This window comes from Elephas maximus, chromosome 26 (assembly GCF_024166365.1).
Source record: "Elephas maximus indicus isolate mEleMax1 chromosome 26, mEleMax1 primary haplotype, whole genome shotgun sequence".
NCBI lineage: Eukaryota > Metazoa > Chordata > Mammalia > Proboscidea > Elephantidae > Elephas > Elephas maximus.
Window position 1 is genome coordinate 1437467 of NC_064844.1, and position 72089 is coordinate 1509555.

At 41.4% G+C, this 72089-nt stretch overlaps 1 protein-coding gene across 3 annotated transcripts; it reads right to left on the bottom strand.

Annotated features, from left to right (window-relative positions):
• Positions 1-13706: 13706 nt before the first annotated feature.
• On the bottom strand, positions 13707-47072 carry PAPOLG (poly(A) polymerase gamma). 3 transcript variants are annotated; one of them, XM_049870416.1, is made up of 22 exons: positions 46824-47072; positions 43997-44158; positions 42419-42485; positions 39051-39132; positions 38700-38809; positions 37624-37677; positions 35710-35821; positions 32646-32735; positions 30062-30200; positions 29379-29451; positions 28491-28611; positions 27816-27900; positions 27408-27461; positions 25215-25334; positions 24682-24791; positions 20982-21103; positions 20557-20729; positions 20069-20157; positions 19773-19993; positions 19141-19206; positions 18887-18943; positions 13707-17739 (listed from the first exon to the last, which is right to left on the bottom strand). In XM_049870416.1, the coding sequence occupies exons 1-22, from the start codon at positions 46838-46840 to the stop codon at positions 17641-17643; spliced, it is 2223 nt and encodes a 740-aa protein (XP_049726373.1). In that variant the 5' UTR covers positions 46841-47072; the 3' UTR covers positions 13707-17640. The 3 variants fall into 3 exon arrangements, with proteins under 3 accessions (XP_049726373.1, XP_049726372.1, XP_049726374.1); XM_049870415.1 differs by having other exon boundaries at positions 20557-20732; XM_049870417.1 differs by lacking the exons at positions 13707-17739; positions 18887-18943; positions 19141-19206; ... (6 more) ...; positions 27408-27461; positions 27816-27900 and having other exon boundaries at positions 28596-28683.
• Between the last annotated feature and the right edge of the window lie 25017 nt (positions 47073-72089).

Consider the following 72089-nt stretch of genomic DNA (forward strand, 5'->3'; position numbering starts at 1 on the left):
AAACATTTGCTTTGTACTGAAAAAGCTGGCTGGTGACCTTGGCTTTGGGCCTACCCCAAGTTGGCTTGCTCTAGGACGAGCCCACACTGTCCTCGTCCTCGTCCTCGTCCTCGTCCTCGTCCTCGTCCTCGTCCTCGTCCTCGTCCTCGTCTTCGCAGAGGCTTCTGCCGCCAAGAGGTAGGGCTGCAAGTGCTCAGCTCCTTCCCTAGCCGACCATCCTGAGAAGCAGCTCCTCTGGGGGGAGCCTGGAGAGATGGGGGCACAGAGGCCAGGAGCTCCTCCAGCAGAGCCCTCTCCTGAGGCTAGAAACTGGAGGGTCCTCCTAACAAACATCTTTTTTAAAATTTTATTTTTGTTGTTGTTGCTGAGAATATACATAGCAAAATACACACCAACTCAACGGTTCCTACATGTGCTATTCAGAGACATTGATTACATTCTTCGAGTTGTGCAACAATTCTCACCCTCCTTTTCTTAGTTGTTCCTCCCTAGTTAACATAAACTCACTGCCCCCTAAGGTTCCTATCTAATCTTTCTTGTTGCTGTTGTCAATATGATCCCATACAGAGAGATCTTAAAAGAGTACAATGCTCAGGGCGGGCATTCCTTAGTAGTTAAGCTAAACTACTGTTTGGTTTTAAGAAGACTTCAGGGATATTTTTGGTTTAAGGTTTAAAGATTATCTCAAGACAATAGTTTCAGGCAACGGCTTCAGAAGGCCTGGGTTCCAAGATAATTTGAAATTCTGTTCTGCATTTCCTCCTTTTTGATCAGGATTCTTCTACAGATTCTTCGATCAAAACACGCAGTAACGACAGCTGGGCACCATCCAGCTCCCCTGGTCTCATGGCAAAGGAGGCAGTTGTTCATGGAGGCAATTAGCCACACATTCCATATCTTCCTCCTATTCCTAGCTTTCCTTCTTCCTCTGCTGCTCCAGGCTTCAGGGGATATTTTTGGTTTAAGTTTTAAAGATTATTTTAGGGCAATAAATTTGGGGATTTATCAAGCCTCCATGGCTCCAGAAAATATTGATTCCATGAGAATTTGAAATTTCCTTCTGCATTTCCCCCCTATTGATGAGGATTCTTCTACACTATCTTTGATCAAAATGTTCAGTAATGGCAGCCGGGCACTATCCAGCTCTTCTGGCCTCATGGCAAAGGGGGCAGTTGTTCATGGAGGCACATGGAGGCAATTAGCCGCACGTTCCTCCTCTTATTTCTGACTCCCCTTCTTCCTCTGTTGTTCTAGGCTAATGGAGACCAGTTGTTGTGTCTTGGATGGCCGCCTGCAAGCTTTTAAGACTCCAGGCACTACACATCGAACTAGGAAGTAGAACAGAAGCACTAAACACGTTATTAGACCAATTAACTGGAATATCCCATGGAACCATGACCCTAAACCTCCAAACCGAGGAATCAAATCCCATGAGGTGTTTGGTTGTACATAAGCAGCCTCAGCAGCTACTTTTTTTTTTTTTTTTTTTGCTGTTGTTGTAAATATAAGCAGTCCCTGGGTTAGGAGCAAGCTCTCTTCCTAAGTCTGTCTTTCAACCAAATTTGTATTTAAGTTGGAACGGTTGAGTACAATTCGTATGTAATGTTAGTCAAACATTTGTCTTAGTATGTAGTATATTGTGTACTGTTCTATGCATAAAAAACATTAAAGAAACTTTCATATACGTTAAAACATCTTTTAAAAAAATTTGTGTTTTAGGTGAAAGTTTATAGCACAAATTAGTTTTTCATTTAAAGTTTTATACACGAATTGTTTTGTGACTTTAGGTGTAATCCCTGCAACGTGTCAGCACTCTCCCCCTTTCCCTTTCCACCCTGGGTTCTCTGTGTCCATTCGTCCAGTTTTCCTGTCCCTTCCTGCCTTCTCTGTCTCTGCTTTTGGGCAGTTGTTGCCCATTTGGTTTCGTATACTTGACTGAACTTCCTTGCGTGTGTTACTGTTTGTTTTATAGGACTGTTTAATCCTTGCCTGAAAGGTGGACTTTGGGAGTGGCTTCTGTTCTGAGTTAGCAGAGTGTCTGGGAGTCATAGGCTTGGGGGTTCCTTCACTTACTGTCAGACCAATAAGTCTGGTCTTTTTTTGTGAATTTGAACTTTGTTCTATATTTTTCTCCTGCTCTTTCCAGGACCCTCTATTGTGATCCTTGTCAGAGCGGTCGGTAGCCAGGTACCATCTAATTCTTCTGGGCTCAAGTTAGTAAAAAAGAGGCCCATTAATCCTTTGGACTAATATTTTCCTTGTATTTTTGGTTTCCTTCCTTCTCCTTTGCTCCAAACAGGATGGGGCCAATAGATGCATCTTAGATGGCTGCTCGCAAGCTTTTAAAACTCCACATGCTACTCACTAAAGTAGGATGTAGAACATTCTCTTATGAACTATGTTATGCCAGTTGACCTAGATGTCCCCCAAGACCATGGCACCCAGCCCTCAGCCCAGTAACTCAGTCCCTCAAGGTGTTTGGATGTGTCTAGGAAGCTTCTATGACTTTGCCGTGGTCAAGTTGTGCTGACTTTCTCCATATTGTGTGTTGTCTTTCCCTTCACCGAAGTTAACACTTGTATACTATCTAGTTAGTGATTTCTCCTCCCCACCCCTGCCCTTCCTTGTAACCATCAAAGTTTTTTATTTTTCCTGCGTGTAAACTTTTTCTTGGGTTTTTATAATAGTGGCCTCATGCAATATTTGTAAATAATGCTGCAATGAACACGGTGTGCATATATGTCTACTTGTGTGACCGTTTTACATTCCCACCAACAGTGCATGAGAGTTTCAATCTCCCCTCAACCTCTCCGACATTTTTTTTTGTGATTAGTACTAGTGATGTTGGAGTGAGATGGTATCTGATTGCATTTCTCTAATGGCTCATGATTGTGAACATTTCCTCTTGTGTCTGTCAGCCATCTGAATTGAATGTCTTCTTTGGTCAAGTGTCTGTTCATATCTTTTTACTCATTTTTTAATTGGATTATTTGTCTTTTTGTTATTGAAGTGTTGAAGTATTCTATAGATTTTAGAGATTAGACCCTTCTTGAATATTTTTTCCAAATTTTTTCCCCCAGTCTGGGAAGTCTTTTGGTGAGCACAGGTGTTTACTGTTTTGGTGAAGTCTTTTGATGAGCATAAGTGTTAAATTCTTAGGAGCCCCCAGTTATCTAGCTTATCTTCTAGTGTTTGTGCATCGCTAATTATGATTTGTATTGTATTTATGCCATGTATTAGAGCCCCTGGTGTTGTCCCTGTTTTTATTCCGTGATCTTTATTGTTTTAAGTTTTATATTTAGGTCTTTGATCCACTTTGAGTTAGTTTTTGTGTGTGGTGTGAGGTGTGGGTCCTGTGTCATGTTTTTACGGATGGACATCCACTTTCGCCAGCACCATTTATTAAAAGGACTGTCTTTTCCCCGTTTAATGGACTTTCGTTCTTCATCAAAGATCAGCTGACAGTACGTAGATGGATTTACCTCTGGGTACTCGATTCTGTTCCACTGGTTTGTGTGTCTTTCATTGTACCAGTACCAGGCTTGTTTGACTACCGTGGTGGTACAGTAGGTTCTGAGATCAGGTAGCATGAACCCTCCTACTTTGTTCTTTTTCTTCAGTAAGGCTTTTCTCATGTGGGGCCTCTTTCCTTTCCATATAAAGTGAATGATTAGTTTTTCTATCTCATTAAAGAATCCCGTTGGTATTTGGATCAGGATTGCTTTGTATTTGTAAACTGCTTTGGGTAGAATTGACATTTTCACAATGTTGAGTCTACCTATCCATGAGCATGGTATGTTTTTCCATTTATGTAGGTCTCTTTTGGTTTCTTGAAGTAGTGTTTTATAGTTTTCTTTGTATAGGTCTTTTACATCCCCGATTAGATTTATTCCTAAATATTTTATCTTTTTAGGTGCTATTATAAATGGTATTGTTTTTCTGATTTACTTTTTGCAGTTCTCTTTATTCGTGTATAGGAATTAAACTGATTTGTGTATGTTGATTTTGTATCCTGCTACTCTGCTAAATTTTTCTGTTAGTTCCAGTAGTTTTCTTATGGAATCTTTGCAGTCCTGTATGTATAGGATCATATCATCTGTGAATAGGGATAGTTTTACTTCTTCATTTCCAATTTGGATGCCCTTTATTTCTTTTTCTTGCCTTCGGCCTAGGACTTCAGGCACAATGTTAAATAGGAGTGGTAATAAAGGGTATCCTTGGCTTGTTCCTGTTCTAAGGGGGAGTGCTTTCAGCCTCTCTCCATTGAGAATGATGTTGTCTGTTGGTTTTGTATAGATACCCTTTGTTATGTTGAGGAATTTCCCTTCTATCCCTATGTTATTGACAGTTTTTTTTTTTTTTTTAATCAGGAATGGGCGTTTGCCTTTATCAAATGCCTTTTCTGTGTCAATTGAGTTGATCATGTGATTCTTTTCTTTTGTTCTATTTATGTGCTGGATTACATTGTTGATTTTCTAATGTTGAACCATCCTTGCATACCTGGTATAACTCTCGCTCGATTGTGTTCTATTATTTTTTTGATCTGGTGCTGAATTCTATTGGCTAGAATTTTGTTGAGAATTTTTACACCTATATTAATGAGAGATGTTGGTCTGTAGTTTTCTTTTTTTGTGGTGTCTTTTTCTGGCTTTGGTATCAGGGTTATGGTGGCTTCATAGACTGAATTTGGGAATATACTTTCTTTCTCTATTCTCTGATATAGTTTGAGTAGTGCTGGTGTGAGCTATTCTCTGAATGTTTGGTAGAATTCTCTGGTGAATTTGTCTGGGCCACGTCTTTTTTTGTTGTTGTTGGGAGTTTTTTTTTTTTTTTTTTTTTTTACCTCTTCAATCTCTTCTCTTGTTATGGGTCTGTTCAGATTTTCTATCTGAGCTTGTGTTAGTTTAGGTAGGTAATGTGTTTCTAGAAATGTGTGCATTTCCTCTACATTCTCAAATTTGTTGGAGTACAGTTTTTGGTAGCACTCTGTTATGATCCTTTTTATTTCAGTTAGGTCTGTTGCAATGTCCCCCATCTCATTTCTTATTTGGGTTATTTGCTTCCCCTCCTGCTTTCCTTTTGTCAGTTTGTCCAGTGGTTTGTCAATTTTGTTGGTCCTTTCAAAGAACCAACTTTTGATCTTGTTAATTCTTTCTATTGCTTTTCTGTTCTCTATTTCATTTGTTTTTGCTCTAATCATTATTGTTTTCATTTTTCTGCTGGCTGTGGGCACTTTTGCTGTCCTCTGTTTGTTTGAGTTGTGGGACTAGAATTTGATTTGGGCCCATTCATTTTTGATATGTGCGTATATCGCTATAAATTGACCTCTGAGCACTGCCTTTGCTGTATCCCAAAGGTTTTTAGCGTGATGTGTTTCCACTCTCATTTAATTCTAGAAATTTTTTGATTTGCTCTTTGATTTCTTCTATTACCCAATTGTTTTTAAGCAAGATGTTATTCAGTTTCCATGTATTTGATTTTTTTTTTTTTTCTTGCTCTTCTTGTTATCCATTTCTACTTTTATGGCATGTGATCAGAGAGAATACGTTGTATTATTTCAATGTTTTGGATTTTATTGAGGGTTGCTTTGTGGCCAAAAATGTGGTCTATTCTGGAGAATGTTCCATGTGTGTTGGAAAAGAATGTATACTTTGCTGCTGTTGGGTGGAGTGTTCTACGTATATATATCTGTGAGGTCAGGTTGGTTGGTTTTGGCCTTTAGCTCTTCTTTGAGTGTCTTTCTAAATGTTCTGTTCTTTACCAAGAGTGGTGTGTTGAAGTCTCTTACTATTATTGTGGAACTGTCTATTTCTCTTTTCAGTGCTGTTAGAGTTTGTTTTATGTATTTTGGAGTCCTGTTGTAGAGTGCACAGATATTTATTAAGGTTATGTCTTCTTGGTGAATTGTCCCTTTAATCATTATATAATGTCCTTCCTTGTCTTTTATGGTTAATTTTGCCTTAAAGTCTATTTTATATGAGATTAGTATTGCCACTTCTCCCCTTTTTTGGTTATTATTTGCTTGATATATTTTTTCCATCCTTTGATTTTTAATATATTTATGTCTTTGATCTAAGATGTGTCTCTTGTAGACAGCATATTGATGGGTCATGCTTTTTTTATCCATTCTGCCACTCTCTGTCTCTTTATAGATGCATTTAAGCCATTTACCTTCAGTGTGATTACCAGTAGTATGAGTTTATTACTGTCATATTGATGTGCTTTTTTTGTGGTGCTGATGTTTTCTTTGTTTCTCTTACTTTCCTGTGCTGTGTTCCTTTTGTTTGTGGATTTTCTTTTCTTTCAATATTATAGATTTTGTGTTTACTAAGACTTTATGTTTTTCTTATTTTTTATTCTGATAAGTAGGTTTGTTAACTTTCTTTGTGGTTACCTTGAAATTTACCCTTATCTTCCTAAGTTTAAACTAGTCTTTTATTACTTGATATCACCTTGACTTCCTCTTCATTTGGAAGTTCTATACCTACACAGTTTATTCCCCCTTATATTGTTTTGACATTGTCATCATTTAGAGATTGATGTCTCTGTTTTCCTGCTTTAAGGCATTTAGCTTTGCTGTATTATTGAGAGTCCTTTACCTAGCTTAGGATCTGGCTGATGCTCTCCTGTGGCCTAGACTCTGGTTGTTGTCGAATGTTGTTGGTTCTCTAACCAAAGTACTGCCTTTAATATTTCTTCTAAATGTGGTTTGGTTTTTACAAATTCCCTTAATTTCTGTTTATCTGGAAATGTCCTAATTTTGCCATCGTATCTGAGAGAGAGTTTTGTAGGATATCTTACTCCTGGTTGGCAATTTCAAGGTTTTGTATATGTCATCCCATTGCCTTCTTGCCTGCATAGTTTCTGCTGCGTAATCAGAGCTCATTTCTCCTTTGTAAATGACTTCATTTTTCTCGAGCTGCTCTCGGGATTCTTTCTTTGTCTTTGGTTTTGGCGAGTGTGATTATGATAGGTGTTGGTGACCTTTTTGGAGGGTCTACCGTATATGGGGCTCCTTGAGCTTCTTGCATGGTCAGCTTTTCGTCTTTTATGATATTTGGCAAGTTTTCTGCCAATAAATATTCAACAGTCTTCTCTATTTTTCATTTTCTGGAACTTTGATCATATGCAATTTTTTGCTCTTGATTTTGTCCCACATAATTCTTAGGTTTTATTCATTCTTTTCTCTGATTTCTTACACTAAAACGTCTTTAGCATAATACAGTAATAATAATAACATTTTGATGCATGTCACAAAGTGGCTCCCTTTTGTTATTATGAACCATTTTATGTACCTCAGATTTTTAATATAATAGGCTTAATGGGGATTGGTTTGTAACTATGGGTTGTATGTAAGTCAGATGTTTGTAACTCGGGGACTGCCTGTATATCTATCACAGAACTTTTGCCAATTCTACTTTTTATAGGTGTACAACTTGATGATGGCATTTATAATAAGTGGCTGTGCAACCCTACCTTAATCGATGTGATTTTTCCATCACCATAAATTAAAAGCCAGTACTCCATAATCAAGAACCCCTCCCCCCCCACCCTGGTAACCACTAGGAAATGTTGGCTTTAAACATTTGCCTGTTCTGTTCTTTTTATATGTGAGGTCATACAATATTTGTCTTTTTGTCACTAACCAAACAAAACCCATTTTCATCGAGTTGATTCTAACTCATAGAGACCCTATAGGACAGGGTGGAACTGCCCCACAGGTTTTCCAAGGAGCACCTGGTGGATTTGAACTGCAGACCTTTTGGTTAGCAGCTAAGCTCAACTACTAGTATCTTTAAAGGTGGTCCTGCCACATGGGGCAATCTGGACATCCAGCTGGACTCCAGACCAGTATTTCCCGTTGCCTCCTGCACATCTCCGTGTGAATGAACTTCCAGGCAGCTCACACCCAATGCCACCAAATCTGAACTCAGGACCCTCTTCCCCAAATTACCCCCTGTGTTTCCAAAATGGATTAATGACAATATAATCCACCTTCCAAACTGAGGACAGTGGGAGCTATCCATTCCACCTGGGAAAGTGCTCAAAATGTGCCCCTCTGCTTCCTTACTTTGCTCTCCCTTCTTGTAGCTGGACCACATCAGGGGGCACCTCACTGCCCCCTGCCTCTCTCTCCCTCTCCCATCCACAGGACTCTGCCTACATTTCCAGCATCTTCTCATACCTCTTCCCCAAATGCATCCAATATCCCTTCACACAGCCCTATTACCACGTCCACACCCCCTTCACATGGCCCTGTTACCACCTCCCTTTGCACATGAGGTTTTCTCTCTCTGCATTTCTTTCCACCCTTCCATCTCCCCCAAATGTTTGTCTGCCTGGGAAACTCCTAACTGCCCTACAACATTCAACCTCAGTGTTACTCTTCCCCAGCACCCTCCCTGACTGAGCCAGAATTAAGGGATCTATCAGTTGTGCTCCCACAGCGAAGTGTAACCTCAATGTTTATTGGCCAACTTCCCACTAGTCTGAGAAGTCCTTCAGGGCAGGGACAAGTTTAATTCCTATTTGTGTCCTAGGTGTCTAGCTCAATGCTACCATCTCTCGCTGGCCATATCAGCTTGGCCTTGTCAGACAGACCTCATCCTTACTTTCCTCCTTCCCTCATTCCCCACCTCCTTCACCTGGTGGCCTTGGTGCAGCTAATTGGCTCTAGAGCTCACAGGGAATTTAATGGTGCTTTCCCTCTGGGGCACGCAGTTGGAGACAGGCCAAGCAGGCCTCTCAGCAGGCAGTGAGTGGGCCTTACTGGAGGAGGGGCTGCTTTGTGCAACCCAGGAGCCTCCAGCAAATCGGACTAGATCGCCTTCACTTCCTGCGCTCAGGGAGATCAGATACTGCCTAATCAACGCTGATTTTTTTTTTTTCTTAATATTTGAAACTGCCAAGAACCAGTTGCCACCCTAGTGGGTGGCTTTCAGAAATCCCCTCTTTTCTGGTGTTTGACTTCTTGTGAGTTTCAAGAAACCAAACTATTTGGAAAGAACCTGCACTTAGAAGTTCTTTGAACTGTTTGTGAAGCCCTGGCAGGAAGTGACTTGGGATCTGGGTTAGAAAGTCTTGCCTCACTCCCAGGAGAGGTGGGAGGAATGAAATACAGGTGCATCTGGGTGTGGGTGTGGCTTCAGAGTGTTCCCATAGCCACTTGTCCACGTGTGGTCATTTTTACAGATCTCGTCTGATCTGCAGTTGGAGGGTGCCTGTTTAAGCTGTATTGTATCCACGACACGTTGGTCATCACCTGTTCTCTGGATTTGATAAGCTTCCTTTCTCATCAAGGGAATGGTTCTCAGCCTGATCTTTGTAATCCTGAAGTAGACTAAGCAACAATCCAGTGAAACTCTGTAAGAATTAAATGTCTTACCTAATTCCCCAAGTAAAACAACTCTTCTGAGAATATGTTTGGAGAGGGGCTTGGTGGCAGGCCAGGGCCGCGTATCTCCCCACTGTTGCGTGGGAGGTGGAATTCTGTGACTGCAGTTGGCTGGGGATAGAGACACTGGCCTTCTGATTCTGCTGATGGATTTTAGGAGACGGGATGCCCATTATGGGTCAAGCACTATGCACAGTGCACTTGATCTTCGTGGTGCCTCAGCATTGTTTACTGAACCCTGCTATGTGCCAGGGAGCCCTGGTGGCGCAGTAGTTAGGAGGTAGGGCTGCTAACCAAAAGGTTAGCAGTTCAAATCCACCAGCTGCTCCTTGGAAACCCTATGGGGCAGTTCTACTCTGTCCTATAGGGTCGCTATGAGTCAGAATTGACTCAATGGCCACGGGTTTGGCTTTTTGGTTTTGTTTCCTTTAATCCATGTAACAACTCTCTGAGGTGCTGTTGATTCAGACCCATAGTGACCCTACAGGACAGAGTAGAGCTGCCCCATAGGGTTTTCTAGGCTGTGATCTTTACGGGAGCAGATCACCAGATCTTTTCTCCCACGGTGCAGCTGGTGGGTTCAAACCGCCAACCTTTCAGTTAGCAGCAGAGCGTTTAACTGTTGTGCCACCAGGACTCCTTCTCTTTGAGGCGGGTTCTATTTTATAGTCAAGATTTTCCAAAAGGTAAAACTGACGCACAGAGAGATTAAGCAGCTTCTACAGTTTTTCAGAGTCTGTAAGTAAGTGCCAGAGCTGGAATCGGAGTCAGGGCGGTCCAACTGCGGAGCTGCCTGAACACTTCACTGTGCTTCTCTTGTGAAGCCGGTGTCGACGTCCCCTCTGCAGATGAGTGAACTGTGGTCACTGAACTCAAAGAGGCCCCAAGAGCCATAAGACATGGAGCTGAGGCATCCACACAGCTCTAACCGCCCTGAGGCCTGTGACATTCTCTTACCCTACACTACTTAGACAGCTGATACACTTCTTTAAAAGTCAAGTAGCTCTACAAGGCTTATTTTAAAAAAGAGAAGAAACAAAAGGAAAAAGTCATTTCGCTTCCTTATCTCCATTCCTGATTTCTGTTTCCTAAACCCCAAAACCAAATCCATTGCTGTCAAGTCAATTCCAACTCCTAGCGACCCTATAGGACGGAGTAGAACTGCCCCATAGGGCAACCAAGGAGTGGTTGGTGGATTGGAACTGCCGAACCCTTTGGTTAGTAGCTGAGCTCTTAATCACTGTGCCACCAGGGCTCCTTCTGTTCCCTAGAGACAACATTTTATACTTTTTGAGATTTGCTCCTATTATTTACCTTCATATCTCTAAATTACATGCTCATACTTTTCTAGATTTTTCAGTTTTAGAGATTGTCTGCTTACTAACCACTGAAGATGACGATTTCACACTCTTACAATCTGTCCCCCTCGCTTCCTTTCCCCACCAAACCTGTTGCTGTCAAGTTGATTCCGACTCATAGCAACCCTATAGAACACAGTATAACTGCCCCATAGGGCTTCCAAGGAGTGGCTGGTGGATTCAAACTGCTGACCTTTTGGTTAGCAGCCAAGCACTTTAACCACTGTGCCACCCAGGCTCCTACTCTCTCTCCTCCAACCTGCCCAATATAGTTACAGTTTGGGGCTAGTTCAATATTTCCTATTTACATTATTATAAATATCCACAGCTGAGCCATGTAATATACTGTAGTTACATTTTCTTTGTATTTAATTTTTGATTCCCCCAGAGTTTAATACACGTCATTTCAAGAAACTTGATTATTCTTAAACTTTCTGGTAGAGTGTTAGTATCTTCTGTGCTCAAGTATATCAGGTGAACTTTTTGTTTTTTCTTGGAAATATTTCTCCTGGATCCCTCTGTCTTCCTGCTCCAATCTGGACTAATTACTAAGGACTTGGTACATAGCTGTTATCCTGGGAGATTAACTATCTGTCTGTCTCTCTGTCCATTCATCTATCTATCCAAATTTGTACAGCCCTGGTGATCTTTTGGACAACTTTCACGTCACAGCTACCCTGTGAAGCTTGGGGGGAGAGAACAAGGCGCAGCAAGGTTCAGCGTCGGCTAAGGCTACGCAGACGGAGTGGCAGAGCCAGGCTAGAACTCGTCTCCTGACCCTCGGCCTTAGGTTCTCTGCAGGATGCCACAGTGCCCCCTGCAGCCCAGCACCGATGCCCCTCGTTGCTGCTGGCCGGGCTCCCCTCCAAGGTTCCAGACCCCACGGAAGGGTGCAAGGTGGTGGGGACTTGAGTCTTACCTCCATCTAGCTTCTTTCGTAAATGGGAGCTACGGTAGAGCACTTGGATGTTAAATCATACTTCCTGAGTCTGCCACTTGTTATGCAATATGGAGCTGTTCTTGTATGATTGCTAAGCCTCGATTTCCTCATTTGTACAATAGGAATAATAGTGCTACCTTGTAGGGTCATTATAAAGATTAAGTGCCATAATGTTTTAAAGGACACATCATAAATGCTTAGTAAACATTAAATATGTTTATAATTACACTCTAGAACTCCCTGGAGGTGGTAATACTTTTACTATTGGGCCCATTTTCTTTAGTGTCTTTGTGTCCCTGGACCATGTTAGGATGTTGCTAAGAGAGCTGTGTACAAGAGATTTTTCTAAATTAGCAATTTATGAATCTCACCTGAGCTAATCTTGGTTGCTAAAATGCCCTGTCATCCTTCCATTTACCCCTACTTCAGCTTCTAGCGATTGCTGAAGTCCATTAGCTAACTGAGGCCAACTGACCAATACTATTATTAGTCAAAAAAAGAAAAAAAACAAAGTAAAATGAACACCATCCAAATGTCCCAATTCTTGTTTTTTTTTTTCTGATTTTTCCTTTAAATTTTTTTCTTCATTGTTGCATGGTGCAAAGATGGGTCCACGAAGAACCTGTTAGAATGTTTATTTGAAACCTTTTCAGCACAGTGTGTTACTGTGTTACTGTGAGTTACATCCTAGGAGCAGCCAGTAGCCCCGTCAGAATGCATGCTGTAGGCATGGTCAGCAGTCGGTCCAGCTAGGAAGCCCACACTTCAGAGGTGACTGCGAGAAGCCCCAGCCCAGTCAGTACAGGAACCCAGGAGGCTTTGCTAATTGCCTTGTTAAATAGCAGGTGGAGCACGTGGCTTTTAATTATTTTAATGGATGAGATGCAGGCTCTCCTTTGTAAAGTCAGTGCTAGATGTTAAATTGGCTAAAAATGAGCGACTGACCGTTCTTACAGGAAGTGTGAGGATGCAACGAGCCCTGTAACCTGTACTTGTAGGGATAGCGCCCGAGGCTTAATTGCTAGCAGACCTGTGTCCAGTCATTAGTAGGGGATTCTGGTCAGCTGATGCTGGTTACAAGCCTGACAGAACTTTACCTCCAGAACACGGTCTGCCTCGAGTGACCCTTTCATGCAGGTGTAGTCGGATCACCTGACAGGACAGAGAGCTGGGGCTCCTTTAAGCTTAGAAAGCAGGCTGCATCAACTGTTACTGCTGCCAGTGACTGTTTAATAAGTGACTCTAGGTGAGGCATGGATTACACCTTAACATAAAGAAAACAAAAAACCTCACAACTGGACCAGTAAGCAACATCACGGTAAATCAGAAAATATAAGGAAGACTGAAGAATGATGCATTTGAATTGTGGTGTTGAATAATATTGAATATACCATGGGCTGCCAGAAGGAAAAAATCTGTCTTGGAAGAAGTACAGCCAGAATGCTCCTTAGAAGGGAGGATGGCGAGGCTTCGTCTCATTTGCTTTGGACATGTTGTCAAGAAGGATCAGTCCCTGGAGGACATCAGGCTTGGTAGAGGGTCAGTGAAAAAGAGGAAAGCCCTCAGGGAGATGGATTGACACAGCGTCTGCAATAATGGGCTCAAGCATAGCAACAATTGTGGCAATGGCGCAGGACTGGGCAGTGTTTCGTTCTGTCGTGCAGAGGGCTGCTATGAGTCAGAGCCTACTGGACAGCATCTAACAGGTGAGGCGAAACAGTGGGAGCTTCGCTTTCATATTAAGCAGGTATTGAAATTGTGGGGGAGCAGCTAACACTTGCCAGCTTCTCTTAGTGGATACAGTTATCTGGCTCTTAAAGAGTCTCAATGGTAAATGACTATTAGTGGATACAGCTATTCTGGCTCTTAAAGAGTCTGAATTGTAAATGGCTGAACAGGTTGTCAGTTTGAAAAATAACTGCAGATTTCTGGTATTTTTGAATTATTCCCAAAGAATATCACTCAATCATCAACACCTATTTATTAAACCAAGTTTATTTGATTATTTATTCCACACAAATAATGAGGCTCGAGTGTACAACTAAGAGGTAAGACAATCCAAAAAGGCAGCGAAAATTAAGATGAACTACATATCTATCTAGAAGGGAACAGTGGCTGCATCATTTACATAACACTGTCCAGTGACACAGCACCATTTATCTCAGAGAGATCCGAAGTACTTGATAAGGTAATTACGTGGATCTTTGCTAAAATGCAGCAAAAGTTTAAAAATTATAGCAAGCTTGATGGTAATCTTATGTTCAACTAATTTTTGGTATAAAATTATGTCAGAATAGTTATTTCAGAAAAAAATAGGGATTTGGGAAGGATGTACAATTCTTTTAAAAAACTCTAAGGAAAGAGTTACCATTACTGAGCTGTGTTTCCTTCCACCGCCTGCAGTTTTTTAATACTGTCACCATGATGTAAAGTCCAAGCTTTGGAAAATTTAACAGGTAGTTCTGTAACACACACAACTTTATTTATACAAAAAATTTATTTTTGAACTATAGCTCTTCTATTTCTTGGTCCGTTCAGTGTGTTACGGCCTGAACCACAAACATGGAGGAATAAATGGGAATTTTGATACCACTGAACTCAAAGTGTTTTAGGTCTCGAACGATTAATTCTATTTTCTACCATTTCTAATGATCATTCTAAGTTATTCTACTCATTTGAGGTTGAATTTGTTGTGAAGTTTTACCGTGTTAATGAATCTAAATTAACATGAAGATATTTGTAAATCCAATAGTAATCGCATTTCCAATAGCGATGCACTAGTTTTCCTTCTGAAGTCTATGAAGGACCCTGGAGAAAAATTCAGTGCTGCAGGGCCCCCCATGAGCCCGTTTTACTAGTTAAGAGCCATAGTACATTTTCAGAAATATACTGCAGAAACATCACATTGGGAGATATTTCAAATAGTTGATTATTCAGTCCTGGACAGCTGTGGTCCCGAGCCATTTATAGGGCCATGGACCTCTTTCAGAAGTTGATGACAGGTATACACTCCCCCCAAGAAAAGCGGATGTACACAAAGCATTACTATTTACAACTGCAAAGGGTTCCCTAAGGCTGTTATCCCCAAGTTAGGAATTCCTATTTCCAAACTGTGAGACGCTGCAGAAAGTAAGTTTAGCTCATTTTGACATTACCCATCTTCACTTAATTGCCATTATAGTAAATTAAGCATTTTAATAATGTTTCTTGTTATGCTAAGACAAAGTTACTTTAAGCACCAACATAGTCTTTTAAAACTCATTCTCCTGTCCTAATTTTATAAGGTTTTAAGCTGTTGTACCCTGTATTTCAAATCGGTTAAGCCCTTAAAGTTTAGACTAGCAGTGAACTGTTTTCCCTTGATACGTATTATTCTTCATAGCGAGTCAGTGAATAACAAGCAGATTAAATGTAACAGGCTTTTGAAAATGAACACATATCTACACTTTGAAGAACGGGTAATGTGACTTTATAAATTTCTAGGTACACTTGAATACAAACACATGCACTTTATACCTCAGTACATAACATGCAATCCCAAACCATACCTTCTCCTTGTACTTACTTGCAGCCAGTACAGCGGAGGTCCCCATACTGTGGTGACAAGATATAATGAACATTTTCTGCCTGTTGTCCCGGAAACACTTCATTTCTGACCAAACCCACTATCTCAAAAGCATTTAATCAATGGCTGAGTTACCAAACAGCTTGAAGAATGTTATTTTTGAGGATTCTAACACTGAACCGTGGTTATGTCCTAACCTGGGTTGAATGGATGCTTAAACCAAGAGAAATGACTATCTTAACAGAGGTGTCACTGCTTTCTTACTAAAGAAAAACTCCACTAGTTACTCCAAACATCTGCTTTATGTACTAGGGAAAGCCTGAATATGCAGAAAATTCTTAGAGACTGTGAAGACTGCTTTAAAAGCAGGGAAAATAGCTACAACATTAAAATACAGAAATGCAAACACATCAAATATATAAAATTCAGGCAAATCCCTTACTACAGGATTTTTCAAAGTTTGAAGTCAGGTGACATTTATTCAATCCTTTCCTAACCATTCCTTTTTTGCTTAAGTAGAGTATTTGGAGAACAAATCCCAAAATATTTGAATAAAGGAAAAGCTAAGAGAACAGCTTTGCCAAGGTAGCTACAACTTGGGTTATTTCATTTTTGCCTTTTGTTATGTAAAAAGTAAATAACAATGTAAAAGTGGACCACCGTTATTTTTCCTTGCTCTCTTCCCTTCTAAGAAGCTTTTTCATGTTATCCTTTGTACAAGTTAAACAGTAGAATTTCCACTTTAGAGACACGGGGGCCGAGGAACAAGACGATCCTGCTCTGTGACAACCAAGGTTCAATGATTCCAACTTCACGGCAAGGGGCTTGCAAGAGAATATGGACCGCTACTACCCACCAGCGAGGTGTGTCCCACGAGCCCTACAAAATACACAAGCGAGAGTTTTCCACCCAGTGTTCAAATGTGCCACCTTGGGTTTTTCCACTAGGCCTAGTAAATGCTGAGTGAAAGCTGAAGGTAACATCTATTGGCATTCTGAACAGTGCCATCTGTACATTTTCATTTTAAGAATAATTCAAGCATAATCCATATTTTAAAAATTAGACTAAAGAGAGACAACAAAGGTTTTAAAGTTTTCTCTTTGAAAAGATGGTATCTTACAGTACATACAAAAATACTCTGAAAATACATACGACTTCATTTACAAAACACTCAAACATTACAAGAATTACATGGTTATGGATTTTAATAAACTGAGCATGCGGTCATGAAACTTAAAAAATATTAAGAAATGCACTGAAAAAAGCAGTGTAAAAAAAGACAACTCATATAGTTAAATAAAAATTACAAAGGTCCTGAGCCAATTAATGGTTGGTAACAATGTCATTCAAAAACGCCTCTAGGTTTCAATAAAGCCCACTGCTTATTTCTGCATGCCTAGTCTGAAGAAACGGTGTCAAGTGGTGGGTGAGTAATGGTAAGGAATTTTCATGCCAGGTTAATTTTATACCTCAAAAATACAAGTTTCTCATACTTAATGCTATATTATTGTTGATGCTGGAATGAGCTGCTTCTCAGTAAAAAATACCAGTCAACTAGCAAGAATGGCAAGAGATAGGACACGTGGCAATCTCACCGTTTACACGCTGACTCTCAGTGTCCTGGTGACATTTTGATTTTTCATAAAGATGCATTTCAGAGGCCTCCATGGGAGGCAAAGCGTAAAGAATTCATGGTGCCCCACTCTTGTACCTAATCACTGGACTAACCTCCCTGATAACTACGCAACATCTGGACAGAAAGGCACACACCCGAGAAAGTTTAAACACTTTTGTGCCAATCTGGAAAAAAATAATTTAAATCGACAGAACAGACAATAAGTACATCTACACGGATGAGGAAAGCAGAAAAGATACCTCACATTCATTCATCTCAGGTTTTGCAAAGTGGCTTCAATGCTAAAGTACATGTGTTAACATTTGGAAAATTACAAGACAATTTTTTTTTTTTTTAACTTTTTTAGCTCTATACAATGATTACAACATAAGACTTAAAAAAAACAAAAAAACGAGCGAGGAGTTCAGGACTTCTTTTATCAGTGTCCAAGTGGCCAAGAACTGGTTCCCATAACAGAGAAGCAAGCATTGAGTTAAGGCAGTAACCTCCAAACGCAAAGCCGTAATACTGTGGACGACGATCTGACAGCAGGCGGGCGGCCCTCAGAGACGGGTACGTGGTATCAGTGAGAGAACGCTACAGCATCTGCAGGCCAAAGTGTGAGGGTTCACACCCGTTTCCAGGTCATGAGGCTGACGACTGCAGCTTTCACCAGGTGATGTGTGACAGCCGCTTCTATTTAAAAAGAGTGGCTGGTTCTATGCCCCTAAATGACTGCATATTCACCAGAGTGGGGAGGCGCTGCTTTTACCGATTAAGGGTCAGTCGGATTGAATTTTTGATGACACGGATGTTATTTGCTGGAACTGGGGATGAAGAATCTGGTAGCTCTTTACTGGGTAATCTCTAGTGAAAAACAAAACAAAACAGAAACAGAGAAGGAAAAACATATATATACACACACACACACATAATAAAGATCCCACTACTCAATCAGTCACAAAGTTTTCTCCAAATACCTTAGTCCCTAAACACTGAAGACTGTGCTGAGTGGTATCTGTGTCCACTTCTTACTTTGGGGACTTTTTTTTTTTTTTAAAGACAGAGGTGAAAACCAGAGGAATGAGGGAAGGCAGAGTCTGAGCGTGTACAGGAAAGGATTTTTGTTAATTAGCTGCACTTCTGCACTGAGAAATGTGTAAAGAAAACAGTCCTCCTTCAAGTTGGGTAGCTGTGACAGAAATACAAGAGCATGGTCACTACACAGGAGACTCATAAGGAGTGGGGAGGGCTGGGGAGAGGTGTGTGTGTGTGTGTGTCCGAGATGACACCCCTCAGGGGTGTCTGTAAAACGTTCACAGAGAAGAACGCTGTTAACTCAACCTGGGAGATATTTAAGTTTTCAGGAAAACTCAGCTTTGAGTCAGACTAGGTAACCTTGATGATGGCATAACCAAGGCTCAGCCACTATTAAAATTTTGCCTTTTTTTTTGTTTGGTTTACCCCTTTAACTTTTATTCTTAAAATATTTAACGCAAAATCTAACGCTATGTCATTTCATTAAACATCTCAAAACTTTTTTCTTCCATTATCACTCCTAATATAATTAAACCCAGTGCTGTCGAGTCGATTCCGACTCATAGCGACCCTATAGGACAGAGTAGAACTGCCCCACAGGGTTTCCAAGGAGCACCTGGCAGATTCAAACTGCCAACGCTTTGGTTAGCAGCTGTTGCACTTAACCACTACGCCACCAGGGTTTCCCATCCTAATGTAATTATATACTCTTATTTCTTGTTAACTCGCTCTTATGTCAAAAAAGACAAATTTTACCAATTCTACAACTAATAGCTCTTGAGGTCACTTTCCATTTGTGTCTGTTTTGTTTTAGAATGGTCAGTACACCCTGGGAAACCTGGCAGGTTAACAGGTGGCTGCCATGAGAAGCACTTTGTTTTCATAAGTGAAAATCAGCCCAGAGCTAGGCTCTTAATAAGCATTGCACCTGCAGATTGTAAGTGCACAGTACTTTACCTGTGAATAGGATTATTACCTTTTTGCGTGACGTATCAATTGTTGGAATAGGCATAGACTCTCCTCTAATGGTGTCCTAAGAGCAGAAGAATTACACACAAGTGAGAATTTCTTTCCTATATGCAAATGCTGTGGCCAGAACTCAATTCCTATGTGAAATAAAACATAACCAAAACTTGACAGTAGATCTAATTTGACCTACTTTCTAACAGCGTATGTTTCTACACATGGCTCTTTAAAGGTAAATATTTTGAAGCACACTAATATAGTTACCACGGATTTTCTCTTTCTGTCTTCAGCAGCACGAGCGTCCTTAAATGTTGATTCAAGTCGAATAAACTAAAAAATAAACATTAAAATGACTTGTTATCACGTATTTACAAAAAATCTGTTAAACTGGGAGACTGATTAGTCATTAGGCTATCACTACTACAAACATGGGTTAGCAGGGAAGAGAATTTAAATCAGATTGAATTCAACTGGCACCCTTTATTTCTGTAGTTTGAGTGATCTTTTTGGTTAAATCAATTCAGATTCTAACAAATAAGACAGAGTTTTACTACCACCTACTGGAGGCAGAGTAGATCCACATAACACACAATACCATTATTTAGTTATCAATTAAGACTTCTGTGTAAATCAAGGAGAAACTCAGATGAATCATTCAAGTTTTCAGACACATTAGTAATTTGAATTTAGGATGAAAAATTAGTCCTGTTCCTTTAGGGTGTGGGTAATATTCATATGCTTTGTTTGTAAACCTTCTTTTAAACACCCAAATCCTAATGGAACGCTAAGATAGCTACAAGAATCTAGAGTTTCCTCAGTACTATTTTGAGTTACCTTTTCATGTTATTTAACTTTCTATAGATCCGCTACTGAATCACCACTAAAGCTGTTGATACCTTTTCTATGTCTCTCAACCTCTTAGAAGAGCCATCCACGGAGGGGGAATGGGATCTCTTGGGTGTAACGTTCTTAGCTGCGTTGGACATTCCGTTCAGGTGAGGCTGCCCTGGGGCAGGGTTGTGGGGTGTGGTGGCTCTGGGAATGACGCTTCGCCCCACCACTGTAGGGATGGTGCACACGGCTGGGGGCGACACGGCTTTTACCGTGGAGTCGGCTTCTGAAGGGGAAAAAAGGTTTCAGTCCTCCAACACACAGTCGTAGAACCGTTAATGACAGCTGCTTAGATACCTACTCGCACCGATGACCGGAATAGACAGTCCTGGAGCTGCTGGGACACTCAATGGCTTCCCCACCACCACAGCAGCAGGCTCAGCACCGCTCCTGTTAAAAGTATTAAACTGTCGTCATTAAGTGACTTAAGTACAATTCATTAAAAAATTCTTCTTTTAGCACTTAATATTACTTCTTGAAAGCACTCTTTTTACATTTTGTTGAAGGAAAAGGGGAGAACAAGGCAGATGATCTAGTGAGAAGTAAAATAAAAACTTAAACAGAAAACCTGTGCGTTTCTGTGTACTAGCTAGTCCCAAGTGTCATAAACCTAAGCTGTCTCTCAACGGATTATCACAAACTGTCAACGATTTCTAAGCAAGAAAGAAACTAGCAGCTGGTACAACCTTTTAACAGTTAAAAAAGGCATTAAGCAAAAGTATAGAAAAGTTCACATTATCCTCAAATAAACTAAATAGAAGACTGCAAGGACAGTTTTGAAAAGCAGACCTTTCTGTCTCTCCCATGGGAGGACTGTCGGGCTTGGAAGGTTTGACTGAAGACACTGGGGAGGTGAGCGGTGTTCCGCTGTCCGTGTCTCGGGAGCTATCCAAGCAGCTCCCATCCAGGGATGGTCTCTTGGACTGAAGTCCCCCTGAACTCCGACTGACATCAGAAAGACTCTGCTGAAAGAAGGGAAAGCTCATGGATTTCAAGACACAAATGAGAGTATGAAGTTGCTATCAATTCTGAAGTACTTATAAGCAAATTATCTTCTGTGATTAATGAAGGTTAAGATTTTGGTCCTAGACTGAACTTTCTGTACCTTCCCCCTCTCTTCTCCATAGGTTTGGGAACTGTGAGAATACAAACTTGGCCCCCGGATCTTTCATCTGAATGGAACCATACTGCAAAGTGAAAGATTACAAACTGACCTTCTTCTTCTTCTGAAGGGTCTCTGATGGAAGGTAGTGATGAAGCTGCTTCTTCTTGACGTGCGTGGCTTCAATCTTCATGCCTTCCTTTAGCATATTTATGTTGTTTGCCTGTCTGTACACTGTAACAACATCAACATGTTAACGGAAGCTCTTCAGAACCAAGGCCTGTTTGTATTTCATGCGTGCACTTTCAGTATCTCCCCACTAGTGTGTACACACAACCGTTACAGACTATTTCTAAAACATTTCCACATCACAATCCTGTTAGAAAATTGTTTAGTTTTTCCATGTCCACCTACTCAACAAAATAAATGTATGAAAAAAAATTTCTTTCAGACCTTCTTTTCTGCTATTTTCCTAAAAGGCAATCTTCTCATAAGTACTTGTCCAAAACTAATTTCTGGCACCAAATTTCCAAAAAGCAATTCAAGCTCTGGCTCCTCTGTGAAGCTTCTTCTGACTTCTGCAGCCCACGCCAATCACAGACCAGCAGACTTCAGAAGCCATCTAGAAGCACGACCATGCTGTACGGCTGGGGAAATGAGGTTCGGCAGCCCTGCACACCTTGCCAGGAGCCAAAATACACACACCTCTAAGCTCCCTCTTTGTGCTTTTCACACTTTGTAAGAAAACCCGTTTTAGTAACTACTGTACAAACTGTCGTCATCAGCTGTGCCGAGTCAGCGCCAGCTCGCTGTGGTGCTCTGTGTTACAGAGCCTACTGCTGCCCAGTCCTGCGCCACCACCTCACCGCCCTCGGTACGGCTGGGCCCACTGTTCAGGCTATTTTGTCAGCCCATTCCACTGAGGGCTTCCCTCTTTTTCGTTGGCCCTCTACTTATCAAACATGATGTCCTTTTCTAGTGAATCACACAAATTACTTCATGTATTTTAGTGGTGAATTCCCCATTAGATTATAAATCCACGAAGACACTGATGTTGGAGAGTTCTCTTGCACAGCGACTATCGTGAGCTTCCCTGTCCCCATTTGTGACACATTTTATGAACCTTTAATAAACAGACCTTCGCATCCATCTCCTTTTTGAAAAGTCCAAATTAAAATGGAAAAATTTTTATCTGTTTTTATGCCAGGAGCCCTGGTTGCACAGCAGTTAAGAGCGTGGCTACTAACCAAAAGGTCAGCAGTTCAAATCCATCAGCCACTCCTTGGAAACCCCATGGGGCAGTTCTACTCCGTCCTGCAGGGCTGCTATAGTCAGAATCGACTCGATGGCAAAGGGTTTGGTTTGGTTTGGTTTTGGATTTCGTTCCAGACTGCTTTATCATTCTGGGCGCTTGTTCAAAATCTCAGATTCCCTGGCTCCACCCCTAATAATGTGATTCAGTGGTTTGAAGATGGCTCAGGAATCTGTATTTTTTACAATAAATGTGAGCGATTGTTGAAAAGAATTAAAAAAACTCAGATGAGCAAAACCAAAAATACTCATAGTATGAGTGTACCCTAATGTAGATTGTTAAGAAATTATCCCACAGACATACTAAGATACTTCAGGTAGATATTAACAGGGGGCCAGATACGCAAAAGACTCTTCTCACTGATACTGAAACACGTCAGCGAGCCCGCACCAACGGTGATTCTTACTGAAGACATACAGAGCCAGGCGTCTTCACGACCGTGGGCAAACCCTGGCCATACATGCAGTCACCTGTGGAATCCGGTGAGGGGTTCTTCTTCTTGTTGTAACACAGATGATACATTCCACATGGTACAGAATTCCAAGAGTATCCAGCGAAGTCTCCTCGCCCCTGTTCCCCAGATACCTGGGGTTCCCTGACCCAGAAGCAGGCAGTTGTGTGTTTTTCTTTATTTAGCTATGTATCCATCTGGAGACAGTATATGCACCTATTTCTTTCCTTACTTACACTTTACTCTCTTCGGGAGATAAATGAATCACAGTCCAGCTGCTTTAATTCCTTTCTCCCAAGCTTTTATGTAACATGTTGTCGTTTGTGGTTAGTAGCCACGGAGTCAACCCCCACTCATGGCGACCCACCTACCACTAGATCGGACCATCGTGATCCACAGGGTTTTCACTGGCTGATTTTCAGAAGCAGATCACGAGGCCTTCCTTCCTAGTCTGTCTTAGCCTGGAAGCCCCGCAGAAACCTGTTCAGCATCACAGTAACACGCAAGCCCCCACTGACAGATGGACGGTCGCTCGCATGAGGTACCCAGGCCGAAATCAAGCTCGGTCTCCTGCATGGAGGGGGAGACTTCTACCACTGGACCACCAGGGCCCTCTCTGCACAACACAGGACATGTTGAAAATAGTTCTAGGATTTTTATAGAAAATGCTATATTGTCTTTACGGTTGTTTTTTAAGATAGGCAATTTTACATTCATGGCTTAAGTTGCTCTTTTTGGGCTCTCCCCACTCTTTCCAAATGCAGATGGAGAAAAATCAGTACACAAAAGCAGATGTGGTACATTACTTGCCGAGTTAATAAATTTTAGCAAGCAAAAAATGCCACCTTTCCATTTTCAATGAAAATCACTTTTTTAACTTTTTTTTATTGTGCTTTAACTGAAAGTTCACAAATCAAGGCGGTCTCTCATACAAAAAATTTATACACACCCTGATATGTACTCCTAGCTGCTCTCCCCCTGAAGTGACAGCACACTCCTCCTCTCCACCCTGTATTCCCTGTGTCCATTCAGCCAGCCTGACCCCCTCTGCCTTCCCATCTTGCCTGCAGACAGGAGCTGCCCACATAGTCTCATGTGTCTATTTGAGCCAAGAAGCTCACTCCTCACCAGTATCATTTTCTGTCTTAAAGTCCAGTCTAATCCCTGTCTGAAGACCTGGCTTTGGGAATGGTTCCAGTCTTGGGCTAACAGAGGGTCCAGGGACCATGACCTCCAGGGTCCCTCTAGTCTCAGTTAAGACCATTAAGTCTTGTCTTTTTATGAGAATTTGAGGTCTGCATCCCACTGCTCTCCTGCTCCATCAGGGATTCTCTGTTGTGTTCCCTGTCAGGGCAGTCATCGGTGGTAGCTGGGTACCATCTAGTTCTTCCAGTCTCAGGCTGATACTGTCTCTGGTTTATGTGGCCCTTCCTGTCTCTTCGGCTCATATTTATCTTGTGTTTTTGGTGTTCCTCATTCTCCTTTGCTCCAGGTGGGTTGAGACCAATATGTGCATCTTAGATGGCCACTTGCTAGAGTTTAATATCCCAGACGCCACTCTCCAAAGTGGAATACGGAATGTTTTAAAAGGTTTTGTTATGCCAATTGATCTAGATGTCCCCTAAAACCATGGTCCCCAGACCCCCGTCCCTGCTACTCTGGCCTTCAAAGTGTTTGGTTGTAATTCAGGAAACTTCTTTGCTTTTGGTTTAGTCCAGTTGTGCTGACCTCCCCTGTATTGTGTGTTGTCTTTCCCTTCGCTTAAAATTGTTCTTACTATCTAATTAGTGAATACCCCTCTCCCTCCCTCTCTACCCTCGTAACCATCAAAGAGTATTTTCTTCTGTGTTTAAACTTTTTCTTGAATTTAAATATCTTAGGGATTGCTTCTTCACGTCTTTTCTTTTTTTAATGGCAGCACAGTATGCTTTGGTTATACAATATGGACGTACTGTATCCACTTAACGAATTGTGGAACTTTAGAAAATACAGCTGGCCACATTTTAGGCAGATGGTACTGAGCTACAGTCAGGGTTGAGAAAGTCTTACCTGTATCAGTAAATGACTGGATATCATACGTCAAGTCTATGTTGACACTTTCTGCATTCTCCACTCTCCGAAAAATTATTCCAAGGAACCACATTGATACGTAGTTGTTGCTTTAAGGTAAAATTTAAGAATTTCCATTAACTTTACAATTTTACAAAAGCTACTCAGTAATTAAAACTTGGTTGCTATGTAAGCATAAATACAGTTCTCAGTGGTTTGGCCAAATCCTTAAAACTGAAATCTACAACACTGGTCAGTTACCCTGTGTTGTTCTAAAGAATGGCTTAGAAAAGGACTTACTGAATATGCACTTAAAGACGCCCTGACTATTACGATGAGGTTTTTGCTGGAGTCTGAGAGCTACCAAACAGTGTGCGTACGTAGTTTTAACAAACAGGCAACTCATACTCAAACACATAATGTACCACCCTCATCAACGCCTATAAAGTGACAATCTCATAACTGCTCCTAAACAATGCATGTGTCAAACAACATTATTTAAGAAACACAGTACTAAAAAGCCATTAACTTACTCTTTATGATGTTCCTTATTTCCCGGAAATGACTGGGGATTGACGTGAGCAAGAGTGATAAATTCATTCCGTTCTAAGTTTCCAACAAGGACACGGATTTTAGATTCTACTAATCCAACCCTAGAATAAAAGAATGGAACAAGATTTTTTTTTTTTATGTCCATATTAAATTTGGAAGCTATACTCAAGTAAATCAAACAACATATGATGCTTTATATGCCATTTTGGAAAAAACTCAGTTCAGTATATTAAGGACTCTGTTTAAAATACATTCAGGTAAACGAAAAGTTACTTAGTTTTTGTCTATTGTTCCTTTTTTTAGTAGAACTGTTTTATTTAACACTTTCCTGAGTCTAAAATGCCTTGCTTTGGGGTTAAGGCCATAAAATAAGCTTTCCTTGAGCAAGAACAAAACCTGCTGGTTAATCTGGTCCTGAATCATTTCCCACTTAACCTGCGTCTACGTTTAAACAGCATCAACAAAAAAGCTAATACTGGCACGTAAGTTATAGAACAAACAAGTTCTGATTTTCACAAAACTAATACGAGACCTTGCATTTTAAAAAAGGATTCATTAAAATCGAATCAACTAAGATACAGAAAGTTTTGTCCGATTTCTGCAACCCTATTCTCTACCTCACTAAGCTTAGAAACGTCTCCACTGTCAGCCATCACACACATCAACTTACTGACGACTTTATGAATCAGAAGGAACTAACTTAAATGGTTAAGCCCTTGGCTGCTAACCGAAAGCTTGGTGGTTCAAACCCACCAGTGATTCTAAAGAGAGAAAAGAGCTGGTGATTTGTTCCCGTAAGGATTACCGCCTAGGAAACCCTATGGGGCAGTTTTACTCTGTGCTATAGGGTCATGAGAGTCGGATTTGGCTCGACAACATGCAATAAGAAAAACATTTTTTTCTAATTTTTCAAACACTTGAAAAAGCTATTCTAATTGTGTGTGCTGTGACAGCAGGTATACAAAACAATGAATTACTCCACAGTGTTGTCTAAGTGAGGGACGGGAAGCTTTTTATGGGAAGGCCCAGAGAGTAAATATTTTAGGCTTTCTGGGCCACGTAATGTCTGCTACACCTACTCAACTCTGCCATTTAGCACAAAAAACAGCCACAGAAAATACGTAAACAAATAAGCATGGCTGTGTTCCAGCAGAGCTTTAGGCCAGACCATGGTTTGCTGACCCCTGATACAGGTTAACAAATGAAACACTTTTTTAGTGAAAAGGTTCTTTTCAATTAAAAAAAAAAAAAAAACCCAGTATCAATAAGTTTTAATCCCTTGAAGCAAAAATAAGACAGTATTGTCATGTTTTACTTTTCCAGAAGTCGGACCTGAGGAAAGCAAAACCATCTCCGGTGCCGTAACAGCTCCTGCCAGATGGAGCCACAGACACGGATACACCGGAGGCAAAAGAGTGAATTCAGGTGCACTAGAAAGGATTCGCTGCTCCTTGACCAAAAATAACTCCTATCTGTTGACAGAAGCCTAAACTTCCGAAGTCTTTCGTGTTACCATCCCCTGAATTAAAGGATCAAAAGGAGATTTTTCCTCCCTCCAAATATTTGATGGGGACCGCACGACAGCAAGGGTGCAGACCGCAGGAAGGAGAAGCTGGGTATCAGAATCATTCCAACTGCCTCGCTTTGCCTAAATCGGATTCAGAAATGACCAAACGGGAAGATCTGTACGTAAATCCTTGTCTTGTGTCACCTCTGCATCTGAGACATTTGATGGTACTTCTTCAAACACTGATGGCTCCATGGTAATGTACTACAATCACCAACACAATCTAGCAATTTTGAAAGTCAAGTGAGAAAGTGTCTTATAAACAAAAAAACCCAAATCTGTTGCCATCAAGTTGATTCCGACTCATGGTGACCCCAGATGTGCAGAGTAGAACTCTGCTCCGTATGTTTTCAAGGCTAAACCAAAAAAAAACCAAACCTGTGGCCGTCGAGTTGATTCTGACTCACAGTACCCTCATGGGACGTAGCAGAACTGCCCCCTAAAGGGCTTCCAGGAGCAGCTGGTGGACTCGAACAGCTGACCTTTTTTGGTTAGCAGCTGAGTGCTTAACCACTGTGCCACCAGGGCTCCTTTCAAGGCTAAGCACCATATAAATATGCCGTTATCACTACATAGTAGGTAGGGATCTTAAAATAATCAGTCTTACCACTCTAGATGGTTTTCTTCTGTTGACGCACTGGCAGTCAAGACTATGTAATGTCTATTAAGAATTTTCAGCAACAATCAGAAAAAAGAAGCCACAAACATTGTTAGGTTCTGCTTTTCTATCATTACTTTTTCCTCCCCGTCCCGCATGAGCAAAAGAGCTAATACAGGCAGTTTATGAAAATAAAAACATGTTCTGACCCTGCAATTAAAAATAAGCTCACTAAAACAAAATCACTAACGCTGGATCAGGTACTACTAGAATACAGAAAGTCTCGTTACTTGAGATTTCTTCCACGCTGTTCTCCACTTGAAAATATGAAGTGACAGCTGTCACCTAATATATATTAACTTATAAGTTTTTCTTAAAACACACACAAGCACACACAAACTACAAAATTTCAAATACCTATACTTTTGAAAAAAATTTGGTGGCTCAAGTAGTTTGGACCAATCTGATTTCCCTTGGAGAATTTCATCTGTGACTGCGAGACCTAAAGCAAAAAAAAGAAAGAAAGATTTTGAAAATGGACCAGTGTATTATTAGCTCCAAGGAGCCCTGGTGGCACAGTGGTTAAAGAGCTTGGCTGTTAACCGAAAGGTGGGTGGTTCAAACCCGTCAAGCAGGAGAAAGGTGTGACAGTCTGCTCCCATAAAGACTCATAGCCTCGGAAACCCTGAGGGTTAGTTCTACTCTGTCCTGTAGGGTCACTCTGAGTTGGAAGTGGCTCAACAGCAGTGGGTTTGGGTTTTTCTATTTGTTTATTATTAACTTCTGCAACACCCTATATCTCAAAACCTCTAATCCCATCAAATTCTGGAGTGAAAAAAAAAAAAAGTAAATTTATATAGTTTTCTTTGAACACAAAAATCAATCTTAACCAGACCGGGCTGGCTCCATTTTTGGCCTTAATCTCATATACTTTGGAAAACTAATTACTGAAAAAATACACATTTGAAAGAATTTTTAGAACCAGGCTGTTATATACACTCTAAATGCCAATCCATACACGTAATAGAGAGTAAAACTGCTGTCAAAAACACACTTGTGGGGATAAGTAAAGGACGGGGCCAGCACGTTTACCTTGTTTAAATTCTTCCACCATCACTGTTCGCGTTGACGTGGACACATTATACGTAGAGTTCTGTTGCGGGTAGGCAGGGGTGATTATGGGCATGAGATGGTACCTGTCTGCCGGGTTGACCTGTGGAATGAGAAAGAGAATAACTCACCTAGGTTCCTATTCCAGCTGTTCTCACTTCATTTCCCCAAAGCTCTGCAGAATATGAATATAAACGTAATACTGCATTTCCTCATTTCTAAGATGTATTACTTCCCCTCCCCAACTAAATGTGTTTCTGGAGTCAGGTGTGTCTGACAGTCCAAATCACAGAAAGCTTTACAGAAGTTTATCTTCCCCTGAAAAGATGTTAAATTGATGGCTCATCTTCTAAACAGCGGTCTTTTAGAATCAAGGAAATATAGTAGCATAGCTGCAAAAAGCGTTTTCTGGTCAAAGGTTCTTGATCCTTTTTCTGCACCCACTCAATAGATGACCTCCCCTTGGTCACTCTGAGAAATGAACACTCACTCACTTAAAATGCAAGGGGAGAGAGAGGGGGAGTTATGCTGTCTAGGAACCCTGAATCTGCGTTAAGTCGCATTGCAAAGCAGATCCTCGATACACTTCAGGACTTTACCTGTTATTAATAACTAACTACTTGTAAGACTATGGCATCTTGGTTGATATACTGCCTCATCTGGTTTTACCTGGGGGACTGTTAATGACATAACATTTGGGTCAGATTGGAGATACAAATCTGCACCAGAAAAGCTGCAGAGGGAGGAAAAGGACTCCTACAGCAGGGACAGAGAAGAACGATGAGTGGGGCAGGAGGGATTCTCCTTAGACTCTAATTTAGAGAAATGTCCTTTTCCTAAAAGGTGTAATCAAACTGCAGAGTCACATACCCGCGGATCCCAGACCGGCAGGTTCAAATTGCTTTCTTCTGGTTGCTTCAGCAGCACAGGGTTTGGCCATTCCCTAACACGAAGGAGGCACATTAACTCACGCAGGACTCACCGCTGGCACTCTGTGAAATGCTACATCATTCCTACCTGCCAGAGCAAATGTTCTGGCTATCTGGTATTTTAAAAAAAGAAACGGGGAAGGAAGTATGTAAAGGAAAAGGCTGCTTATTTGAAAGCAGGGTTCTGTGAAAAGGCAAAGACTGATTTGCCCGTTAACTGTAATTACACCTGAATCTTTTCTCAGTTGCGCTCATGGATTCAACGTCCATAATTTACTAACAGATGCAAAGCTAACAGGTACTGAAAACACCACTAACAAATCCACGTGATGATTACCATTACCGTTTATCACAGCCGCCTGACACAGGAGGACTGGTTAAATGACTTACCCACCCACTACGCAGTCAGTAACTAGCAGAGCCAGACCTGTGTGACCATGCCCCTAAGAGAACAGCTCACATCTGGATGTCCCACCACCGCCTCACACTTGACATGGTTTTAAATTTTTAACTTAAAAACGGTATGTGAGACAACAGAAAAAGCATATGCAGAGGTCTTAAATTACCAAATTTATATGCAGGCAGAAGTTAGTAAAGAGTGCAAGTATGCAGATAAATACTTACCACTTGGAAAAAACTAAAAAGAACTTATGAACTAAAGTGGAAGCCGCTGCATTTGGATATAATTGGCAAGTTCTTGCGACCAGCATTGCCCAGGAGACACCACCAAGGAATCCCAGCATGTTGGAATAAATACCGCGTCCTGGCAAAATTAATGCATTTGTTAGTTACTGTTAGGGCCTACTACCCATAGCACTCACTCCACCATAAGAGCAAGATAACTGCATTCCTTAAGGTTGTTGCTTAGAACTTTTCTCCCCTATAGAAACCACACTGAAATCGACAGGCAGGCCTTCATGCTGGTCCCACCATAAGCTGCTCAACTCACCCCTACCTTGCCCTCCAATACAGGCAACACAGAACCCTGCCTCAGCTACAACTGCTCACCTGGGCTCCACCAATATCATTACACTGAAATTTGCCACCTTTCAATACTTGGAATTGAGAGAGAAATGAAAGGATGGAGGAAAGGTATTTTGGAGGGTCTACAAATAGAACTTTAATTAGCAATCACATTCACGGGTATTCTAAAAACAAGTGTAAAGCTAATTAACTTCAGTATTTTGCACAATTTGGATAACAACAACAAAAAAAAAAAACCACCAACCCACTGCCGTCAAGTCCACAGTGACCCTACAGGACAGGGCAGAACTGCTCACAAGGTTTCCAAGGCTGTAAATCTTTGTGGAAGCAGACCGCCACATCTTTCTCCCTCGGATACCTTTCTATGAAGTAGAATACACCACTGATATCATTCATTTCTCATATACCTATCCTCTACGGCAATCTACAAAAAAAACTACCATAGTTCATCAAACCTAATAATAAGATGTCTTCAATTATGTAATGCGGCATTATTTTAACATCCCACTAGGCAAGCAAGAGAAAAAACCTACAAGACACCAATTTCAGAGATGTTAAAACGTGAAAAACATGTGTCTAAGACTTGACGAAACATGGCATTTAATTTAATCTGTGGGGAAAGACACGTTGTTGGGGTCACCCCTTCACTGCCAACCCGGACTATACGAGACACTTGAGCCCAAGGACACATTCTACTTGTTTAAGGACCTCCCAGACCTGCACTGGAATAACCACAAGCCATATGTGGTGACTTAATTTCCTTTAACAGCTTTATTGAAATATAATTCACATACCGTAAAATTCCCCATGTAAAGTATACAATTCAGTGGTTTTCAGGGTGCTCAGAGTGGGGCACCCACTGCCAAAACCAATTCTGGAACACTTTCATCACCCCAAAAAAAACCCTACACCTTGGCAGTCACTCTCCCCTCTCCCCAGGCCCTGCCAACCACTCACCTACTTTCTGTCTCTGTGGATTTGCCTAATCTGCACATTTCATATAAATGTAATAATGTATTATGTGGTCTTATATGACTGGCTTTTATGACCTAGCATGTTTTCAAGGTTCATCCATGTTGTAGCATGTATTAGCATTTTATTTCTTTTTATGACCAAAGAGTCTGTTGTACATGATTTCAAATAATATTCTGTTTATCAGCTGGTGACATTTTGAGTTGTTCCTGCTTTTTGGCTATTATGAGTAATGCTGCTATGAAAATATGTACAAATTTTTGTGTGGACATGCTTTCATTTCCCTTTGGTACTATTTACGGTAAATAAAATAGAAAAATTCAGTTCCTCAGTTGCATATTCCAAGTACTTAACAGCCAAATGAGGCTTGTGGTTACGGTACTGGACAGCGTAGGCACAGACCATCTCTGTCATCACAGACGTTTACTGGACAGCAACACCTGGCGCCAGAGGCCAAACACTGCTTACACACAGTCACAAATAATACAAAATACTCTTTGCCAACTCAAAACTGAGCTATGAGACTTTTATGAACCATACCCTATAGATGTGAATGAGTGCAGTTCCAGGCTTTGTTAGAAGTGTTGAAAGGTAAAAACAAAAAGACTACTCCTGTGGACTCTTTAGTTAATAAGCTCACTGTACACCTACTAGAAGCCAGACTCTCTGCGGATGATGTGTAGGCAGGAGGACTAAGATGGCCCTATCCACAGGAAGCTCAGAGACCAGAGGGCTTCACTTTATGGAATGGGTCTGCCTCATTCTGACTGCCTGGCTGAAACCTAGGATGGAAAGTCAGTGGGCTTTTACCTAAGACAAAAGGAAGTAGAGTCAAACCAGGGCTTCAAAACACTTCCTTCTGGTTTGAATCCCTGCGGAGAATTTGCCTTTCCACCCCAGACACACTGGATCAGAATGTGACATTTTAACAAGGTCCCTAGGTGATTCTTATGTATAACAGACTTTGAGAACCACTGCTCTACTAGTAGTTCTCAGAACTGGTCCCTAACCTACAGTATTAGCATAGCCTGGAAACTTGTCAGAAATGCAGGTTCTCGGCAGGGGTTCGAAGCCCTGAGTCACCCAGCAGAGAACCATAACCACTGCAACTGAAAAAAAAACCGCTTCTCCAATGTAGTGAATCTCAATCCCCAATACTATGAACAGCTCTTGGAGTTTCTGTGATTCTATCCCATGCACGTGGATCATAGTTCTGTAATGCAGACATAAAACACAAGGCTTGGGTACTCACGTTTTGCCCATAACTTGACTGCTCTCAGGGTGAGTCTAAAAGTTTCTTTATTTGGCACTAAGTGCAAAATTTCATCAGTAACTCTACATCCTGAAAAAGACAAAGAATTCAATTTTCATTATGCACAAAACCCAGTTAATTCATTATGCCTTACTAACTTCCAGATTCTCAAATGCTAAAAATATGGAAGTCAGGATTCCACGTATTTGAATTTCAGCATACATATACATATACATATGTATATACATACATACACATACATATATATATGAAATCACTTTACTTTTAAAGAATTAAAAAGCACATGGGTGATAAAATCCAGTATTAAAATAACAGATGGGTCTGAATATCTTTTTATTGAGCTTTCTTCCACATGTGAGTTTACTGTTAATCAAATACTGCCAAGTTATAAAATTTTTAGTGCTTTACTGAAACCTTAGATAGAAACGGTGTGACTCGCTGTTGTAATCCGGAAGCACAGCAAACTCAAGGATTAAGTCAAACAGGGTTCTATAAACCAGTGGTTCTCCAAGCACGGGCTGTGGACCCCTGGGAATCTGTAGGATAAACCTGCTTTTATAACACTGAAGCATTTTTTTTTTTGCCTTTTTCACTGTGTTCACATTTGCACCGAGAGTACAAACGCAGTGTGGATTGGACTCTCGGTGTTTTAGCAATGCGTTCATCAGGCAGCGGCAACAAAGTAGACAATACATTCTTCAGAGTCACACGCTGGCCATTAAAAAACAGAATTTTGCTTTAAATATCTTGAGGAAAAAAAGTTGTGTGATTATTTGAGTTGTAAGCTGAACGAGCTACTTTTTTCAAGGAAACCGGTTTTACTTCAAGAACGACTGACAAACAAGCCATGGTGATTCATATTTGGGTTTTCAGTAGAATTTTCTAAAATGAGCCTCTCGATTCAAGGAAAACAAACAAATTAACTGCCAATAAAACTCAAGCTTTCAAGTGAAAACTTAAATTTAGGAAATCTTGTATCCGCCACTGTGAGTTTGACAGTTTCCTGATATGTTAAGACTTCTCTAATGGGGCTGGTGGTGATAATAACAAAAAAAAAAAATTTTTTTTTTAATATTGTACAATGGAATGTGTTAACACTCGGGAGATCCAAATGACTTGTTGTTGGGCACTGTCATTTTCGACTCACAGCTACCCCATGTGACAGGAGAACTGTCCCATGCGGTCTTCCAGGCTACAATCTTCGGGGAAGCAGGCAGCCGGGTCTTTCTTCCGCGGAGCCGATGGGTAGGTGTTCCAGGCTACAATCTTCGGGGAAGCAGGCAGCTGGGTCTTTCTTCCGCAGAGCCGATGGGTAGGTGTTCCAGGCTACAATCTTCGAGGAAGCAGACAGCCAGGTCTTTCTTCCGCAGAGCCGATGGGTAGGTGTTCCAGGCTACAATCTTCGGGGAAGCAGACAGCCGGGTCTTTCTCCCGCGGAGCCGATGGGTAGGTGTTCCAGGCTACAATCTTTGGGGAAGCAGGCAGCCGGGTCTTTCTTCCGCGGAGCCGATGGGTAGGTGTTTTAGGCTACAATCTTTGGGGAAGCAGACAGCCAGGTCTTTCTTCCGTGGAGCCAATGGGTAGGTTTGAACCACTGACCTTTTGGCTAGTAGTCGAGCACGTGACTATTTGTGCCACAAATAACTTAGTGAACCACTATTTTCCAAAGGATCAAGGCACAGTAGCACAAAACAGTAAAGAATACATTCAAAGAAGAAGACAGACCAATGGGATTTAATATAAGAGTATAAGAATTCACTGGTAAGTTTCAGATGCCATATTCTAATTAAACTTTAAGAAACTATCCCTTTGTTAATTATTCAGCAATAAAAAGAAACGGACCTCTGACATGCTGTAAACATGGTAAAGCTCACAAACATTATGCTAAGTGAAAGAGGCCAGACATACAAGTCGGCATATTGTATCAGCTGTCCAGGACACGTACAGAGACGCCTTCAATGTCTACGATGCCTATGGAGACAGAAAGCAGATTGGTGGTTGCCTGGTGCTGGGATATGAAGGGGGGAATGACTGCAAGTGGGGATGAGGGCTCTTTTTGGGGTGATGAAAATTTCTAACATTGGATTATAGTGATGGTTGTACAGCTGTGAGTGTGCTAAAAACCACTGAAATGTATACTCAGAATGGATGGATTTTATTGTATGTATTTATATCTCAACAAAGGTGTTTGAAAGAAAAAAGAAGTTGCCACTGGTTAAGTTTAAGCATAGCATCAAAGAATATCCACGATTACCTGAAAAAGCTTTTCACCTCCTAAGGAAGCCAGATTTTTCTAGACTTCAACCAAAGCAACATATTACAAGAGACTGACTATAGAAGCAGGAAGTACAGCTGTCTTCCATTAAGTCAAACATTAAAAAGATTTGTAAAAATGCAAAAAAGTGCCATTCTTCTCACACAAAAAAATATAAAATGGGTTTATTTTGTTATTTCTAAATAAAAAAACAAAAATTTCTCAGTTTTTATTTCTAACTTGTCGACAGATGTAACCCACAGAAACAAAACCTCTTTGGGGTCCCTCAATAAATTTTAAGAGTGTAAAGGGATCCTGTGACCATAAGCTTGAGAACCACTACTATAAACATAAACAACCTTTCATATAAACATGTGGTCTTAAGATACTTATATGTGGTCCAATTATCTGTATAAAGATAGTTAAACTCAATCAGCTTCGATCAAGTCGACTCAGGGTGGCCCAAGTGCGTCACAGCAGAGCTGCGCTCCAGTGTTTTCAGCAGCTGATTTTTTGGCAGCAGATCGACAGGCCTTTCTTCTGAGGCCCCTCTGGGTGGACCTGAGCCTTCAGGGATGCCAGATAAAGACAGGTTAGTGATATGTGTTAACACTTAGTAGATCCAAATAACCTGGGGCTGCTGTTGGGATAAAGATAATTAGAGCACCATTTTCAATTGAGTTAGTCTGAATTCCTAAAAAAGGTCCACAACAGTCAGTTCTGCAAAAAATCTCTATTTGTCTGATTGTCTTCAAAGCAGGTATTTGAGATTTCTTTTCAAGAGCTTACCATTTAAGCTGCGAATACACCTTATATCAAGGCTTCTCAGACGAGAGTCATCTCTTAGATCTAAGTTATCTGATATGCTCTGTATTGCCAGTCTTGCAAAGACTAGATCGATCTTTGGAAAGATGCAGAAAAAGAGAAAACACATTACTTTTTTCCAGTCCATCCTTCCCCATCTCAAAAATGTAAAAAGTTCTAATTATTAGTTTGAGAAGTTTTACCAAAACTTCAAAATGACTGTGTAGGTAATCCACATAGGAAAATCACTGCAAAGTTTTGTTAAGGTAAATAACTTTTCATATTAAGGGAAAGCATTTGAAATTCAGCATATACGCCAAACACGGGAAAACACATCAAAACCCCGTGGGTGGGTTTCCAGATGAAGACGACAGGTCCCACACGCATCTACACTCACTCCCCCTTAAAGCTTCGTACAGGAGCAGTAAATCTTTGCTTAGTTTTTTAGATCTAGTTTTACTGTTTTTAAAGGTGTGACGCATTAGGGCAAGGAGAACAAGAGGCACAAAGCATGGCAGCTGGAAAGCTGTGCAACAAGTGGTAGCAGACCCAGCAGATCTAAGAAAGCAGAGATGAGAAACGCTGCATCCAGAAATTAAGGACAGGAGGCTGCAAATAAATACATCACAAAGAAAAAGGAAAATTAGAAAATTAGAACAGTATCCACAGAAATTAAAAATATGACAACAGAAATGAGAAACAAGAGAAAGTTTGGAAGATAAGAAAACCCCAAAAGCGGAACAAAAAAGATGAAGGGATGGTTAATAAGTGAAAAGGAAGAGACTAAAAGAAAAAAAAAAAAAAAGACCAGTCCAACATCCAAATGTTAGGAGTCACAGAAAGGAGAAAATGAAAGCAGAAAATCAAATAGAATTCAATAAAATTTCCGAGAACTGTAGGAAATGAATTTCCAGATTGAGAAAGGACTACTGAGTGCCCGGAATATCCGCTGAAAAGACCCTATAACTAAAGTATGCTATCATGGATCTCACAATTATGAAGGAAAAAAAAAAAAATCTTAGAAGCTTCCAGAAACACAAAACAGGTTACGTACAAAGAGTGAGGAATCAAGACGGCATCACACTTCTCCAACAGCAAGGAAGCTAGAAGACAAGGAAGCACGACCTTCAAAATTCCAAAGAAAAACTACTTCCTACCTAGAACTCCACACTCAGCGAAACTATCAAGAGAGTGTGAGGAAAGAACAAAGACGTTTTAAAACACGCAAGATCACAAAAAGCTGCATTCTTTCTCAGGAAGCTATTGGGTGAGCTCCACTAAAACTAGAGATCATCAAGAGGGAAGAATAAAATTCTAGAAAAGCAAAATGAAATCCTAGGATGATCGTAAAGGAAGATGCCAGGCACAGCTGTACACCAGTCCTGGGCAGCAGTCAGCTCGTACCAGAACGCGTAAGGGGACTCTTGGAGATGTTTTCTCAGGATGATGACGACAGAATACTTGATGGATCTAAACCTATCTAGATGTGATTTAGCCAACTAACAGAGACCCGGTTTGAGTTAGTCATAAGTATGAAAACCAAGAAAACCAAAACAATTAGTTATTAACTCTTGAGAAAACAAAATGTCACACAGCAAGGAATGGTAATCTAGTATATTTTGTACTCAGCTCTGAAGCCTATTTGTAAGATTATAATGTGAACACTGAATATTGCTCCAGCCAAAATTACGATATGATGTAGTTATTTTAGGAGACCGGGGGAATGAAAAGGGTGTGTACAAGTTTAAGGTGGCTGGTTCATTTTCCATGATGAGAAGTCAACAGATGAGAGAGGAAGGTCAGGGACTATCTGTACCTACATTTAAGTCTAAAAAAACTAAAAAAAAACTATGGGTTAAATAGTTCAATTATAAATTTAAAAAAATTTACAACACTTACTTCAATACCATCAAATTCAAATTTTATAACAGGTACAAAGGCATCTTCTACAGCCTACAAGAGAGGAAAACAATGATAACTCATCCGTGTAATCCCTTCTTCGCCCTTTCTAACCAGCAATAATGTCAACACCTTTGCTCCCAACTTGTGTCTAAATGAACAAAGTAACAATGTTCTTGGTCTTAACAGTCAAGTACTTCTACTTCCCTCAACTTGTACCATTTAAGACACACACCTAAGGAAATGCATCAGAAACTGCAGGGCAGAGCCGCTATCATTCAGGTACTTCCCATTTCTTGAGCCTAACTCGAAAACTGATTATTTAGAAAGAACATTAGTGTTAGAAACTAAAAAATAACCAGAGCTCATGACTAACCTATGAAAAAATAATCTAACGATACGTTCAATACAGTTTGGATTAATTTAGTAGAAACAGTACCTTTTTGAGCTTCTCTTTATCTCCCAACCTAATGAATTCTTAGCTGCCTTCTCTGAAATATTGCAGATCTTTTGAGCGTAACCTTATCCTAGCACTTGAGATTGCATTAAACCTTCCTATTTTTTATTCAGTGAGGTTCCCCCTCTGGCCCCCAGCCCGCCCACCACCACATGTAGGATGTCCTGTTTACTACTGTCTTTCTGTGACTAAGGTCAGTATCTGATGGATTACCGGAGCTCAGATTTCACCTGCTGAATGAATGGCTAGACTTACATATTTAAAGAGTTCCTGACTGAACCCTGCATTTAATAGCTGCCATCACTTGACATGCTTTATGTAAATTATCTCATCAATCCTCAAAAAAACCTTATAAAGAAGTTATCACCATCTCCATTTTACAGATGAGCAAACTGAGGCTCAGACAGAACAGGCGACCTGACCAAGGTCAAAAAGCAAATACGTGGTGGATTCTAGGTTCAAACTCAGTTCTGTATAACTATAAAGCCCTCATTCTTAATCGCATGCATTATTTTTAACGAGACACAGTAACTTCTTAGGTATTTCACTAATCATAAGCTCTAGCTTTTACAACTACTTGTTACTGAGTCTAAAACGTTAAATACCACAGGATACTTGCCCTTAAGTTTCTAATTCCATCTTGATGTTTCAATTTTTCAAAAAAAGACTGAAAAAAATCTGATCTCTCCACGTGTCTCGGAGCTACACAAAGTGCATCAATGTCAGCACCTGCAAATCAAAGTGTATGCTGTCAAGAGGAGAACACTGAGCATGCATTTATATTCTGCTGAAGTATACACACACAGTGGACAGACAGAAGAAACTATTTAAAACGAGCATCGGAAAAACGTTAACAACCATTAGCTCTGACGAGTGAGATCGTGGAGCTTTTCTTCTGTATTTTCTAGTTATGGAAACAAATAAGGGTGTTTTGAAGGTTCTTATTGCTGGAACGTAAAAAAGCACTTACCTTTGGTGTGTACTCCAAGCCTATAGGATCCAAATGTGAAAATTTTACCACCAACAGTAGCCACAACTGAAGGTGGGAGATTCTAAAAAAAAATTAAGCAAAAGGTATTCAATCATTTAAACTATTTAGCATAAAAATCACCTTGATGCTTACTGCCTCTTATTGAGCAAATGGTATATATCACATTTATCAACCTTGTTAAGATGAGATTTGTACAAGTACTTCACGGGTCCTTCTGTTGCAACCTGAAGTAACAAGGCTGTTACCAGAGGGAAGACAGAAGAATCCACGCCCACTCTTTATACACACACCTTCTGCCTGAGACAGTGTTTAATCACCAGCCCTACTTTCCCCTCTAGCTGCTTGTCTTTGGCTCCTCACTCTCAGCAGTCATCGAGAAACCCTTAACTACCGAACTCAAAACGCTACCGGCTCTCCCAAGCACGACACTCTTAACCAATCCCATCTCCCCTCTAGTTTTTGTGGCAGATACGCTTCATTTCTTGATTCTAGCTCCACAACCTTTCTGCTGTATAAATTCACAGTCAACCTAAGTGGGGTCATTCTTGCCATAATCTCCTGATGAGAGTTAATCTACCCGCTTTAATTAACATCATTCTGATTGTACCAAAATTACAATGCTACTTTTCACCTCTCTCCAGAGCCGATTCTAACTGTCCATCAGATATTTTTACTGAGACATCCTGATACACTTCAATATCCATGCCTGAAACAAATGAATAATTCTTCCTACATTAAAAACCAGGCAACCCTCCTGAGTTCCCTTTTTCTGTTCCTCATTTTTCTTACTGCCCAGACTTATAATTATTATTATTCTTTCTGACTTACCAATTCTTAGTTTATATCCCTCACATCTGTCTTCTCCTTTCTATTCAACTACCACCTCCCTAATTCTAGACTTGGAGTATCCTAAGCTGACTTCTTGCCTAAATCTTTCTTTTCTCTTAATCCATTTTGTACAAAGTTCACTAGCTCATGTTCTTATTCTGTCATATAATTTCTCTGCTCACAGCCTGCCAAGGCCTTCTTTTCTGACTCGACATGAGGACCTTCAGGCCTGCTACAGAATATCTCCAGAAAATGCTCCTATGGGTCATCCTTCCTTTCTCCTGACCTTCCCTTCTGAAGTTCCAACTGCCAACATCATACTTTATTCATCGCACTTGCCACTGCCTCTGCCTGGAATGCCCGCTTCTCTTCTCTGGGTATCTCAATATCATCTATTTTTCGAGGTTCACTTCAAGCTCTATCTCTTCCATGAAACCTTCTGTAATCACCCCTCTGGGTTCCTCTACCATAATCATCTTTAAGATCTTTTATACCGTGCCCTTTATTGACTTTTTTTTTTTTTTGGATATAAGTCTCATGTCTTCAGCTGTATTTAAATTCCATGAGGATGAGAGGACTAGGTCTACCGCTTCTCTGTATTTCCCCATAATGCCCAGTCCAGGTCCCAAAGAATAATAGCTGCTGATTGATTGAACAGAAGTATCTTATAACAGGAAATTTTGTTACTTGCTTTGTTTAATGGCTATGAATGTTTCAAGAGTACAGATATAATTTTACAGCTAGATGGGAGTCTGTAAATTTATTGATGACTAACATGAATCAGAAAGATAGAGAACCCAGGACCTTAAAAAATCTTTTAGTTTACCTTCCTACTTTGAAAAGCATGACTCTTACATATTTATGAGAAAATGATATGCTCAGTCACAGGGTAAAACACCTTCACTACAAACCACAGCATTTAACTAAAATCATTTCATTTGGAGTTCTAGATTGTTTCAGTATTCCAACTGTGTGTAGAATATGCAAATAATCTTTGATAGAACTCAAATTCTTCAGTTACAGTAAAACTTGTGAAAAACCAGATCCTATATAACGCAGTAACTCATCAGAGAAGGAAAACGCAAATACTTTCCACTAAAAAGAGAGACAGAAAATTGGCAAGACTATACCCTGTCAAATGTGGGAAACTTTTGAGGCCTGGAAAAACAAGGCAGTTCCATCGAATTCCGGCTCTCATAAGTTCACTGTATTTTCCAAATTAAAATACACACCGGTGAAAAGGAATTATAATTGGCACAGTCAGAAAATGACCAATTACCTAATCCACTCAACAAAATGTTAAAACTAACTTAATTTTTTAATTACTCACAACTAGCATTATTTCACTGCTCGAAATTCAACTTCTCCAATAACCTCAACTATTGATAACCCTGCTGAGAGCTTAGAAGTGAGCCAGAAAGCCTTTGAGCAGCTAAAGTGAACAGCAGAGCGACCACACAGTCAAGCTCAATGACTGTCGTCTTAGAAGAGTCCCCCATAACCTTCCTCGGAGTCCATTATTTAAAAGAAATAATTCTAAATACAGAATTCTATAGTTCTAAATCACGGTACAGAAATAAAAACTGTAAAAGAATAAATTCTTTAAAAAATTCATTTTTTTTTAATTAAATCACTGTACAGAAATAAAAACTGTAAAAGAATAAATTCTAACAGATGTTTATCCAGCTTCTAAACTTATGCAGATTAAGAGGGCGGGCTGTTATAGACACACTGACAACTGTGACACATTAACTCCCAACTGTTTGCTGTTAAGAAAAATGGGAAAACTATAAAAAAAACACACTAAAAACTTCAAATCGTTTGGGCTACTTAGTGAAAATGCGAACAGTGTTGTCCAACTGAACAAGCTCTATCTCCCTCAAGGACGGCCAGTAAAACAATATTCATAAAGAATGATTCTGAAACAATGCGGAAAACTCGATTACCTTCAAAATACTCTTAAAAGTGCAAAAAAAAAAAAAAAAGTAATCAACTTTAGAGGAAAATCAGTTAAGCTGCCAGAGGGGAAGAGCTGCATAGATCGGGATGTGTGAGCTTCTGGGTCTCAGGCCAGGCAGACATACACACGAGAGACAGAAACTGGTCAACAGCGTCTGCTGTGTCAGGGGAACAGGGAGGCGGCACTGGAGGACAATCCCATTCAAGCCTCTTCCTGCCCTGCACAAAAGCAGGCCCGGTGTTATCAGGTCTGGTATTTCACAGGAAGTCTGAAATCTGGCTTTGTAGTAAAAATTGCCTGTTATTTAAATTTTGGCCCAACACATGTGGCTCAAACAAGACACAAATGTGGTCTTATGACTAGACATTAGCTACCTCTGGGGTAAATCCTCATCTATCTGGAAACTCAACTGTCTAGAACAAGTCACCTCCAAACATATCAAGACAGCCAAGTTTTAACATATTTCAGATTATTCTGAAGTCTTCCATGTTACTGCCAGGACTAACGACCAGGACATAATGAACCTAAGAATTCCACGTAGTTTAATTTAGTGTCTTACCTTACTCTCACTGACATCAGAAATCCATTCTTTTACTAAATTGTTCAATTTACCAAGAACCACCAGCCTATAATTAAGGAAAAAAAAAAAAAAAACACTAGTCAAAAAAAAAAAATCAAACACACCTGCAGCCACTGTGTCATCCTAGGGAAAGCACACTGTATGAGCTAATGGGGTCACGTCTGTCAACAGATGGTATGCTGGGGTCTCTGAGCTATCTTCAAAACTCAAAAAGCCTAATAAAACCATAAAATTATCTTCCATGAGGTTGCAGAGGCCAGGTGATTTGTCAAACTTTCTTGGCCTTACTACGGAATTAAACCAATTCAGCATGGTAATAGAGATTAGCGTTCTCTCATCGTTAGTCATAGGCCTTTGGATAATTAAAATGGATAAATTATTAGGTAATTTTTAATAAACCAGCTTGGTATTAAAACAAAACTTGTAGTCAGTGGCCTATCCAAAGCCAAATTAAAAAAAATAATAATTAGTTCAGGCATCTCAAAGATTAAGTACCCAAAACTGAACTCCCGATCTGTCCAAACCTGCTTTTACTTCAGTCTTCCGCAGGTAGTAGAACTCCATCCTTCGAGGTGCTCAGACCAAAACCCTTGGCACCTCTCTCTCTTAAATTCCAGTGACTAAACTCTAGCAACTTTACCTTTAAAATATATCCACACTCCCACTATGTATAACCCCTCCACTGCCATGCCCCTTGTCCAGCCACCATCCCTCCCCGAGTTATTGTAACAGACTCCTAACTGGTCTCCCTGTGTCTGCACGTGCACCCCTCTCTGGACTATTCTTAACACAGCAGCAGAGTAACTGTTAAAACATGAGTCTGATCACGTCAATTCTCTGCTCAAGGCCATCTAATCACTTCCCACTTCACTCAAGAGTAAAACCTTTATAATGGCTTACAAGATTCTCAGTGACCTTGCCTTCCAAGTCCCTCTCCCCTCACTTTCTTTAAGCCCATTACCTCCTGACCTCCCACCCCCATACACTCTGCTCCAGACACCCAGGCTACCTTGCTATATAGTCCTCAAACATACCAGATAAACGCCCACCTCAAGTCCTGTGCCAGACTGCTCTTTCTCAAATATCCACATGGTCTCTCTTTCACCTTCAAATCTTCCTTCAAATGTCACCTACTCAAAGAGGCTGTTATGGATTGAACTGTGTGCCCCCAAAATGTGGTCAATACGGGTAGGCCATGATTCCCAGTATTGTGTGGTTGTTCACTTTTTTGTGATCTGATGTGATTATCCTATATGTTGTAAATCCTCTATAATGTTAATGAGGCAGGATTAGAAGCAGCTATGTTAATGACACAGGACCCAATCTACAGCATTAGGTTGTATCTTGAGTCAATCACTTTTGAGATACAAAAATATCCAAAAGATACTTTTACCGAAAGTAAAATGTAAGCTCTATAAGGGCCAAGACTTTTTTCTTTCTTGTCACTTCTGTACCCCTAGCAGCTAACAGGACTGGTACACAGTAGATACTCAGTATGTTTGTAGATATAATGATTAAATAATGTACTGCTAAATATTTTAGTTTTAAGTGACATACCTGTGGTTCAATTCTTCCTCGTCTTCAAATACTCCAAACGGTTTCATGGCATCAATTAATTTCTCTGTGTAAATATGATCGATTTCTTTAGGACATGCCAGACTAATTGGAGAGGTGATTCCATAATGCTTCTGCTGACGCTGGCTGTCCAGCACTGTGTTTCTGTTCAAGAGAAACGAAATAGCAGAAAACTTTAAAAGTATCCTATGGAACCAACACATGGAATCCCTCCACTGAGTGCGTGCTAATTTAGCTACCTTAACAGTCTACTTAGCACCAGCAGTCAAGGACAGGCACTTTCTTAAAAAAGAACAACGGGTGTTTTGTGTTTGTGTTTATGAGGGGCTATTCATACTGACTCCAGCTTTCATGGTTAGGATGTCTTTTCCAGTCAAAAGCAGCAAGTGTTGGCACATGGACAGCAATGTACCAATACCACGCAGCTCAAATCCACAACGCCTGAATGGGAGCTGTGCCAGGGCCACCTCCGCTGCATCCTGCAGACTTAAGTCAAGGACCATCCAGATCCTAGCATCTCTGAAAAGCAGTCAACCACTTGAAAGAAACCTTTAAGTAAGAACAATGGTTTTTTCCCCCACCAAGATAGAAATAAAAACATCCCATGAGAAGGTCCTTGTGAAATATTCTGGCTTTAAAAAACAAATCACAACTAGAGTTGACCTTGAGAAACTTACACTAGCATCCTTTGCTTGAATCGGCGTGCACAGTTCTACGTTCTGAAGGCTTTAGATACTTGTTCTCTTCATCAGAATCAGGCAACATGTAAAATTTCCACACTGAATAATTATCAAATCATTTATGCTAAATGGTAACCTTTTATAGGATACAATACAAGCCACTTGCCAAAGGCCCTAGCCATAGGAAATTACTGTCTTGAACAAAGTTCAACAGAATTTCTGAGACTTTGGGTATTCACAGATCACTAATTTCAAAATAAATTTTGGGACCAACATGGGTCTGTAAGACTTTTTATTTCGCTAAGAGAGTAAAACAAACGTACAAACCAACCAACCCTACAACCTTCTTCACTATCCAAAAGTGAACGGGGGTTAACACTAACAGTGAAAACGTAATTTCAGAATAAAGAGAAGTTTTTTAAAGTGAATAAATTAGCCTTGCAAACAATAACACACAAAATTACAATAATGATTGTTTAGCTGTTTCTGAATTTTAACTGGTCATACGGTTAGCTTATCATTACTAATTCTACCCCCCAAGGCACGCTCTTTGGCTAAAGAACTCATTAGGTAAGGAGGAATAATCAAATGGCAGATAGAATAGCCAGCCTATATGCTGCCTTCCGGAATGACTCAAAGAAACAAAAGTGAAACATCAAAAAGAATAACTTTAATTTCTTTCTGGCATTTATTTTAATGTAGGACAAACACTTAACTTCAAGTTGTATCTGAAGTTGTAACTTCTTTTTAAAAAGACTTGGTTTTTTACCTCTAAGGGAGCTACAGAGGTGTTTTGATATTGTGTATGTTTATGTGAATAAGGTAAATGCATAAGAACGCCTGATTCATTATATATAATCACTCATTTACTCTCAACAATAGCCCTGTGAGGCAGGTATTTAATAAGTCCTGTTTTACAGATACGCACCCAAGGTTCAAACAGGCAAGAGGCAGACACAAAGTCTGAACTCCAAAACTCAAGATCTTTCCACTACTCCATTCTCCTTCAGTAACTACTTAATTCTGGCATTAACTGTACAGCTCACGGGTCTCACTTTCTCATCCACATGCTGAAAAAGTTGGCAATCTAGATCCCTACTGGCCCTAAAATTCTACATCTAGGGTTCTGAACCTTCCTCATACAGACAGGGGGGAAAAAAAAGAAGTAAAAAACAGAATCCCACATTCCCTTCAACCCATCAACTGCACTTATAGGTTAAATGCTCTGGAGAAAGTCTAGCATGTGTGTGCACGTTTACAAGGAGACAGGTACAAGAATGTCCACAGTCACACTGTAACGTTAAAAAGTTAGACACAACCTTAAATACTCAGGAAAAGGACCAAATTAGGGTGTGTGCCTATACGAGAACACAACGGAATAAATTAATAGCAATTAGAGCTGAAAGCATTAACATGGACAAAGCAAAGACACCCTGATGCTCTAAAGACGAAGCAGGATGACAAGCGTGCTACTTACAGGTACACAAAGTTCAGACACAAGTGGAACAAGGCCGAAGTTACTGACGGCCCTCTGCACATGGAGCAATGACAGGAGAAGACAGGCGACAATAACAAACAGGGAATTCAGGACTGTGGGGCCCACTGCAGACAGAGGTGAAGGGGACCAGGGGCTGAGGAGGGGAGGCCCTGGGAGGCGAGGGGAGGCCCTGGGAGGCCGGGGGGACGCCCGAATCCTTTCCAAACTGACACGTCCATCTGCACACTCTCCGTGCGGCTCTGCTCTGGGAGTCGTGGGTGCTGGCGGCTGGTGGGCAGGTGGGCAGGGGGGCAGGGAGGCATGGGTGCAGAGGGGCGGGGGGCAGGACAGGGGGCAGGAGGGCGGGTGGGCAGGAGGGCGGGGAGCAGGGGGCAGGTGGGCAGGAGGGCAGGGAGGCAGGAGGACAGGTGGGCAGGAGGACAGGTGGACAAGTGGGCAGGAGGGCAGGAGGACAGGGGGCGGACACGGCCGTCCTCGGGGCCAGCTGCCCGACAGGTCGCCCCCTGGAGCCCGCAGCCGCCGAGGGAGTCAGGGCCCGGCGTCTGCGCCAATGCGGACCGGGCCGAGCCGCCGGGCCTCTCCCCCTCGGCACCCCGGCCTTCCTCTCCCCCTCGGCACCCCGGCCACTCACGCAGACATCTCTTTCATCGCTTCCTGCGTCTCCTCCTCCGGGAGGGTCTCTCGCTGCGGAGTCCTCTCCTTGCTCCTTCTTCTCCCCCGTCCGCTCTCCTCCGCTCGCTGTGGCTCGCTCGCTCGCTCGCTCGCTTCCTCGCTTCCTACAGCCGAGGCACCCAACCCAGCAGTGAAGACACCACAGAACCGGTCTATTTGTGACAATACAGCGCAGCCGACGCCAATATGGCGCCGCTTCCCAGCCTGCCTCGCGCCCGCCGCGGCCCCGCCCCCGAGGCCCGGCCCCGCCCGGAAGTTGGCCCCGCCCGGAGGCCGGCCCAGCCCGAGGTTGTCCCCGCCCCGAGGTTGTACCCGCCCGTTCCCTAGGTTGGCCTGACCCCGCCCCCGAGGTTGTCCCCGCCCCGTCCGACGTTGGCTCCGCCCCGCCCGAGAGATCGGCCCCGGCCCGCCCCTGGGTTGCCTCCCTACCCTGGCCCCGCCCCGCCCCGAGGTCGGCCCAGCCCCTCCCCTAGGTTGGCCCCGCCCGAATTTGGCCCCGCCGGGCGTTGGCCCCGCCCCGGCGTTGGCCCCGCCCCGACGCTGGCCCCGCCCCGACGCTGGCCCCGCCCCGGCCCCGAGGTCGGCCCCGCCCCGCGGCTCCCCAGAGGCCCGGCGGCCGCGCCCAGCAGGCCCGGCTGCGGCTGCGAAGTCCCGACCCGGCGGCGCCCGGCCCGCCCCGTAGGCGGACGGCCTGAGAGGGGGCTTGCGGCGTCGTGCCCCTGATGAGGGCACCTGTCCCGTGTCCGACGAAGTATCGCAGCCTTGCCTAGCAGACGCGAGCTGCTTTAACCCTGCGTTACCCGGCGCTTCGGTCCAGTTAGCCGCAGTCCCACGTCCCTGTGCAAAGCAACGCACCCACCCGTTACGGAGACTTCTCGGGAGAGGGTCGTAGCCGGGGACCTGCGGCTTTTACCCAGCGATCCCAGGGGAAGCAGGCTTGTCAGCTGGGGCCTGGGCGTCCACTTCACCCTCCAGGGCCCCCGACCCTGGCTGTCCGCGGCCGGTCTGCGGACAGGTTCGGAGGGACCCCTGCAGCGGGAGGCCCCAGCCCAGCAGGCTGGCTCGAAGTCCTCTCACGCTTCCTCCTGGAGATCGCGCCCTGCGAGTGTGAGGGTACAGACGGGAAAACAAAGACGAATCTAGAAAATGTTAAAGGGTGGAAATAATTCCTCGTTTTATAAGTCAAAAGATGTCGAGAAGCGGGTTCATTTTGGAATGTGACTCAGAGTCACAGTAAGTGGAGAAAATTACTTACCGACTTATTCAGTAATTCAAACGTGTTTATTGAAGACCGGAGAGGTGTCAGGCACTGTTAGGCACCAAGGATTCAATGATGCACAAAGCCAGATGTATTCTTTGACCTTAGGAAGTTCAGGGATTAGTAGGGAGACAATGAATATAAGTGATATCCTTCACCTACTATGTGTCAGGCAGACTGCAAGGCACTGGAGGTACTAAATTCCCACCCTCAAGAGATCGCAGTTCGGTGGAGAATAGATATTCCTTTGCTGTTGTTAGTTGCCATCCAGTGGGTTCCAACTCATGGCGACCCCACGTGCGCAGGGTAGAATGCTCCATAGGGTTTTCAATGGCTGTGACCTTTTGGAAGCAGATCACCAAGCCTATCTCCCCAGGCACCTCTGGGTGGGGTCCAACCGCCCACCTGGAGAAGGACATTACATAGACCATTAGGATACAGCATGGTCTGACATTTTCAGTCACCTCATAAGCATACGAAAGCTGGACAATGAATGAGGAAGACCGAAGAAGAGTTAATGCCTTTGAATTATGGTGTTGGTGAAGGCTATTGAATATACCATGGACTGCCAGAGAATGAACCAATCTGTCCTGGAAGAAGTACAGCCAGAATGCTCCTTAGAAGCAAGCACGGTGGGGCTTCATCTCATGTACTTCGCACATGTTATCTGGAGGGATCCATCCCTAGAGAAGGCTTGGTTAAGTAGAGGGTCAGCAAAAAAGAGAAAGACCCTTAAGGAGATGGATTGAAAGTGTCCACAACAATGAGCTCAAGTATAACAATGATTGTCAGGATGGCGCAGGACCAGGCAGTGTTTAGTTCTGTTGTATATAGGGTTGCTATGTGTCAGAAGCGACTCAATGGCACCAAACAACAACAACAACAATGGTCAGTATGATACAGTATGGTCAGGGTATTGTGGGAGATAAGAAGAGGGTTACCTAAATTTGCAGGGAGGGGCTCAATTGTGACTTCCTAGAAGAGGGGATGTTGCCTAAATTAGCAAGACTTAGGTGCAAGTGATGGGGAGAAGGCAGAACCTATTCCAGGTGGCGCAGGTATTTGCTAGCACCAGCTTTGTTGCAAAGTGGACCCAAACTTGAGTTCTAGTTATGCCACTTAATAGTTCCGTGTCCTCGGGATAATGCACCGTAAAAAGCCTTTTTCCTCATCTGTAAGATGAAGAGGATTGTAAGACTGTAGGAGAATTAAATGAGAAGGGTATGAATAGCCAGTATGGTTCTCAGTCAAAAAATTAAGACATGCAAAAAAGATCACTTTGCCTCCTAAAACTTAATTTAGTTTTTGACTGAGTCCCTCATTCTTCTGAGCTGGTAGACAAGACGATCTTGATTTTCCTGGGTTCCCTTCTCCCCTAATTCATGGGCAGGTGCCTAGGCATTGGGGACAGTGTGGGCAGAGTGTGTTTATCTGGTTCTCTGCTGCCTTCTAGCCATGCCTGGGGCTCAGGAATCTTTCTCAAATGGTGGCGTAGTGGTTAAGAGCTATGGCTGCTAACCAAAAGGTTGGCAGTTCGAATCTACCAGGTGCTCCTTGGGAACCATATGGGGCGGTTCTATTCTGTCTTATAGGGTCCCTATGAGTCGGAATTGGCTCAGCAGCAATGGGTTTTTTTGGTTGGTGGTCCACTCTGGAGGCCTGGTGGTGCAGTGGTTAAAAGCTTGGCTGCTAACCAAAAGGTTGTTGGTTCGAATCCACCAACTGCTCCCTGGAAACCCTCCCTAGGTGGCAGTTCTACTCTGTCTCATAGGGTCACTATCAGTCAGAATTGACTTGGCAGCAGCTGTTTTTGTTTGTTTGTTTTTTGTTTTTTAAATAGCTGGTCCTCTCTGCTCATCACCACTGTAGTTAGTAGTTCTAATCCCCTGCCTCCATCTCCCTCAGAGCCTAGGGGATATTGCCAGTCTGGGAGACAGAAAACTTCCTTTCCTTGAGGTTTCTAACCAATACATTCGTTGCTAGCTGCACAGAGTTCTTTTCAGGGCTTAGCCTTATTTCAGACACAAAATCCAGAAAGACTTTAGGCCCATCCTGTTTTCTGCAGAGTGTAGAGCACTTAGCACAGTGCTGGGCACAAAAAGGACTCAAGAATTTAACTCTGATTCACACTGATAGCTAGAACGTTATCTTCTTTCTTCTCTTTGTTAAGCATTTATTTTAGAAATACTTCCTTTCATCATTCTTATTTTACCTGTGCACAATGCTTGGTTTGCTATTATCTGCTGCAGTAATTTGGAAGGGAGGTAAACTCTGCTTTTAATTCTACTAGCTCAGTGAAATCTTAAAGATTTGGCTTTGAAAGACAGCCTTAAACCTATGTTTACCTAATTAAAGTCAATATCAGAACAATACCTTTTTATTCCCTCTTGTGTAATTTGATAGGTTGTCATTGTTTTAATTAACTTCCCAATTTCCTGTAGTTGTAAGTTTAGGACACTTTCTTTCAAGGAAGAATAGGATACATTTTGTGTGTGTGTGTGTGTGTGTGTGTGTGTGTGTAGTATACTTGTAGCTGTATTGTTTAAGCAATAATTTTTCAAATTACAAAAGTAACCCATGCTCATAAAAAGAGTGGGGATCTGTCTCCTTTCCATCTTCCACTCCACTATTGTTTCCCAAGAGAACCATTACTATCTTTCCAGAATGTTTTCAGTATTCCCCAAACTACATGTGAACATGTACCGGAGTTTTTGTTTCATACGATTTTCTAATTTTGGAAAAACGGGATTATGCTATACATCTTGTTCTGCTCCCTTCCCGCCTCCGCCTGTAATTCATGGGCATCTTTCCATGTGAGTAATTACATACCTACTTTGTTCTTTTTAACAGCAATATTGTATTCTTTGTCATAGATAAAATATGCATTTTCATAATTCTTTTATCCATTTCTCTATTGTCTCAAATCTGTTTATATGTTAAATACACACACATCCTTCTGATGGAACTACTGCATCCAAGGGCGTGCATGTTTTAAAATAAAATCTATATATTCCGAATTATCCTCTTCTTAGATGTGTAAATTGGAAACCGTGGTGGCGCAGTGGTTAAAAGCTCAGCTGCTAACCAAAAGGCAGGCGGTTGAATCCATCAGGCACTCTTTGGAAACCGTAGGGGCGGTTCTACTATGTCCTATAGGGTGGCTTTGAGTTGGAATCAACTGGAAGGCAACGGGTTTCGGTTTTTTTTTGGTTTTAGATGTGTAAATTAGTAGAATTTACACGTTAAACCAACAGTATGAGATGGTCTGTTTCTTCACACCCTCACAAATGCTGGATGTTACCAATATTTTTTATATTATGACAGTATATAAATGTACAGAAAAGCATAGAGAATAGTATGATAAACACCTAGATTTAATTATCTTTAGGATTTTGTCATGTTTCACCTGTTTTTTATTGAAGTCTTTTAAAGTAAACGCATATATCACAACATTTCACTCCTAAATATTTTGATATGCGTCTCTAAATAAGGATATTTTCCTGTATGACTACGATAATATTAACACAGCCAAGTATTCCCAATTTTTCCTAAAATGTCTTTTGCACTGGGTTTTATTGACTATGCAAAGGCATTCGACTGTGTGGATCGTAACAAACTATGGATAACACTGCAAAGAATGGGAATTCCAGGACACTTAATTGCGCTCATGAGGAACCTTTACATAGATCAAGAGGCAATTGTTCGGACAGAACAAGGGGATACTGATTGGTTTAAAGTCAGGAAAGGTGTGCGTCAGGGTTGTATTCTTTCACCATACCTATTCAATCTGTGTGCTGAACAAATAATCTGAGAAGTTGGACTATATGAAGAAGAACGGGGCATCAAGACTGGAGGAAGACTCATTAATAACCTGCATTATGCAGATGACACAACCTCGCTTGCTGAAAGTGAAGAGGACTTGAAGCACTTACTAATGAAGATCAAAGACCACAGCCTTCAGTATGGATTACACCTCAACATAAAGAAAACAGAAATCCTCACAACTGGACCAATGAGCAACATCATGATAAACGGAGAAAAGATTGAAGTTGCCAAGGATTTCATTTTACTTGGATCCACAATCAACAGCCATGGAAGCAGCAGTCAAGAAATCAAAAGATGCATTGCATTGGGCAAATCTGCTGCAAAGGACCTCTTCAAAGTGCTGAAGAGCAAAGATGTCACCCTGAAGACTAAGGTGTGCCTGACCCAAGCCATGGTATTTTCAATCGCATCATACGCGTGTGAAAGCTGGACAATGAATAAGGAAGACTGAAGAAGAGTTGACGCCTTTGAATTGTGGTGTTAGTGAAGAATATTGAATATACCATGGACTGCCAAAAGAACAAACAAATCTGTCTTGGAAGAAGTGCAACCAGAATGCTCCTTAGAGGCAAGGATGGCGAGACTGCATCTTTCATTACTTTGGACATGTCGTCAGGAGGGATGAGTCCCTGGAGAAGGACGTCATGCTTGGCAGAGTACAGGGTCAGTGGAAAAGAGGAAGACCCTCAACGAGGTGGATTGACACAGTGGCTGCAACAATGAGCTCAAGCATAACGACGATTGTAAGGATGGTGCAGGACAGCGCAGTGTTTCGTTCTGTTGTACATAGGGTTGCTATGAGTCGGAACCGACTCGACGGCACCTAACACCAACAACAACAGAATCCAATCAAGAACCATGATTGTGTTTGGTGGTTGTGTCTCAACTATCTCCTTCCCTCGCCCCCAATTTTTTAATTTTTCCTACAACATTGACTTGGAGAGACTAGACTACCTTTTCCATACAATGTCCCAAATTCTGTGTTTTTCCGGCTACTTCCTTGCAGTGTCAGTGAACAATAACATCCATATTTTCTCGAATTGGAAGTTGGATGTAAAGGCTTGATTAGACTCAGGCTAAGCGTTTTGACAAGAACACTTGCTAGGATGCTGTATACTTCATGTTGCATCACACCGGAAGGAATATGATGAAGCCCTAGTTGTCTCATGGTCGTTGTCACTAAGATTGATCACAGGTTTAAATGGTGACAGTCATCTTGGAACAAGGGAGTAATCTTCGGGGTGATAACTTTGGCACCAGGTCCGTATCCAGCACCCCACCGACCTTTCTCCTAATGGTTTCAGCATCGGTTGATAATTCTTTCCTTTCCAAAACCCGTTGCCAAACCCTTTGCCATCGAGTCGATTCCAACTCACAGTGACCCTACAGGACAAAGTAGAAATAGGAGCAGCTGGTGGGTTCGAACTGCCAGCCTTCTGGTTAGTTGCCTAACATTTAACCACCGCACCAGTAGGGCTCCTTTAGGGGTCAAATATCATGGTTTTCCAATTTTATCATTCTGTCTACATTTACAACTGACGGTTTTTTTTTTTTTGGAAAGAAGAGCTCTTCCCCATCACCTGGGACTATTTGATTACCCTGCGATGTAGTTCCTACAAAACAGGAAAAACAATTCTTTCCCTTTCAGAGCTGGAACTTGGTGTAATACCAGCCTCCAAAGAAGTTTTTTTTATTTGCTTGTTTGATTTATTTCTTCCGCTTTTTAAAAAGTATCACATGGCCTAATGGGTTTTTATGTAGTCAGTGTGTTTCAATTACAATCATTAGTCTTTTTATGCTAAAATTTCCCTGACTTTGGCCAATGGGTGCCTCTCTTAAGCCAGTTCCTTTGTCAATCTTTAAAGAAAAAAAAATGATCAATCTGATTGAAACTGGTGTATCTTTGTGGTTTTAACTTACATTTCCCTGATCAATGGTTAAAGTGATAACCTTTCATAGTTTACCATCCATTTATATTTCGTACTCTATGGATTGCCTATTCATGTCTTTTGTCCATTTTTCTGTTGGTATAGCTGTGTTTACCACAATTATCAGGGTGTGTCCTTCTGAGCGAACCGCTTTCCGTGATCACTGCCAGGCCCTTCCAGCTACAACCCGCCTGTTCTCATTCTTTTTTTTTGATTCATCTCCTGCTCTAGAATGGCTTAAAATAGGTTGGTTGGAAGGGGTATATTTTCTAAATTCTGCCATATTTTAAAGTGTCCTTCTACTAAGTGATAGCATTTCCTTCAAAGCTTGTTAGATGTTGCTCTTTTATCACAGGACGAGGCTTAGATGCTTGTGAGATTCTTGTTTTTGAAGTTTAAAAACTCCACCCCATGAGGCCTTTGAACGAGTCTTTTCTAAAATGTGTCTAGAACAAAATAAACACTCTCAAATTTCTTTCTGACTTTTTATTATTTTTTTTCCAACATTGGATAAGATCTTTTTTTCTGCTTTAAAAATTATTAATGTTTTGTTCCATCAGTCTGTTCTTTCCCTCTCTCTCTGTTTTGGCATTAGCTCAGGTAAAGAGAATTGTAACTTGAAAGTTAAAATGTTAGTGCAAGCAATTCAGGAAAACATCTTTGCAACTCGTTATTTTAAGATCTTTTAAAGATCTACTTGTCTGTTTACATGTCTGTAGGACAGGGACCATATCCATCTTGCTCACAGTTCATCCTCAGAGCTTAGCACAGATATTCAATATATATTTTTTGGATGAATTTATTTCAACTGTATTTTCTCTCTTCTTTTGATCTCATCATCTTTTCAAAATTTATAGTAGATCTCAAGTTTGCTTCCTGTCTCACTAACTTAATATTCTCATGCAGCTAAATATTATACAATTGTTGTTGTTAGGTGCCATCGAGTCAATTCACAGTGACCCCATGTACAACAGAACGAAACGCTACCTGGTCCTGTGCCGTTCTCATGATCATTGTTATGCCTGAGCCCATTGTTACAGCTACTGTGTCAATCCATCTTTTTGAGGGTCTTCCTCTCTTTTGCTGATCCTCTACTTTACCAAGCATGATGTCCTTCTCTAGGGACTGGTCCCTTCTGATAACATGTCCAAAGTATGTGAGACAAATTCTCACTGTCCAAACTTCTAAGGAGCATTCTGGCTGTACTTCGTCCAGGACAGATTGGTTTGTTCTTCTAGCAGTCCACGGTATATTTGATAGTCTTCACTAACATGATAATTATACAGTTGCCTCACTTAAATTTTGTCAACTGTGTTTTTTCATCTTTGGACAACCTTTCATTAATTTAGAGAATTTCCTTTTTTCCTGAACAGATGGTAGCAGTGTTGTTCACAGTGGTCGTTAGCAGGTGAATAGAGTATGTTATGGCCATTATCTAAAAAAAAATTTTTATTGTGTTTTAGGTGAAAGTTTACAGTGTGAGTTAATCTTCCATTCAACAAATTTAAACACAGATTGTTTTTCAGTATGGACTGCAATCCCCACAATGTGTCAGCACTCTTTCCCTTTCCACCCTGGGTTCTCAGTGTCCATTCGTCCAGTTTTCCTGTCCCTCCTGCATTTGCTTTTGGGCGGGTGTTGTCCATTTGGTCTCACACACTTGACTGAACTAAGAAGCATGTTTCTTACCTGTGTTATTGTTTTATAGGACTGTCTAACCTTTGGCTGAAAGGTGGATGTCGGGAAATGCTTCAGTTCTGAATTAGCAGGGTGTCTGGGGGCCATAGTCTTGGGAGTTCCTCTATTTGCCACCCTCAGACCAATAAGTCTGGCCAGCATTTTTTAAAGAGTGAAGTAGAATTGGTGCCTCAGGCAGGGGGCTAACGATGGGCAGCCTATCTGTACATTGTGCTAACTGGGCCTGTGATCCCCCTTCTGCCAGCAGCAGGGGATACGCCCAAACTTAGCTTCCTACAGGATGGCTTCCCACAGGGGCTCAAACTTCCTAGGGGCATCTGAGGTCCCCAGGTGTTGGGTAGCTGGCTTTCCCAGCCAACTCTTATAAATAACTGGCACCTAAACTCAGTCTCCCTGGCTGTAAATAGTCTCTCTGTCCATATTCTGGAGCCCTGGTGGCACAGTGGTTAAGAATTTGGCTGCTAACCAAAAGGTTGGCAGTTCAAATTTACCAGCTGCTCCTTGGAAACCCATTGGGCCAGTTCTACTTTGTCCTATAGGGTTGCTATGAGTTGGAATTGACTTGATGGCAACGGGATTTTTGGTTTTGTCCACATCGTGACAAGGCTACTTCATCACACTTGTACTCTAAGAAGGTATCATGCTGGGGGACACTCCCCTCCCTGGAGCACACAGCACCTGGTCATATACCCCTCTCTCTGGGATGACGTGGGGGTCCTGGGACCACACCACCTGCTCTTGCTGACCCTGGCTTGTAAGTTTCTCCCTTAAAGCCTGGTTCTTAACCCAAGCTGATTGACCTTATGGCGCCCATCCCAAGCCCATTGCACAGCAGGTGGAGTCATGAAGGTACTTCCCACCCACGTTAAACAACAAAAAGAAAATAAACTGCATGGTTGAATTTGCTCTCCACTGGTTCATGCCCAGCCTTACCCAGTTGATTCTGAACAAATTAAAGTTGAGTTGGATATCGTCAGAAATTGATACGGGCCCCCAACCAAATTTTTAGTAGGATATTTTTAGCAGTAGTAAGAAAGAGAAAAAAAGAGCTGGCGGTAATGACACTTTGGAAATATAGTAATGTATTATTATAAAATTGTAGGGGAGGAACAGGTGGGAAAAATAGAGTCATAGCTGAAGTCACTTCTCTACCAAAGTGGGTAGGCTCTCTAGGAAAAGGACCTCTACTCTCTAAGGTTTTGTTCTTGGAAGGCCAGTTTGAGCTGTCTTGGGGTCTCCTACCACTAAGGGGGTTGGAAGAGGGAGAAGGCCACTCAAGTGTTGTAAATCCTAACAGGTCTCTTAACCTGCTTTTCTTTTCAGCCTTCTGCGACCAGGGCTTTGAACGGGTTTCTTCTGGTTCAAATGCCTGCTGAGAATTCGCAATTCTAACAAGTTCCCAGGGGATGCTAATGCTGCTGGTTAGGGACCAATTCTGAGAACCACAAGTAGGGCAGTGGTTCTCAAAGTTTATTATACATAAGAATCCCCTGGGGGTCTCGTTAGACTGTAGATCCTGATTCTGTGTATCTGGGGTGGAAATGCAAATTCTCAGCAGGGGTTCAAACCGGAACGAACCGGTTTGAAGCTTTGCTGGGGACAGTGGTCTATACCGTCTGTGGTAAGGTGTCAGAGGGCCCGTCTAATGTCTCTGCCTACACCCACAATTTACTGTCCCTTCTCAAAGGAAGGACTGCCTTCTGTGGGTTGGTTTTATTTTGCTACTTGGTCCAATCAGCACTGAATTTTATCATAAAGCCCTCAGTGTCTCTAATATGAAATTTCCATTGCTCGTTGCAGATATTTTGTTCGTACAATTTCTTGTTTGTGTGCGTGTGGTTTCCAAATGAGGATTTCATGCAAGGGAGGGGACAAGCCAGGAGCTCATTCATTTTTCTGTGCCTAGAAGAATATATAAAGCCCAGGGCATCCTTTAAGTGATCAAGAGCCTGTTGAGATGAATTTGCCCTGAGAGCAACCTTTAGTTCCAAGTATCTGGATTTCCGTGGTTTGTGCTTGTGAGGTGAGTCTCCCTGGGTCTTTAAAATTTTCCGGAATTTAAAAACCCACTAGTTTCATTGGAAGCCCCTTTGCTCTGTGTGCTTAGCTGCGTCAAACTGAGCAAGGCTTGATGCTTTCCACAGCTTTCCTGGGAGGTGTCTTAACTGCCTAAAGCTAGGGAACTCAGCAACCCCTCCTAACCGTTTCTTCTCTTCAGATCCTGAAGGGCAGAAACAGTGTTTATGCCAATTTGAAAACTTTTCCCCCAGGACTTCAAGGATTAACACAGAAGCTCAGTGGACAGGGCAGGTAGGTTCCCCGCTTCACTCCAAATTGAAGGCAAGATTAATTATGGTATTCACCTGTTCCTGAAACAGGCCAGGTGAAGGCTTCTGGCTGTGCCACTTCATTAATCCCACAGTTCTCACCCGCCCATCTCGCTTGCTTTGATCAACTCATTCTCGCTCAGCAGGGCAAAACGGTAGCCACAGGCACAGATGCTTAGTTTACAATCTTGCTAACTTTGCATTTTGTTTGTCTTTAGCAGTTGGAGATTAATGAGTAAAAAGGGTGTTTAAATTTTCAACCAGTCTTCTTCTAATCACTTGGCTGTCTTGTCACTGGCAGTTCCATTGCTTTGTTTTTCTGAGTCAATCAGGTGTACAGTTTCTTTGACCAATCTAGGTGATGGTGCTGGAAAAGACCGTCCTGCCAGGCGCTACTGCTGCCTGTCTGGAGTCCACAAAAGGAGATAGTGAAAATGCTTTAGCGCCTTGGTAGGAATTTTCGTAGGGGGATTTTGTTGCCAAATGACATTTTTAATAAGTCAGAGACACTGCAGAGTATTTTACAAAGGATGTTGCAATGCTCATTTTTCATAGCTAGGAGCCTTTTTTTTTTTTTTTTTTTAGGAGCCTTGGTTGGCAGTTCAAATCCACCAGTGGCTCCTTGGAAACCCTATGAAGCAGTTCTACACTGTCCTATAGGGTCGCTATGACTTGGAATCAACTCAATGGCACACAACGGCAACAACAAAGGGAAACAAAACAGCCAGTGCCTGTTGGAATGGTGAAAATTAATTCAGAATTTGGAGTAAGGTCTTTATAAGATGAGAGCGTTGCTACTCCAATCTCTAATTCTGTCTTCTGACTGAGGAAGAGACTGGAACATTCCACCGCAGGCTGCCTTCGGTGTGTGCTTCCTAGCATGTATGTAAACAAGCGTGTACGTAAACAAGCATGTATGTAAACAAGCCAGGCCCTGATGGTTCTTGCTCAAGTAGGTTTCATACCAAAGAAACCCCCCTCCGGCCTAATAGATTGCAATAGACAATCTGTAAGCATACTGCAAATGAGTAGGCATTATTCTTGGCAGTGAGGGACGAGGATAGCATGGCTCTGACATAGCCATGGTCCTTCTAAAGTGCAAACCTGGTCATGATACCTCTTAGTATACCAAAAAACCAAACCCACTGCCATTGAGTCAATTCCAACTCATAGCGACCCTGTAGGACAGAGTAGAACAGCCCCATAGAGTTTCCAAGGAGCGCCTGGCGGATTTGAACTGCCGAGCTCTTGGTTAGCAGCCGTAGCACTTAACCACTACACCACCAGGGTTTCCACTTCTTGGCATAGAGTCCTTGAATGTTCTCTGTAGCCTCTGGATGATGTCCTGACAAGTGTACAGATGCATTTCCATTACGAGCTCCTTCTGGAGGGTGCCTTCTTTCTTTCTCACTGTGCTACCAGCCCCTCACACAGTCCTGGTTGAGAGGAGGCCCTCACTGGGGAGATGTTTGAGGCCTGGAGGAAAGAACTTCAGCGTGGCACGTTGGCCTGAAGATGCTTTCCGGGATCTGTCCACTTGTCCCAAGCGTGTAGTGGCATTTCTGAGGACCTTCACCTTCAGTGGCACTCGCTTCTCAAGCCCACTGGGGCTCTTCCTCATCTTTTAAAACTCTAGAGAGGATCTCTGAGAGATTGGTGTGAAGACAAGCTTGTGGGACTCCACTGTGTGGCTGTGCCGGAAGGAGGATGAAGTGAAGGGGTACACTACAGTGCTGAAGTTGGGGGTTAACTAGATGTTTTCTTTAAGCTATGGAGTGGATGATAAAGTCATTTACTGAGACAGAGAAGATTATGTGAGGAAGAGATACTGGGAATAAAACCAAGACTTCTATTTTGGGCATCTTAAGTTTGGGATGCCTATTAGATGTCAAGTGGACATGTCAAGTCAGAATCTAGTGTACAGATGGTACTTGGGGCCGTAGAACTTAATATGATCACCTAAGGAGAGAGTGTGGCTGAGGAAGGAGGAAGGCCCAAGACAGCCCTGAGGCACTCTAAAATGTAGAAGTCCAGCAGAGAGTGGGGATCCAGCAAAGGAGACAGAAAGGAAATGAGTGGCTCGTGAGGTAAGATAAAGAAAGACTGAGGGACTGTTCCAAATTAAAGGAGGCTGAACCCTGCCCCCCCCCAAAAAAAACACTTTGCTGTGGAGTTGATTCTGACTCGTTAGCGGTCCAATTGGACAGCGTAGATCTGCTCCATAGCGTTTCCAAGGCTATAAGTCTTTACGGAAGCAGACTGCCACATCTTTTGCCTGCAAAGAGACTAAAGAGACAGCTAAATATTTGACCCTGGATTCAGGAAAAAAAAAACACTTTTTTTTTTCCTATTGCTACAAAAGATGTTACTGAGATAATCCAAATTTGAATGAGGTGTGAAGATCAGGTAATAATATTGTATTAACGTTAATTTCCTGTTTTTGATAAGTGTGCTGTGGTTATCTGGAGAATATCTTTGCTTTTACAGAATACTCAGTGAAGTATTTAAAGTGTCATCATGTCTGCAATCTACCCTGAAATGTGTAAATGGAAGAAAACAGCATGTTAATGGACTGAAAACAATTCTCCTTAAATTGATCTATAGGTTCAATGCAGCCCCAACAAAACCTTTTCAAGATTTTTTTTTTTGGTGGATTTTGACAAACTGATTTTAAAATGTATATAGAAATCTAAAGAGCCAAGAATAATTAAGACAATCCTGAAAAAAAGAACAAAGTAAAAGGATTCACTTCTGGGTAGCAAAACTTGTTATAACCCTACACTTACTAAGGCAGGATGATACTGGTGCAAACATCAGTAAATGGACCATTGGATAGAACAGAGTGGCTGCAATGGGCTCACACACACACGGACATTTGATTTGTGACAAAAGTGACACTTCAGAGCAGTGGAGAAAGATGGTCTTTTCAATAAACAGTGCTGGGACAATTGGAAACCCATGTGGAAAAATAATGAAACCTGGTATCTGTATCACATACAAAATTAAATTCTGGGAAATTGCAGATCTAAATTTATAAATCTTCCAAAAATAGCATAGGAGATCCTCTTCGTGGTCCTGAGGTAAAAAGAAAAAAAGGTTTCTTAAGCAGGACACCAAAAGTGCACTAACCGTGAAGGAAAAGATGGGTAAATTGGACTAAGCTAACACGAGCAACTTCTGTTCATCAAGAGATACCATTAAGAGAGTGAAAAAGCAAACCAAAGATTTATATCCAGAATAAAGAAAGAGCTCTTATAAATCAGTAAGACAAATACAGACAAAAAACAAACAAAAAACCTCTTACCACTGAGCTGATTCCGACTCATAGCAACCCTAAAGGACAGAGTAGAACTGCTCCATAGGGTTTCCAAGGAGCGGCTGGTGGATTCAAACTGCTGACCTTTTGGTTAGCGGCCAAACACTTACCACTAAGCTGTTAGAAAAATGGCCAAGCAAGTTGAACAGACTTCACAAAATGACTACTAACATATGAAAAAGTATTCAGATGCGTTAGTAACGAAGGAAGCTAAACTTGAAACAACAGTGAAATACCATTACATGCCTACAAGAATGCCTAAAATTAAGAAATGTTCAATACCAATTATTGAAGAGGAAATAGAGTAAGTGGAACGCTCAAACATTCATGGTGGGGATGCAAATTGATGCCACTGCTTTGGAAAACTATCTGGCAGCAAATCCAATCTAGCTCACACACACCCTAAAACCCAGCCATTACACTCTTAAACACGTGCTACAGAAATGCATACATACATACACCAAAAGACATGTACAGGAATGTTCACAGCAATATGACTCATGTTAGTCCTAAACTGGATACAACTCAAATGTAGAACGGTTAAATAAGCTGTGGTATATGGAGCACTACCAGGAATAAAAATGAAGGCGTTGAAACTATACACGACAACATGGATGAACTTTCCAAACATTGTTGAGCAAGATGCAAAAGAACAGATAACTCTACGATTCCACTTCTGTAAAGTCCAAAACCAGGCAAAACCAATCCTTTAAAAATTTTTATTGTTAGGTTAATTGAATTGTATCTGAAATATAGCAAAATGCACTCATCTTAAATGTACATACTGATTAATCTTTACATACGTAAATACTCACGATAACAGTCACCCGCATCTAGATAGGGAACATTTTCAACGTCCCGTCAGACTCCCTGTGGTAGAATATATATAACAAAACATCCTCAACCATTATGAAAAACATTTTACTGTGTTTTTGGTGAAGGTTTACACAGCAGATTAGGTTCCCATTCAACAATTTCTACACCGATTTGTTCAGTGACATTGGTTATAGGCTTCACATTCTCATTGTTTCCCTTCTGGATGCTCCTTTTCCAGTACTCTAGTTTCCTTGCCCTTTTACCTTCTTACATTTTTTTTCTTTTTTAAACAATTGTTGACCTTTTGGTGTTCCATAGATGATCTTTTATAGGATCGCTGTACGGATAACCATTCTTTATTTTATGAGCCAATCTGTTATTTAGCTAAAAGGTGGCCTTAGGGGATAGTTTCTGTTCAAGGTTTAAAGAGTATCTCAGGGCAGTAGTCTTGGGGAGTCCTCTAGTCTCAACCAGTCCAGTAACTCTGGATTTTTTTTAAGAATTTGAGATTCTGTTCCACTTTTTTCTCCCATTCTGTCAGGATCTGTTTATTTTGGCCCTAATCAGAATGATAGGTGGTAGTAGCTGGGCACCATCTAGTTCTGCTGGTCTCAGGGTAGATGAGGACTTGGTTTGTGTAGACAGTCTTGCAGACTAGTTTCTTCTCTGAGTCTTGGGTTTCTTTCTATCTCTTTTGCTCTGGACAAGTAGAGACCAATAGCTGTATTTTAGGTGGCTGCTCACAAGCTTTCAAGACCCCAGACACTACTCACAGACTAGGGTGTAGAACATGAACTTTACGAACTAGACCATGCCAATATATAACCATAGTATGCCACAATAACACATTATATTTTTAACCACTTTCTAGTATAGTATCTTCAGGTAGATAAGAATTGGTCTCATGGATTGCTCTGAGGCTAGGTTTAACTAGAAAAATACTAGAATGTATTATTATTCCTTCCCATTAGCTATGTCAATAATCTTTCTAAGGTGTTTTTAGATAGATTTTTAAATATTATGATCAATAAATTGGAAACATTAGAACACTGAAATAAGATTGTTACTTGCCTTTTATACTGCTTGCTAGGTCTCTGGGTGGAACAAATAGTTTCTGCTCGGCTACTAACCTAAAGGTTGGCAGTTCACACCCACCCAGCAGCATCATGGAAGGAAGGCCCGGTAATCTGCTCCTGTAAAGATCACAGCCAAGAAAACCCTGTGAAGCAGTTCTACTCTGTCACACACAAGGTCATCAGGAGTCAGAGTTGACTCGACGGCAACGAGTTTGGTTAGGTATGCTGTTTTCTCTAAAATAATTATCCGTTTAAAATATTCATAAATGTTAAATAAACAGATATTTATAATAATGATAGATGATGCATTAAAACAGTTTAGAAAACAGAATTTGGGGCAAAGGAGAGTTTTAACAATGATTGGTTTTTAAAATGCTCCGAATGATTTCAAAACCCAAATGGAAATTTCCCCAGCGTCTAAATATCTAATGTTTCAACAACACAAAACGTTACTGGAGGTGGGTGGCTGTGAGTCAGCATCAACTCAATGGCAACGGATAACAACAACAGCAACAGAGCGAGGACTTCCCATAACCACCCGCTTTTACCACAGGTCACACGCGAGCACCTACACAGTCAAGGTGCTGCCCGTTCTGAAGGAGGTGACCCAGCCCATGTGGTTCTGGTGGAATTCTTCAAGCCACTCGAAGTCGAGCACTCCCAGCCACTTGGGAGCCCATGACAAGGATGTGCACAAAGAAAGGGGAAGGGACGATCACCAGGCCCATCTGCCATCAGTGTCTGGGTGGGGTTAAAGAAGTTGTCCCCTGAGACCACGGACCTAAGCCTTCAAGCCCAGAAAACCAAACCTGTGAAGTGTGTCTGTGACTGTGCACCCTATCTGCTTTATTATAGACATGAACATATAAGCATGCACACACATACCTGCATATACATATACACACACCTGTATACACCCACATACATCGTCCCACATACATACCTATACACATATATGCATGCATACATATATGCACACGTATGTTTTTTGGTTGTTGTTGCTGTTGTTGCAAAATTATAGATGCCATAGCAATTACCAAAAGATCCCTTATGTTTCTGTGTGTATCTTAGTGATTATCTTTTGCCTCAGTCAGGCTGTGCACATTTCATCCATTTTTAGTGTTGCTCTTCCCATCACCAAAAATAACAAGTGTCTACTATCTAGAGAGTGATCTCCCCTCTCCTCCCTACCGCCATTTCTGGTAACCACCAATGAATACTAGTCTCTGCATATATGCTTACTCTTACCTTTTTATAAAAGTGAGATCAAAAAACATCTGTACTGCCCTGAGAGTATGGCCCCTGAACACCCTTTTAGCTCAGTAGCAAAGTCACTCCTGAAGTTCACCCTTCAGCCAAACATTAGATAGGCTCATAAAACAAAATGAGACTAAAGGGGCATACCAGCCCCAAGGCAAGGACTAGAAGGCAGGAGGGGACAAGAAAGCTGGTAATGGGGAGCCCAAGCTTGAGAAGGGAGAGTGTTGACATGTCATGGGGTTGTTAACCAATGTCATAAAACAATGTGTGTAAAAAAATGTGTACTAACTGTTTAATGAGAAGATGGTTTGTTCTGTAAACCTTCATCTAAAGTACAATTTTAAAAAATCTGTACTTTTGTGATTGACTTATTTCACTCAGCATAAGTCCTCCAAATTTATCCGCATTGTAACATGTTTTGAGTACTCATCATTATTGTTTATAGCTGTGTAATATTCCATTGCATGTAGGTACCACATTTTGTTTATCCATTCATCTGTTCATGGACACTTAGGTTGTTTCCATCTTTTTGCTATTGTGAATAATACTGCAATGAATATGTGTGTGCATATGTCTATTCATGTCACTGCTATTAGATATCTAGGCATATACCTAGGCGTAGGATTGCTGGATCACAAGGTAGCTCTATTTCTAGTTTTTTGAGAAAGTGCCATACTGTTTTCCATTATGGTTGTAACATTTTACAAATCTACCAGCAATGGATAAAGGTTCTAACCTCCCCACTTCCTCTCCAGCATTTGTTGTTCTCTGTTTTTATCAGCGCCATTTGAAAAGGGGTGAGGTGATATCTCATTGTTGTTTTGATTTACATCTCTGTAATGGCTGATGATCACAGACATCAACTTTTCAGGTGTTTGTTGGCCACTTGAATGTCCCCTTTGGTGAAATATCTGCTTATGTCCTTTGCTCATTTTTTAATTGGATTGTTTATTTTTTTGTTGTTGAGATGTTGAGGTTTTTCTGTATATTTTATAGATTAGATGCTTACCGGATATGTCATTCCTGAAGATTTTTTTCCCCAGTCTGTAGTTTGTTTTTTTACTCTTTTGATAAAGGTTCTTGATGAGCATACGTATTTAATTTTTATGAGGTCCCAGTTATCTAATTTGTCTTTTGCTGCTTGTGTATTTGTGCTTGATAATCTACATTTTAAAAAATTGGGTCCCATGGTTTTGTCCCTCCTCCACGTGTCTGTCAGTTTGCCATATTGTGGAGGCTTGCATGTTGCTGTGATGCTGGAAGCTATGCCACCAGTATTCAGATACCAACAGGGTCAGCCATGGAGGACAGGTTTCAGCTGAGCTTCCAGACTAAGACAGACTGGGAGGAAGGACCTGGCAGTCTACTTCTGAAAAGAATTAGCCAATGAAAACCTTATGAATAGCAGGAGAACATTACCTGATATAGTGCTGGAAGATGAGCCTCCCAGGCTTGAAGGCACTCAAAAGAGGACTGAGGAAGACCTGCCTCCTGAAAGTACAGTCGACCTTAATGCTGTGGGTGGAGTCAAGCTTTTGGGACCTTCATTTGCTGATGTGGGGGACTCAGAATGAGAAGAAACAGCTGCAAACATCCATTAATAATCGGAACCTGGGATGTACAAAGTATGAATCCAGGAAAATTGGAAATCATCAAAAATGAAAGGGAACACATAGACATCGATATCCTAGGCATTAGTGAGCTGAAATGGACTGGTACTGGCCATTTCATATCAGACAATCTTATGGTCTACTATCCCGGGAATGACAACTTGAAGAGGAATGGTGTTGTATTCATCGTCAAAAATAACATTTCAAGATCTATCCTGAAGAACAACGTTGTCAGTGATAGGATAATATCCATACGCCTATGAGGAAGACCAGTTAATACGGCTATTATTCAAATTTATGCACCAACCACTAAGGCTACAGGTGAGGAAACTGAAGATTTTTACCAGCTTCTGCAGTCTGAAATTAATTGAACATGCAATCAGGATGCAGTAATAATTACTGGTGATTGGAATGTGAAAAGCGGAAACAAAGAAGGATCTGTACTTGGAAAATATGGCCTTGGTGATAGAAAGGATGCCGGAGATAGCATGACAGAATTCTGCAAGTCCAAAGACTTCTTCATTGCAAGCACCTTTTTTCACCAACATAAACAGTGACTATGCACATGAACCTTCCCAGATGGAATACACAGGAATCAAATCGACTACATCTGTAGAAAGAGATGATGGAAAAGCTCAGTACCACCAGTCAGAACAAGGCCAGAGGCCACTTTGGAACAGATCATTATTGCTCACATGCAAGTTCAAGTGAAGAAAATTAGAACAAGCCGATGAGAGCCAAAGTACAACCTTGTGTATATCCCACCTGAATTTACAGGCCATCTCAAGAATAAATTTGACGCATTGAACACTGATGACCAAAGACAAAATGAGTTGTGGGGTGACGTCAAAGACATCATTCATGAATAAAGCAAGAGGTCATTAAAAAGACAAGAAAGAAAAAAGACCAAAATGGATGTCAGAAGAGACTCTGAAACTCGCTATTGAATGTCGAGTAGCTAAAGCAAAAGGAAGAAACGATGACGTAAAAGAGCTGAAGAGAAGATTTCAAAGGGCGGCTCAAGAAGACAAAGTAAAGTATCATAATGACACCTGCAAAGAGCTGGAGATAGAAAACCAAAAGGGAAGAATACACTTGGCATTTCTCAAGCTGAAAGAGCTGAAGAAGAAATTCAAGCCTTGAGTTGCAATAGCAAACGATTCCGTGGGGAAAATATTAAACAACGCAGGAAGCATTAAAAGAAGATGGAAGGAATACACAGAGTCATTATACCAAAAAGAACTAGTCGATGTTCAACTGTTTCAGGAGGTAACATATGATCAGGAGCCAATGGTACTGAAGGAAGAAGTCCAAGCTGCACTAAAGGCACTGGCAAAAAACAAGGCTCCAGGGATTGACGGAATATTAACTGAGATGTTTCAGCGCTGGAAGAGCTCACTCATCTATGCGAAGAAATTTGGAAGACAGCTACCTGGCCCACTGACTGGAAGAGATCCATATTTATGCCTATTCCCAAGAGCGGTGATCCAACCGAACATGGAAATTATTGATCAATATCATTAATACCACACGCAAGTAAAATTTTGCTGAAGATCATTCAAAAATAGCTGCAGCAGTATATGGACAGGGAACTGCCAGAAATTCAGGCCGGTTTCAGAAGAGGACGTGGAACCAGGGATATCATTGCTGATGTCGGATGGATCCTGGCTGAAAGCAGAGAATACCAGAAGGATGTTTACCTGGGTTTTATTGACTGTGCAAAGGCGTTCGACTGTGTGGATCATAACAAATTATGGATAACACTGCAAAGAATGGGAATTCCGGAACACTTAATTGTGCTCATGAGAAACCTGTACATAGATCAAGAGGTAGTTGTTCAGACAGAACGAGGGGATACTGCGGGGTTTAAAGTCAGGAAAGGTGTGCGTCAGGGTTTTATCCTTTCACCATAAGTATTCAATATGTATGCTGAGCAAATAGTCCAAGAAGCTGGACTATATGAGGAAGAATAGGGCATCAGGTTTGGAGGAAGACTCATTAACAACCTACATTATGCAATGACATAACCTTGCTTGCTGAATGTGAAGAGGACTTGAAGCACTTACTGATGAAGATTAAAGACCACAGCCTTCAGTATGGATTACACCTCAACATAAGGAAAACAAAAATCCTCAGAACTGGACCAATGAGCAACATCATGATAAACAGAGAAAAGACTGAAGTTGTCAAGGATTTCATTTTACTTGGGTCTACAATCAATGGCCATGGAAGCAGCAGTCAAGGAATCAACAGACGCATTTGTGTTGGGCAAATTTGCTGTGAAGGACCTATTTAAAATGTTGAAAAGCAAAGATGTTACCTTGAAGACTAAGGTGCTCCTCACCCAAGCCATGATATTTTCAATCGCATCATATTCATGTGAAAGCTGGACAGTGAATAAGGAAGACTGAAGAAGAATTGACACCTTGAATTGCGGTGTTGGAAAAGAATATTGAATATACCATGGGCTGCCAAAAGAACGAACAAATCTGTCTTGGAAGAAGTACAACCTGAGAGTTCCTTAGAAGTAAGGATGATGAGAGTATGTCTTACATACTTTGGACATGTTGTCAGGAGCGATGAGGCCCTGGAGAACGACATCATGCTTGGTAAAGTACAGGGTCAACGAAGAAGAGGAAGACCCTCAATGAGATGGATTGACACAGTGGCTGCAAAAACGGGCTCAAGCATAATAATGATTTTGTAAGCACGGCACAGGACCAGCCAGCGTTTCGTTCTCTGGTACGTAGGGTCACCGTGAGTCCGAACGGACTCCATGGCACCTAACAACAACAACAGTTTTGTCCTTATGTTTTCCTTCAAGAACTTTTTGGTTTTAGCTTCAACATTTAGGTCTTTGATCCACTTTTAGTTAGTTTTCGTGTATGGTGTGAAGTATGGGTCGTTTCATTTTTCTGCAAGTGAATATCCAATTTTGCCAGCACCGTTTGTTAAAAGAGAGTGTCTCTTCCCTATTGAATGGACTTTGACTCCTTGTCGAAAATCAGTTGTCTGTAGATGGATGGATTGATTTCTGGGTTCTCAGTTCTGTTGCACTGGTCTGTGTGTCTGTTGTTGAACCAGTACCAGGCTGTTTTGATTACGCTAGCTCTATGGTATATTTTGAGACGGAGGAGTGTGAGGCCTTCTACTTTGTTTTTCTTTAATGTTGCTTTGGCTATTCAGGACCTCTTTCCTTACCATCTAAAGTTGGCGATATATTTTTCCATTTCAGTAAAGACTGTTACTGGAATTTGGATCGGGATTGCATTATATCTACAGATGGCTGTGGGTAGTATTGACATTTTCACAGGATTAAGTCTTCTAATGCATGAATACAGGATGTCCTTCAGTTTATGTAGGTTTTGGTCTTTTGTACTAGTGTTTTATAGTTTTCATTGTAGAAGTCTTTTACACACCTGGTTAGGGTTATTCCTAGGTATTTTATCACTTTGGGGGCTATTGTAAGCGGTATCATTTTCTTAATTTCGATCATTTTTACATGTACGATTCAGTGACACTAATTACGTTAACCGTGTTGTGCGAACATCACCACTATTTCCAATAACTTTCAGCACTTTTAACAGAAACTGAGTGCCCCTTAAACGGTAACTACCCATTTGCCCCCTCCCTAACTTCTAGTAACCACTAAGAATAAACTTTTGTCTCTGTGCATTTGCCTGTTCTAGATATTCCATATAAGTGAGACCCTACAGTATTTGTTCTGTTGTGATTGACTTATCGCCCTCAGCATAAAGTTTTCAAGATTTATCCATGTCATAGCATGTATCAGAACTTTATTTATCTTCATGGATGAAAAATATTCCATTGCATGGGTATTCTACATTTTGTTTATCCATTCATCTGTCGATGGACACTTGGGTTGTTTCTACCTTTTGGCTGTTGTGAATTATGCTACAATGAATATTGGTGTACAAATATCAGTTTGAGTCACTACATTTAAGTCTATTGGGCATATACCTAGGAGTGGAAAGGTAATCCTCTGTTCAACTTTTTGAGGAAAGATTGTTTCTTGGTTACATAGATGTGGTCAACTTTTTACTATTTACTGAGTAGCACACATATGATTAGTGTACTTTTCTGTATTTGTGTCATGCCTCAATACATTTAAAAAATCTAATCAATCTATGAGCTGCAGGTCTCTCAAACTGCACAGGGACTGTAGAATTTTGTTTAGGCAAGTTCTAAGCACTAGCTCCTTCCATTTCTGCTACTGCAGGCATGTATCATGATTTTGTGACTATTGACATTTTATGAGCCTGTCTTTTCTTTGAAAGTAAAGGCTCGTGCTAAAATAAGAAGGGGGCATAGCATTTAAAAAATTACCGTAACCATAAGGGTCCTTGTTTCTGTCTGAGGATCGATGAATACATGCACTGTTTTTTCCTCCCTCAGCTGCCCTCAGCTTTCCCTGGTCTTCTTCATGGGTGAAGAACAACTGGAACACGTTCTGAAGAGGTGGGGCAAGGAGCCTAAGAATGAGTAAACAGAAGCTTCTTATTTGGACCCTGTGTCAACCCAAGTGCTCCATCTCCCTGTCAGTCCCATTTGGACGAAGGCATCGCCCAGAGTCTGGCCTTCGACATTAACATCCGATACAAACATCCTGAAGCAGAATCTCTTAATTTTTCTAGTGGTTTTCTTTGTCATGAATTCATTAGTTTCAAGCTGAGACTGCGTATAACCCTGTCTGCTGCTTTCTGAGGAAGTTTACGGGTAGAATGGATAGCAATTACCATGGAAACTGCGGAGTTCTAGGTAGAAACTGACTTCTCTTTTGGCTGTTTTTTTTGTTGCTTCCTTCGCCTGCCTTGTAGAACCTTCCTGTTAAGGTAACGCTGAGCTGTCGTTATTCCTGCTGGTAAAGGGAATGATTTTTATCATTGTTGGTTCCAATTTAATCTCCCTTTCATAAAGCTACCTCAAAATGAATTGGTGGCTCTTAAAAAAAATAAATCACTTGTAGGAAACAATTTGGGAGATTGTGTTTCTACTATTAGGTGAACATCAAGTGCAATTTTATGTTTGAAAAATTAGAAGCAGTTAATTGCACTCAATTATGACTCTCTCCTGAGGAAAGTACTTTGTGGACCAGAATTGTGAGTCCCGTTTTGTAAATGAAAAAGAAAGCACTGAAGAAATTAATGCCCTGTGTAAAATCATCGCCAGGAATGAGACTCAGGGTTTCTGATTCCGGTTCTTGTACCAAACCATCTGACCACAGGCAACTTGTAGAATTCAGCCAAGAATAAAGGAATTTGTCCAGATAACCTTAGTACGTAATATACATTAGTAAAGTCTATGCAATTCTCTTCCACAATAAATTTATGAAATAATATTTAGTGTATACTTACAATACAAAACCTTGTGCACTGGCTCAAGCTAGAAACCAGGCAGTCATTTTTGACTCCTGCTTCTCATGTCCAATCAAGCTTTAAGATCTGTTAGTTCACTTTTTTTTTTAAATACTTTTATTTTGGTGAAAGTATACACAGCCGGAGATACATCATTTCAACAGTTTCTACCTGTACAATTCAGGGACATTGGTTACATTCTTCAAGTAGTGCCACCATTCTCACAATTATTTTCCACATTAATCCACCACCATTACCTTAACTCACTGCCTCCAAAGCTTCCCACCCAACCTTTTGAGTCGTCGTCATCAATTTGGTCTCATAGGTGGTTCTTTAAAAGAGCACAATGCTCCAAGAAAATGTACTTCACTAACTAAACTGTTCTTTTGGTTCAAAGACATCTGTCAGTTACTTTTTTTCTTTTTTGAAATAATTTCAAGCTTTCAAGAAAAGTTGCAAAAATAGTGCAAAGAATGGTTTTTCCTTGAATCATCTTAGTATAAATTGCCCACAGGCTGCCTCCTCACCCCCAAATATTTCAGCGTTTTCCAGGGATGTTCTCCAAGGACATAAGCACCTTACAACCACGGAAATCAGGGAATTAACTCTGATACATTACTGCATCTAATTCCCAGGCCCCACTCGAGTTTCACCCAGTGTCTCGATAATGTCAGTTATGCAAAAAGATCTGATCCAGGGTCAAGCGTGTCGAGTTGCCATGTCCCTTTAGTTTTCT

Excerpts from the sequence above, each read along its gene's own strand:
- PAPOLG (XM_049870415.1), bottom strand. Across the intron at positions 25,335-27,407 it reads GAAGAAAACCATCTAGAGTG|GGTTGGATTAGTAGAATCTA; the intron begins GTAAGACTGATT and ends CTTTTATTCTAG. Across the intron at positions 19,207-19,772 it reads GGTTGAGAGACATAGAAAAG|TTTATTCGACTTGAATCAAC; the intron begins GTATCAACAGCT and ends TTTATTTTTTAG.